The 70,447-nt window shown below is 33.1% G+C and overlaps 1 protein-coding gene and 1 long non-coding RNA gene across 4 annotated transcripts; one reads left to right on the plus strand and one right to left on the minus strand.

Annotated features, from left to right (window-relative positions):
• Positions 1–30,359: 30,359 nt before the first annotated feature.
• Positions 30,360–36,493, plus strand: FLP (Duplicated homeodomain-like superfamily protein). Of its 2 annotated transcripts, none has more exons than XM_039037017.2 (12): positions 30,360–31,223; positions 31,327–31,373; positions 31,478–31,534; positions 31,648–31,720; positions 32,029–32,084; positions 32,169–32,345; positions 32,436–32,581; positions 32,793–32,938; positions 33,289–33,425; positions 33,506–33,723; positions 33,810–33,955; positions 35,656–36,493. In XM_039037017.2, exons 1-12 carry the CDS (start codon positions 31,146–31,148, stop codon positions 35,764–35,766), a joined length of 1,392 nt encoding a protein of 463 aa, XP_038892945.1. In that variant the 5' UTR covers positions 30,360–31,145; the 3' UTR covers positions 35,767–36,493. The 2 variants fall into 2 exon arrangements, with proteins under 2 accessions (XP_038892945.1, XP_038892946.1); XM_039037018.2 differs by having other exon boundaries at positions 30,428–31,223; positions 33,813–33,955.
• LOC120081843 (uncharacterized) lies at positions 33,469–36,846 on the minus strand. 2 transcript variants are annotated; one of them, XR_005482964.2, is made up of 4 exons: positions 36,740–36,846; positions 36,430–36,530; positions 33,743–33,947; positions 33,469–33,603 (listed from the first exon to the last, which is right to left on the minus strand). It is a non-coding gene; the product is annotated as an uncharacterized LOC120081843 (long non-coding RNA). The 2 variants fall into 2 exon arrangements; XR_005482963.2 differs by having other exon boundaries at positions 33,714–33,947.
• Positions 36,847–70,447: the final 33,601 nt, after the last annotated feature.

Consider the following 70,447-nt stretch of genomic DNA (forward strand, 5'->3'; position numbering starts at 1 on the left):
AGATGTAACAACATCTGAACCAGCAGAGGGAGATAGAGACGCATCATAAACATCTAAAATTAGTGCTAAGGCACTCGAAAAAGTAGCAGCCTGACTACTCAAATTGGGGTTTACTGAATCCCCCATGCGTAGAAGAATTTCTATAACATTAGGAATAACATCAAAATCCTTTTCAATATCAGCAGAGGAATTTATAGTACCAGAACCAAGTTCAATAGCAGAGATAATGTCAACATTTTCAATATCAACATGAACAACAATAGGAGAAATAGTATCACAATTTTCAGAAATCTCATCAACATTCACAATATCCACAGGCAAATTAATATAATTAACTTCAAGAACAGTGAAGATGAGGATATTAATATCAATATCATATAGACATAATTGATCACAGTGGGGTTGATCCCAGATGCAGATAACTTCGTACCATCAAAAGAGTGAATAGCAACAAACACAATACCTTCCTTAGCAATAATACCCGAGGGAGTAGAGGCTTCATCAAGCGGCTCATCCTCAATAGCAAAGGAATGAGGGACAGGGAGATCACTTTCCTGATTAAGCACAACCTCAGAAATGGGAACATTCGAGGATATTGAAGTAACAACATCAAAATCAACATGCACAGATAAAAAGGGATCGATTCCTTGCCTCATCAGGGGATAGAATTGACCCCAAAACATCACTTACGACACTTTTCACACTAGTACCATCCCGGAGGTCCATAGATGGGGCTCTAATATCAAGGGGCTTGGATTAACTTACATCACCAACATGCACTGAAGGTTGTACCAACTCAACTCCAAGAGCATTCAAAATCTAGGAAGGGATATCTGAACGATGCGAGTCCAAGTGAGATCACTTGGCAGAGGAGGATGTGATTTCTTCAACAGAAGCATCAGGGATGTTTGCCCTAAATGGAGAAACATTCGGACTGACATGACGTTTCTAATTAGCTTTTTACTTGGTACGCACCATTTTCTTCCCGGAGGTATGAGTATTGCTACGAGTATTAACCATGAGGAACTTCTGATTTTTTAGATAATTGCACACAGAGAGACAATTGAAGAGAACATGCTCAGAAAAATAGGGTATAAATAGAGAACAAACCAATGCCACAACCTTTTGAAAACTTGAATTGCTTGCAGAGAAAGAAACAATTGAATTTAAAAGGAAAACCACATTAAATATCAGAAGGTGAAAATTAATTATGTGCTAACAAATATTAATTTAGGCCCAAATCTCCGCACTTACCATATCTTCAACTAATTGCTACAAATAAATTTTGCAAATCCCAAAAGCAACTCGCAAGGATTCAAACTAAAAAACATCCAACGGTTTTGTAAACATATCACCAATTTATTTATCTGTGCTAACATGTTCAAGAGTTATAACTTTAGACTCAATTAGTTCTCTAATGAATTGGTGTCTGGTGCTAATGTGTTTAGTTTTACTATGTTGAATTGGATTTTTGGAAATGTTGATAACACTCAAGTTGTCACAATACAAGGTCATGACATCTTGAGAGACATCATACTCTTGAAGCATTTGTTTCATCCACAGAAGTTGAGTACAACTACTATCGGCAATTATATATTCAACTTCAACAGTTGACAAAGACACACAGTTTTACTTTTTGCTGAACCACTATATTAGATTGTTCCCTAAGAAGAAACAACCTCAAGAGGTACTTTTTCTATCCTTTGAATTCACTGCCCAATCTATATCAAATATCCCACTAGAACACCGTTCATATCAAAGGAATAAAGAAGACCATAGTCTATAGTACTATAGATGTATTTGAGAATTCACTTAACATTGGAAAGGTGACTAGCCTTAGGATTAGATTGGTACCTTGAACAAATAACCATAATCATAGTCTAATCATAGTCTTTAGTGGTACGACTGTCAATGGCATGTAGTGTAACATGAGGAAACACGTCTTGATCTTCACCTTTTCTACTTTGACGATCATCAAACCACATTGATAGATTTCATCACTGTATGAGTGCTATAATTAAATACTTAATAAGCACAACTATTTGAGGAATATCCAAGAAAGATTCCTTCATATGATTTGGAGTCTCATTTCTTCCTAGTGTCCCAATCAGTGAGAATATAGCAAACACTTCCAAACACGTGAAAGTACTTAACATTAGGTTTATACCCTTTCCAAATTTCATATTTTGTACTTAGAGTACCAGAGCGAATAACAATTCGGTTATGAATGTTGTAAGTTGTATTCAATGTCTCTGCCCCAATATGCATAAAAGTGCATTTTGCATGCAACATTTTCCTTGCTATTTCCCAGAGTGTGCGATTCTTCCTTTCAACTACGCCATTTTGCTGAGAGGTTATAAGAGAGGAAAATTCATATTGAGTACCCTCAATATTACAAAAAAAATCAAATTGGGAGTTCTCGAACTCCTTACTATGATCAATCTTAATTATTACAATATGCACCTCTTATTCTTGTTGAAGTTGAAGATATAAGGTCTGATAAACGTGAAATGTGTCCGAATTTTCTCTAATGAATCATACTCACGTATATCGAAAGAAATCATCAACAAATACAAAAGCATACATTTACCACCTAAGCTCTCCACTTACATTAGACCCATCAGATCCATATGAAGTAATTCCATCACCCGGTTGGTAGTGCAAACATGCATTGTCTTGTGAGAAACTCTGATTTATCTTTCAGCTTGACAGTCACCACAGACATACTCACCATCTCTAGACAAAGATGGTATACTAAGAATGGCTTCTTTGGACACAACCCTTTTAACAGAACGAAGATTAACATCACCCAGTTGTTTGTGCCAGATTGCAGCATCATTGTTTTGAGCTATGTGACACACATCAGAACAAACATTATGAGTCCACAAATAACAATTATCAGATGAACCCATACCTATCATTACAGTTATATTGTCTTCGTTGGTCACCATGCATTTTTCTTTTGAGAAATTCACAGTAAGACCCCGATCACATAGTTGACTTATGCTGATTAAGTTTGCTATCAATCCTTCAACAAGAATGATGTTTTCTAAAGTTGGAAGTCCATGATACATCAATTTATCTTTTCCAAGAATATTTCTTGTTGCTCCATCTCCAAAAGTAACATGTCCAGATCCATAGGGTTGAATGTTTGTAATAAATAAATTTTCTCTGGGTCATGTGCTTTAAGCAATCACTGTCAAAGTACCAATCCTCTTTAGAAGAAGCTCGAAGAGATATAAATGCAACTTAGCATCTTGTGTCAGATTGAGGAAGCCTTTTCTTCACCATCCATTTCATTTTGTTTTTCAAGTTCCTGGGATGTTTCCACTACAATAAATTCACCAATTCTTCTCTTTAATTGATAACAATAAGGTCGAATATGACCTCCCTTTCCCCAATAGTGACAAACCCACTTCTTCTGCAAAAGAATGATTAGGAGGTATAATGTCCCTTCACTTGATTTATACATTGGCTCAGACATTGAAGTTCTTGTGTTAAGAACAGATCTATTAAATAGAGAAGATTCTCCTTTGTAGAATCGATTCTCAGACTTATTGAATCCAATGCCATGTTAATCATATATTTTCTTACCTAAGGATAGAATATTATTGAGATCATATGTATCAGAGTAGAACATTCGAACAGAATTTGCCATATTTTCAAGATCTGCCTTGGAATCTTGCAACTCTTTCTTTAGCTCATGGTACTCAGCAGAAAATAGTTATCTTCAATAAGTTTCTCAATTCTTTCCTTTTGGACTACCAATATTTTTGAATCCTCCAACCATAACTGATAAATTTCCGCAATAGATAATTTTTCATAAGGCAAATTGATCTTGTTTGATTGGTTTTTGGAGATAGAATCAACTTCACAGGATAACTTGCTCTCTTCAGTGCAATCAAACGAGAGACTACCCATTAGAGCTCATACTTCATCTTATGATCCACTACTAGATTCTATTTCATCGTCTAAAAAAGTAGCTGAATAATCTTTATGCTACCTTCTCAGAAAGCTTGGACATTTAGACTGAAAGTATCTAAATCCCTCACATTCGCGACATCTAAAATTTCTTTCTCTAACACCTTGACCATCACTGCCTCCTTTGTCACTATCTACCTTCTTGACAAAATGTTTTGAAGGCTTTGAGATATGGTTAGTGGTGAATTACCTTGAGTTATGTGAAGTCTTTTACATGAGGAGGAACATAATTCCCATGGGAGCTAGAGCGTTTGTCCCATCGTCTGAGAGCTTTGCCAAATTGTTTTTCCAGAAGAGATATCGATTTGGCTAGGTTTTTTATAAGAATCTTTGTTTTTTCTAGCTGAACAATCCTCATCTACTGATGATTACAAAGCAATTCCTTTGAGCTTCATTTCAACTTTATCATCAAAAGTAATTTGAGACATTCGAAGAGATCCAAATAGTTCATCAACTTTCATGGTGCTACAATTTTGGGTCTCCTTAATAACAGTAACCTTCACACTTAATCTTTTAGGTAAGTATAACATAATACTTTGAAAACAAGTTTTTCTTCTGAGATTTGTTCTCTAAGAGCAAACGATTCATTAACAATATCTAGAAGCCGCTTTAGCAATATCTAAAAGCCGCACGTTGAATTCTGCAACAATCTCATCGTCACGCATATTAAGTGATTTGAATTGAGTTGTCAAGAGCTGCAATCTTGACATTCTTACTTTTAAGGTCCCTTTGTGAACCACAACTAGAAATGTCTCAAGTCTCCTTAGCAGCAACACAGATATTGATTAGCCTTAAAATATTTTGATCCACTCCATTGAAAATTGTATTTAGAGCTCACGAGTTTCCTAGAGAGGCTTGATCTTCATTCTCTTCCAGTCTTTTTCAAGCTTTTGACTGGTAACTCCATCCTTGTCAGTAACTGTTGGATGAGTCCATCCATTAATAATCGCCTTCTAGGATTTGTTGTCAATAGATTTGAGAAATCCAGTCATCTGGGCCTTTCAATACGAGTAATTTGTCCCATCTAAGACGAAAGGGCGAGTTGTAGATCCACTTTCCTTGATTGACTCCATTGACACCTCAATGGACAAGCAATCAACGCACTCTAATACCAATTGAAAAATAGGTGAAACACTAGTAGTTCACACGATGATATTAATGTTATTAACAAAGTTAAAGACAAGAGATAAGAGCTGTGAGAAAAAGAGAAGAGAGACATATAGAGTTATTAACTTAGTTCGGTACAACAACACCTACATTTGGGAGGCTTTATGCCTAGTAAAAAGTGATCCACTAGAATGTAACTCAGTTTTACATCATACAATTCAATTAAGATTATATAAAATCAATTTTACACATAATTGAATGTTAGTGAGCAGGTTAGGCTCCCTCTAACTTAGATACTGCTACGGATGAGTCTAAAGATTCAAGTTCCCCCTAAATCTGATGCAACCAGCAACGAATTCACCCTTTTTTCACCCATTAGTTAAATACTTTCTCAACTAGTGCTTCTTGATCCCATGATAATAAACTGACTTGAACGGACCAGGCTTCAAACAAACAGTTTGCCTTCTTTTCTTTTTCGAAATCAGCTACAAGTTAAGACGATTGTCATTTTCACACAAACGATCAGTAGAATCATTTACACAGCAACATTCGGCTTGACCTAAAACGAAAAGAAGAAACATAACTATATACAACACACTTTAGGAAAGAATCATCCTAACAGATCTGTAATAAAAAAGGAAAGAAGATTGGGGCCAAATATATGTCAAGCCAAAGACATAATATCCAACAAGATAAATAAAAGAAAATATTATATACCAATCAAAACATAACAAATGACTTCATATGACTAAGTCCAATATTTATCACACATTTTTTCTGGTAGTGAAGATTTTATCTATGTGATTAATGTTAAGGAACGCAAAGTAAAGTCTCACATTGATTAAGATAGGAAGTGATCATGGATATATATAAGTGAAGACACAACTATCTTTCAATTGGAATGATAAAAAGATTGCTTAAAGAGACTTCATGGATATATATTGAAATTGTAAATCACCACTAGAACCAAAAATTAAGTCAGTGGGTTGGGAAAATCTTAGTTATTTCAAATATATGAACGTCTCCCACTCATTTTGGGCATGAGAATTTGTAGAATGTCCAACAAAGTGAAAATTAATATTGAGTAAATGAAGAAATGACATTACAATTAGGATTTCAATCCAAGATCTTTTGCTTTGATATCATGTTAAATCATCACTATTCCAAACATTTTAAGTTACTTTGAATGATCTGTGATTTAACAAAAATTGATTGAAGGATTAATTTTATGGTAAAGGTAAAACAAAGAATTTATCAACATGGGCTATTACTATTTATGATTGATCTTTCCAGAGAGGTACCTAGAAAAAAAATGTGATTCAGATAAGGGTAAGCTCTTGAAATATTCAAGAGGAAATAAATAAATAGATATTCCATAAGAGATTCAATTCTTCTTTCTTTGAGGCGTGACTTGTTGGAAAGCGGATATGATTTTAAAACCAAATAAATAAATAAATAACAAAAAAAAAAAAATTTTAAAACATTTTTAGTGGTTAGATTTAAAGTTTAGTTTCTATTTAGTCCCTAGATTTTAAAATATTAAATATTTAATCTTTAAGTTTGAGTTTGGTGTTAATTTAATCCCTAAATTTCAAAATGCTACCATTTTATTATTGACATTTGAATTTTGCTTCAATTTGGTTCTTATGTTTCAAGATTTACAGTTTTAACTTCGATTTTTCACTAAATACTCACTTTCCGTTTTTAAAGTTAATCTAGATTAATAAATTAAAAATTATTAAAAGAATTATAATTAATTAAGTGTCATTGTTTTCATCACTTTTTAAATTAAATTTAAAATTTTACTTCATAAATATTTTTAATTAATTAATAGAAATCAACGTGAATGATTGAAAATGAGTATTTAATGAAAAATTGAGGTTAAAAATGTAAAATCTTGAAATTCATGGACCAAATTCAAATAAAACATAAATCTAAAATTGTAACATTTTAAAATTTAGTGGCTAATTTAAACAAAACTCAAAACTTAAGGACAAAATATATAACATTTTAAAACCAAAATTTAGGGGCTGAAAAGGTATTATTTTCTTTAAAAAAAAAAAATAGTAGAATGGAGGAAATTTTAACTACATAAGTAAAAGTAATTTTTCCATTATCTACAAAACTTTTGAATTGATTCCTAACGATATGTTTTCAAATGAAATAAAAACCAAAAGTTTTGGGTTTATATATTAAAAAATCAACGCTTTGCAAAAGGAAAGCATAAAGTAAAAAGGGACCAATTTTGTCAAAAAGATTTCAATCCAATGCATCTCCATTTTTCTCCCAAAGTTTTAAATAGTAAATATATATCTATTTAAGAAGATAATATTATCATTAAAGACCAAGTTAAATTCAAACCTAATCTCATGCTTAGATTTTTCTTTCTTCTTTTTAAAACAAAGGTACTCATAGGGGTGGGGATAAACCTTAAGCCTAGTTTAGAACTTTAATTAAACCAAATTTTGTCATTCTAATCTTCAAAAGAATTCCCATGGTACACAGAGTCTTATGATTATAAGAATCTAAAAAGATTTAATATCCCTAACCCTCTTTGTCATATACCTTAAAGAAAAACTAGACATTTGATAATAAACCACCATGTCCTATAAGACAAAATCACCATTCCAATAGCTATAGAATATCACATCTAAGAGTATAAAACCAAAGATTAAGACAAAAAACAATATGATGGCCAATAATATATATATTAGACCCAACTTGTTCATAATATTGCCAAAATCCTTCCTCCTCAACTCTTGTTTTGTTTTGATATGTTTCAAATTAAGATTATACTTAAATCTCCCATTGAGTATTTTAGTTTCTTATCATTCCTAATATACCCCTCTTCTTTAAAAAAAAAATGGACCCAAGAAAAGAAAAAGAAAACCCTTAAGGCCCATTTTTTTCTCCTTCCTCTTCCCTTTAGGTGGAAAAAAAGGGTTTTAGAGAGGAAACATTTGTTAAAATGTTTATTGATTATGCAGCTGATGAGGTTGGCATAATGAGAGGTTCCATGAAAAAGAAGAAGCATAGCTGATCATAAGCCCCACATCTATCTTATCACTTCATCAATCTCTTTGGGAACTTGGGCCTCCTCCTCCAATCTTTACCAACCACTTAATTAATACCCTTCATTTCTAATTATATTTTTCTAATTTCTTGGTCTTTGTTTAATTAATTTTCTTAGTGGAACCATCTATAATAATTATAATACCCCCTAGGTTTTATTTTGATCACTACCTCTACTACAACCTAATTCCCCACTTTTGTATTCTATATCTATATGCTTTTTCTCTTTATATATCTTTACCAAACTTCCATTTCGTTTCAACCATATAATTAATGTACTAGGATTAGAGAGTGGCACAAAGATGGGTTTAATTTTAACTTTGTTTAATTATTTCAACTTGCTGGTTTAATTTTTTTATATTGATAAAGGGGGGGTTTTTTATTAGTTAAACAATTATATGGAACAATGTAAACTATTTTTACTAGTACTTTTCTCATTAGTGTAAAGAGAGAAAGTACTTGATAGCTTATATATGATGGTGTTGAAAGCACTTTCAATAGTGTGATCTGTATTTATAGTTCAATGAGGAGAATTTAAAAAATTGGTTCAAGTATGTGACAAGAAATATATCAATGGTTTTGAGGATCATGTTTTGACAACTATAATCAATAATAATATATACAAGGCATTTCAAATCCACTGACAAAAAGATGTTGCCAAAATCTTTATTCAAATAGATGCGTTGGGAATGGCTAGCGGGAGGAACAAATTATTCCAAAACTGAGCTGGTATAGATTGGTAAAGTTCCTTTTTTTTCCTTTTTTTTTTTGGAAATGGATCTAGTTAAATTAAAACCCCAAACATTTTAAATTTGAGGATTGGCTTCGAATCAAATATCAAGATTTATTCACGAAACAAAATCAATTTTCTATTATTTTTTTTTTCGAATAAACATGAGTTTCACAATCAATTAGTGCTCCAAACGGTAGTTCACCATTTTTCGATTATATCCATTTCTTTACAGATTAATTTTGTGGGCTTTATGAACTCTGATGTCATTGGTAGATTTGAAAAAATATGTTGGAAATGACTCACATACTAAAAGAAAAAACAAGAATTAATGGTAGTGATTAATTTCAAAAATTAATTTCAATTAATTTTAAAATCGTTTTTAAAATTAATTTCAAAATAATTTTTTGTTTTTAGAATCTGATCTTTCCTTCCCTTTTAAATAGCTCTTAGTTTTGATAAGGGAGAGAACAATTATTGTCATTCCTATTCATATGTTTTTCTTCCATTTCTATAGTTTGAGTTCAATCCATTTTTCTAGTAAGTACATGTCTGGAAGCTATATTAACTTTGAGAGCAACCGACACAACGATTAGCACCGAAGTCGCGTTGTAATTACTTTCAGGACAGGGATTCTTCCATAACGCAGCAACTTTTCGACATCTGTATCTAACAAAATATTAGAAGAGCAATTGTCTCACATCGAAAAGGTTAATACCATAAAAGAAGCCCATGACTTTGATTTCATATCGTCTCAAATTAGGAACACTTTAAGCTAATAAGTGTGCTAACTCTAGTTGAATTCCATTTTGTTTTCTCTAAACTGAGAATGAGATTAAAGGTGTGAGTAGTACAAAAGTTTTAAGAGAGTGCTTTTGTAATTAAGATTTGGGAGAGACTTCTATGCGATTGACTGATAGTAATGATTTTTTTACATAGTAGATTTCTCTCTGGTGGACTGCAGTTTTTCTTCGATTATGGAGTTTTCTACGTAAATTCTTGTGTTTTTTATTTTATCGTTTTCATTTAATTTCTTAATTAATTTCTGCTTATACCTATAGTAGTGGTAGTTGGTGGTTTTTCCCAATAGCCATATCAAATAAACATAAGAATTTTTCATAGTAAATTAAGAAAAAGAATACTTTAGGCAAATGAAGAAAACCTCACTGTCCTTCCTCAATATTTAAGGAATGAGAAAAAGTCACATGGCACCCAAAACATAAATAAAATAACAAAAGATTAAGCTAAATAAACATCTTTATGAGATTTCATCACAAAATTAATTGACAATGATATCAAGAATAATCCATGTATCTTATAATAATTGTGATGTATGTTTATCTCTTCAATGTGAAATTTTCAACCATTTATGCCTATTTGAATGTAGAATTTAACTTTAAAGTTATAGATTCCTAAAATTCTAAGTTGGAAACATCTTTTTTCAAGGAAATGAGAGGAAAGTACAAACATAGAGAGACAAAGATAAAATATATGAAAAAGGGGTTTGTGAAGAAAGTATATATACGTGGAGAAAGGTTTACAAGTTATAATTAGTATGTGTTTAAAGCGAAAGTAAGAAGAAAAAGTGATTTTGTATGCACATGTGCGGGATGAGAGATTTAATAAGTAAGAGATTATATGTATGTAGAGAATGATTGGTTTGGTGTGGGAGAAAGAAGATTAGGACAAAATTAATATATTGATATGGAGATTATTAATTATTATTAATGAGGGAATATAATGTTTGTTTAAAAAAAAAAAATTCATAATAACATAGTGGTGAATGGCGCAATGAATATGTGTAAAAAGGAGATATAAGAAAAATATAATTAAATATTTGTTCATAAAATTAAAGAAAGTACCAAGTGATGATCAATCGAATCAAGGATACTAATATTGCAAATCTTCAAACCTTTCACTACTTTACCAATTTAATTTCCAATTGAAAAATGTGAAAGGCCGGTGTACATATTGTCCAACTTATGGTTTACTTTTCAATTAAGTTTGGCCATATGCATTGAAATCTTTATCACCTCCTTTTTCTTTTTTAAAAAAAAAACGTTACTTCTTCAATTTAACCATAATTGGTTCATGTTTTTAAATTTAAAATTTAAAATCAAAATGGTCAATTTTCAAAAACAATGAAGTTAAAATAGATTTTTGAGATTAAATAAACAAAAATGAACCGTAGATTAAAGTATAGAGACGAAAATAAACCAAAATTGAAAGGATGTTAATCAAAATAATATATAAACTAATACATGGAAGGAAAAAACATATATTTTTGTCTCTAAGTTCTAGGACTAGATTTCATTTGAATCTTGAGTGTTAAGATCCTTAAGTTTTGAGTTAGGTTCAATTTAGTTTATAAATTTCAAAATGTTACGACATTTGAGATTTGAGTTTTGTTTCAATTTGATCTCTAGTTCCAAGATTTACAATTTCAACCTTAATTTTTTTACTAAATACCCATTTTTCATTTTTAAGATTAATGTCTATAAATCAATTTTAAAATATTTAAAAATTATGATTAATTAAGCTTCATTGTTTTTCATCCATATTAAAATTAAATTAAAAAATTTACTTCATAATTATTTTAAATTAATAAATAAATATTAATATTAACGATCATAATCGAGTATTTAAATTGAAATCAAACTCAAAACTTACCTATAATATTTTGAAAGTTAGGGATGAAAATGTAAATTTCCATAATATAAAATATATATAACTTTGCCCATTCAATTGCCAAAGCTCATAAATTAGGCTGCCTTTGAAATAGAATATTAAGCTGTATAACAATTAATTTGGGGGCCATATATCTCCCACTTACCGCGTGCATTTTGTCAAAGATATCGGTAACGCGGTTGGAAATTTAATTATTATCTTAAACAAATGCAAATACAAATATAGAAAATAAATAAAGAGAGGAAAAAAAAAAAAGAAAAAGAAATTAAAGTGTCCTTAGACTAGGGCCTGACTTAGACAATGAATATGAGCAAACGTTATTTTCACTTTAAGTCAAAAGAATTATATATACATATTCCGAAAGCTGACAAAATTAAGCATTAATGGGGTTTGGAGGAAAGGGGAAGGGGACGTCTAAATTTCTCCTTTTTTTTTTGTTTGTTTGATATTAAAAAGAAGTTGGATTTCCATTATGACAATTATGGAACTATTGCTTTGTATATATATATATATATATTGGTAAATAAATTCTAGTACTTTAATTTGAATTTTGCTCATTTTATTTGTGATATTAAATATCTAGTTTTAGTCTTTCAATTTTTAATAAATCTAATCTTTAACACTCCATTTATAAATTGCAAAGGGTCATGAAAATTATTATTATTATTTAATCAATTTCAATAACAGTTAATTTTATAGAATATATAGATTAATTTAAGATCTATCGAAAGTATCCAATTTAAAGTTAAATAACTAAAAACATAGAGATTAAAATATATAAAATATATAGACCAAGACAATATTTTAAGGATAATAAGAACTATTGCTACTATATAAATAAAAAAAAAAAAATTGTATTGAGTTATATTTATTAATATCTTGAGGATAATGGCTATGTTTGCGATTATTATTTAGAAGGGGTGTGTGGGTTTTGCATAGGGTTCCACTCCCACAAGGGTCGGTCATTTTCTGGGTCTTATTGGCATTTGGATGGGCATTTGTGGGACAAATATCACCGACCCCTCCACAATTACTCTCATTCATAATACCTTCCCTTTGTAATTCTCCATCAATCCTTTTCTTTTTCCTTTTTCCCTTTCTATAAAATATAGCCACTCTTTTTCTTCCCCCCCCCCTTTTTTTTTCTCCTTTTAAGCTTTCAATATTCCTTTTTATATATACCAATTTAAATCTTATTTTCAAGATTCCCCTCTTTAAAAAGCATTAATTTGTGTAACTTACTCAATGGCATATTTCTGTCATATCAATATATCAACTATCCCCCCTCCCCCAATAGTCCATTTTACCCTACTCCTTGATACGATATTATTTTATGTTTATGGTAATCATTCGTTATTGTTTTTCCCATTAAACCATACATGATTTTCATATAAATTTTTCTCTTTAATATAGGTAGAAATAAGTATTGAGATATGGGAGTATCTCCTAGCCCTCAACCTTTTTAAAATAGAGAAAAGGTCCAAAGAATACACTAAACGTGTTAGACTAGGAGTTATAGTGCCCGTATTGAAAATAATTGGGCACAAGTACAATATGTACCCTTCAACTAGCCTATACATATTAAAGGTCAATTTTAATATATATTCCATATATATGGTACACTCAATTTTTTACTCTAATGTTCGGGCCCAACATGCTAGTGATAAAAAAAATGTGGATGTACTTTTTGAACATTTATTTCAATCTAGTTTATATGGTTTAATCTTAAATTATCTTGATGTACTATATTGATCATTATAGACATATGCTATTGTTTTAATGGTGTTAAATTGATTGTATTAAGTTTAGGACAGAGAAAAAAAACTAACAAGGTTTTTTAGGGAATAACTATTTTAAAATGATGGGTGAGATTTAACCCAACATTAATAAATATCCGATTGAAAAGATATGAAATAGAAATTTATGTCAAATTAGATTAAATTAAAAAAAATTAAATCAAAATTTTAATTTAACCAAGTTGAAAGTTCCAAGCTTTTTAATGTTTAGAAATTGTTCTTTGAACCAACACCATTAAATTTATTTTACAAAATCCATATATATGTTTCAACTATGCATTTATCGTCGTAAAAGACAATATATAAATAATTTTTTTTCCCCATTGAACTGTATATGAATTTCTAAAATGGATCAATAAAGTTATTATAAAGAGTAGTTTTTGAAAGAACAAACAAAATTTAAAAAGCTTGTTAAAATTTTTCTAAAAGAAATTTAAAGCTAAAATTGAAAAGTCATTATATTTTAGAGCCACTGAAAACTATTATAATTTAAGGAAAGAAAATGGAAAATAAAAAGGAGAAAGAACAAAGGAAATGCAATCACTCATTTTAGGCGGGATATTTCGCTGTCAAAGAAGAGGGTTTTGTGTAAAGGATAGGGTTATGAGCATGAGGGGTCCACCAATTTGAAGATTTCAAGCTAAAATTACTTAAATATTATTCTTTTATTTCCACGTGGCAGTTTTCCATCTTGTCCACCTAGGATGATCAAGACAAAAGTCTATGGATATTTGGTGATCAACTCATATCACTTGTGAAAGTGGAAGTTATCTTATGAATATATTATGTTTTCATCATAATTGAAACACATCGCTATTAGGATTGAAAGTAACAGCACATTTTTTTTTGTTGGAACTTGGAAATAATAACTTTCATTCTAAGTTTATTACCAACAAATACAATAATACTTCCATCATTTTATTTTTTATTTTTAAGATTTGAATCTATGTATCGACCATTATGAGATTTATAATTTTTATAATTCTAATTTCAATTTTCAAATGAATTTTTCTTCAAAAGAAAATATGTGAATTCGTAATTCAATTAAACCTAAAATAGAGCTTGATAACACTATATTATAGAAAATTTCTTTTGTTCTGACTATTGTAATTTAAATAATAGAACTACTACTTTAAAAGTGGTTACTGACGCTTTTTTTTCTTTTTAATCATGGAATGAGGCTCAAATTAGCAAAATACATTTATTTTGTTTATAGTTTTGGATTTTTAATCTTATATTAAAAAAAAAAAAACACACAATATAGTACATGCTTATTGGAAATGTTTTTTTTTTCTTTTTCAAAAACATTCGGGTCATGTTTGGTAATTATTTGTTATTTTGTTTTTAAAAAATTAAGATTATAAACAATACATTCACTTTCTGGGTTTAACTATTTAGTTGTTCGTTTTTTAGAGTATTTGTAAAGCCAAAATTTAAAAACTAAAAAGTATAGTTGTTAAAAACTTATATTTGTTTTTGAAATTTGGGTGAATTCAAATGTTAGTGTATAGGAAAGATGAAATTAAAATCATTATTAAGAATTTGTGTGAAAATAAATAGAAATTTTCTTTTAAAAAAAAACAAAACTAAAAACTAAATGGTTATCAAACACAACCAAACACTTATTTTATATACTTAAAAAAGGTTGAAGAGATAAACTGATTTGTTAGAGAGAGACAATTATACAGAGGGATGAAAATGTAGTTTTTGAGACCTAGAGCTAAATTTATTAGGGAAAAAATATACATTAACAAGTGTAAATAGAGGAAAAGATTTTATTCACTCCATCTTATTAATGAAAGATTACATCCCATTTGTATAACGACCTCACTACTAACAAATTATTGTTGCATTCTAGAATAACAAAATATATAAATAACTTAATACTCCCCCTCAAGTTGGAGTGTGAATATCGAAAACTCCTAATTTGGATATAAAAGATATCAAAACAGAGGAAGATAAAGCCTTTGTAAACATGTCAGCAAGTTGGGAATGTGAGCAAATAGGCATAAAACAAAGACAACCATCATCAATCTTGTCATGAACGAAATGACAATCAATCTCAATGTGTTTGGTCCTCTTATGCAACGTTGAATTAGAAGCCATAGCAATTGCAACTTGATCATCACAATACACAAGAGCAGGCGAAGAGCAATCAATTCTCAAATCATGAAAAAGCTACCTAATCTAAATTAATTCACAAGTAACAGAGGCCAAAGCACGATATTCCGCTTCTGCAGACGAACGAGAGACAATAGTTTATTTCTTGGACTTCCAAGATATTAAAGAGTCACCAACGAAGACACAAAAACCAGTAATAGATTGTCTTATATTTGGACAAGCACCCTAATTAGCATCAACAAAGACTTTCAACTGAAAGAGAGTACAAGGTTTCAACAATATTCCTTGGCCAGGTGCCCGTTTCAGAGAGCTAAGCAAATGATAGACTACATTCAAATGTGAAGATGTCGGCTGCTACAAAAATTGGCTAAGGCGTTGGACCGAAAAAAAGATATTTGGCCTAGATATATGAAGATATAAAAGCTTACCAATTAATTTTCTATAGCAAGTAGCATCATTGGGCGACAAAGAGATTCAGGGCGCCGCCCTCCTTCTTAGAACCCATTGAGGGGGGCCTCGAGAAGTACCTTCAGTGATGAGATTCGAATCTTGAGCAAAAGCGTGTGAATGCCTTACATCCCACAAATCGATTTTTACATAAACAAAATCGATGTATTAAAATAGAATATGTGTAGAATAAACATGCGAAATAGCATGCTTTAGAGAAAGGAAATAACCATTCTCACCTTTGTAAATTCTCAAGCTCCTAAAACAATCCTTTCGATATTCTAATGAGAGGAAGGAAAGAACCATTCTCACCTTTGTAAATTCTCAAGCTCCTAAAACGATCCTCTCGATATTCCAACGAACGATTCCTTCAACGATCTTGAACACGAACATCTCCTTGAATAATCTTGAACACGACCATGAGAATAACCTTGTTATTCTCAAAGATTCCAATAGAAGGATAGGTGATATCCAACTATTAGAAGAGGGTAAGGAGGAAAAACTTTTGGGAGAGTAGAGAGAATTTCTTTTTGTGGCTTAGGAAAAAATTTTCACAATGAATGTTTGCCCTGAAAGGGCCATAAGGAAGACTTTAGATAGAGAAGGATCAACCCCCTTCTCCAAGTCTTTTCCCAATTTTTCCTTATGCACAAATAATAAAATAACACTTATTTAATTAATTAGCACATTAATTAAATAACTATTTATACATTAAATCCAATTTAACGTATATATATTTAATTATCATAAACATCGTATGTCTATGTGTAACACCTTTCTATTTATTAATTAACTTTTTGTGAATCTAATTCACTTGAATGAATTATTTGAATCTCGTTCAAATATTTCTTTCCAACTTAATTTGAATTATAGATCATATCCATAATCAATTACATATTAATATATAATTTCCTCAAGTTGATTTGAACAATTCAAAATTTTCCTCTTTAATATCCTTTAGTGAGCTAACAAGGGGACTGGTGGACTTGTAGATCAAAAGCTTCAACAATATGAGATTCATTGGCTAAACTCATTAACCGAGTTAATCAATAATTGTTAGTTGTGGATATCCTCCACTAAATACCTATAGTTGTACTCTTCTCACTATAGATATATTTCTGTGTCCATGGATATAGACCAATAACAGTAAGTTAGACCTTCGCGAGTGTTCGTAATTCCAACTTGGCCAAATATTGTTTTATCCTTGGGTTACCTCTGACTTCTTAAGTACTAGTGCTTCCCTAATGAACAACCTGTTTATGGTCCAATCAATAAATAGAAACCTCTCTCGGGCCAATGAGAGGGTAGGGCTTTTTGTTCAAGTTCCAGAGACACCACTTAAGGGAACACTCATCTACTTACCCTGAAAACGGGAAAGATTGAATTCCATCTCTCATTATTATGTTTCCATCTCCCCACTCGGTTTTGTCCCCAAAATTGCCGATGAACTGGTCACTCTCACCCATAAAAACAAAAGGACAATCCCTCGTGAACAGGAACTCATAATATACTCATGATTAAGACTAAGTTGCTTAGGTCATCCTAGTGAAATAGAAACCTAACTAGTTAACGGTGTTACATCTAGTGGTTACTATTTCGCGGTCCAGTCTTATGCAAATTCATTGCATAGGATACCTCCACTCGCATGTTACGTACACCAACACGTCAAATCATTGTGTTTGTATCAAATACAAAGTGGATTGTGTCCATAGTGTTACTAGGATAAGGTACTCAACCTTATCCCCATGCTATAGACCCTTTAGGTTGTATCTCGAACATAGATCCCTGTATGTCTTCACATATAGTTCAAGACTCATAAAGCAACCTTGAATGTTAATTTATTGGATTTATAGTTATTAAGACAAAATAAAAAACAACACAATAACATTTATTTGAAGGGATCGAATCCCAAGTGGAAGCGTGAGATCGCCTTTCAATTTTATTTTCGATTTTACATAAACAAAATATGGTATAAAAATAACAACATAAAGGATAAGCAATCAAGATTAGCATGCATTTAAAAGAATAAAAGAGGGAAAAGCTAAATTCTTCAAAATTTCCTTCACGTCTTCTCCGAAACGCCTCTTCAATGATTAAGGGACACCACCGTAAGTGAAACCTTGTTATTCTCTAAGATTCCAAGAATTGGATGTGTGGTCTCCAAGACTTGGAAGAGGAAGAAGACGTAATAGAGAAAAGAATAGAGATTTTGAGAGAAGTAATAGGAGATTAGGATTCAGAATTCCAATTTAATTCTGTCACAAACATGGGTCATAAAGACCTATTTATAGAGAGGAGAGGTGACCCCATTCTCCTAGTCTTTCCTATTCGTACTTTAGTTCTAATTTAATTTTATAACTTTTATTTAATTAACTAGTCCAATAATTAAATAACCATATATATTAAATCCAATTTAATATATATAATTAATTAATAAATAAATAAACATCTCTACTTCTAAAAAATTAATTAATTAATTAATTAACTATTAATTAATCAATTAAACGACTATATTAAATCATATTTAATATAGAATTAATCAACATATAGTTATCACATATTTATATGTATACATCTCTTTAATATTTGAACCTTATTCAAATATTTTTTTCTCTTAATTATAGATCACATCTATAATTAACCATATTATATTAATCTCATTAATATGCAATTGATTTGAACAATTCAAACCATTCCTCTTATATATCCTTTAGTGAACTAACAAGGGAACCTTATGAACCTACAGATTAAAAGCTCCAATGATGTAAGATTAATTAATTAAACTCTTTAATTAAATTAATCAATTTTCATTAACTACTAGTCCCTCCACTAAAGACCAATATCTGCACTATTCATATTGTAGATTTATTTATGTGTCCACGAATATAACCAATCAAAGTGAGTCGACCATTCACAAATTGTTCATAACGATAGCTGGGTCAAAATACCATTTTACCCTTGTAGTTATATCTAATTCCTTAAATAGCACTAATCCCTCTAATGAACAAACAATTTATAGTTCGACTATAAACTAACACCTCTCGGGCTAATGAGAGGTTAATGCCTCAATGTTCAAGACTCGGAATAAGCTATTAAGGGAGTAATTTATCTACTTTCACTAAAGTCGGGAAATGAGTGAATTCCATCTTGTGTAGTTGTGTTCCCAGCTCCCTACTCGGACAAGTCCCTAAAATGGTAGGCTTGTTAAGTCGGCTAACAAGGCCACTCTCATCCATACAAATCAAAGGATTGCCCTCATAGACAAGAATTCACAACTCACTCAGAATTAAAGTCAGTCAACTATGGGCATCCTAGTAAAATGTAAGTCTTTTCTAGCAATGATGTTATATAGAGAGACTATTCATCTCGCAGTTCGGTCTTATTCAAACTCTTTATATAGAATGCCTCTACTCGCATGTCTCCACATGAACGATCGGGATCATATCATTTATAGCACTTTACAACAATTGTAACATCTACAAAGTAGGTTGTATTCGTAGTGTCACCAGGATAAGGTATCCAACCTTATCCATCTACTACAGACTGTTTAAGTTATCACTTAAACATGATCCACCTGTATGTCTCCACATACATTTTTAAGTTTTATAAAATAACCTTGGATCTTAGTTTATTGAATTGATTTATTGCAGTCTAAACATTAATAAAATACCTCTTATTTTATTAGATATATAATTTGTCTTTACAAACTATAAGATACACTTAATTTAAGACATTAACTCCAACATTATTGAATTAACATCTATAACTTTTTATTGATGACGGTTAATTAATAACACCTATCTACGAATTTTAGGGCATCAAACCCAACATTCAGTTTTGGACAACTTTATATTAGGATCCATGGGAGAAATAGCTAGCTTCGAGTCAAGGAAATTAGTGCCTTCTAATATCTAGAGGCAATATTTCCTTTAAAACAAAAATAAACCTTACTGAGACCTTGATAATTCGAGGCCAAGGAAAAATTTAGCAGTTCCCAAGTCTTTCAATATGAAATGAGAATGCAACATGCACTTAATAGAATTCGTTTCATGTGTAGATGATCCAGTCAACAATACATTGTCAACATATACTAATAGTGCAATAAAAGAGTTTTCAGTACCTCGAGTAAACAAGAAGTAGCCTGATTTCGACTATATAAACCTATGTGACAGCAATGCACTTGAAAATTTAGTAAACCATTGACGTAAAGCCTATTTAAAACCACATATGGATTTATTCAGCTTACAAACCAATTTCTCCCATTTACCAACGACAACAAAAGTGTGATAACTCAATGGTAAAAATATATATACTTCTTCAAATAAGTCGACATTCAAGAATGCATTATTTATGCCCATCTGAGCTAATTGCCAATTAAAAAAAGTAGCAAGAGTCAAGAATACCTTCACAGTAACAATTTTGGCCACGGGAGAAAAGGTGTCAAAGAAGTTAACCTCTTTATGTTGGTTGTATTCTTTTGCCACAAGACGAACCTTATAGTGATCAATAGTTCCATTCAGTTTATATTTAATTCAATAAACTCACTTGGAACCAATAGCATGATATTTTTCAGGAAGCGATACAACCGTCCACGTCCTTGTACGTACCATAGCTGCAAGTTCCTCGACCATAGCATGATTCCAGTGATCAAATTTTACAGCTTGATGATAATATGAAGGTTCATAACTTGTAGACACATTAAGTATAAAATATTTGTGAGAGTCAGAATAATGATCATAGGAAATATATTTGCCAAAGAAAAAAGGAGCTGATAAAGATAGTGAAATGTTAGTAATCAAATTGTAGTGAAAATCCTTGAGATAAGAAGAGGATCGATGCTGCCTATTTGATTTTCTGGGAACAACAACTGTAAAGGTATTATCATGAACCAAGCAATTAGAAACTTGATCTGTGGGTTGAACATCAACTAGATGCTCAGGATTATCCAAAAAAAAAAAAACATTATGATCCAAAACAATAGGTAAAAAAATAGCGGATGGATGGTTATATTCTGATCGGCAGAGAAAGACACATCGTTTTGTGAATTATCTTGCATAGAGAAGTCTTCTAAAATAGGACAAGGAAGAACAAACTGATTTAAAAAATCAAGAGAAAAGGACAATATATCCTGCTGTGAAGAATGAAATGGGAATAGATCTTATAAAAAATGGACATCACGTGATATAATGAACTGTTATAGTTTTACCAGTTGGATATCCCATAAAAACCCACGGACTAGCATGAGGATCAAACTTTGTACGATGTATAGACAATGTAGAAGCATATGCAAGGCACCCAAAAGTAGGTAAAACTGAGTAATCAACTTCCTTATCAAATAAAGCATTGTAAGGACACTTATATGATAATAATGATATAGGAGTTCTGTTGATCAGGTAAATTGCAGTAAGAAACATTCACCCCAAAAAATAACAGGAACACGAGACTGAAACATAAGTGTACAAGCCACATTTAGGAGGTGTTGATGTTTACGTTCGACAACTGAATTATGTTGTGGAGTAGCTACACAAGAAAACTAGTGAATAGTTCTAGTAGAAGCAAACAAATCTTTAAATTGTAATTTAGGAGCATTGTGAGAAGGAAACACTTTGATGACATTTGGAAAATTATGTCTCAACCATCTTTAAAAATTGAGGAATAACATGCATGACATCGCCTTTATGCTTTAACAAATATACCTATGTAAATCTTGAACAATCATCACAATAGTCAATAAGTATGAAAAACCAACATGAGTCATAGTATTGAAAAATGGCCCCCAAATGTCACAATATATCAAGTCAAACACATTGTCAGAAACATGGTTATGTAAAGACAAACTTCGTTATTTTACTAGAGGACAAATACAACATTTATTTAAAAATGAATCATTTAAATTCAAGACCAAGTTCAACATATGTAGCCAAACAGAAGAATGATGTCCTAAATGTTGATGCCAAACAATAGAGGAAGTTGAACAAGCAAACACATAGTGTTGATTTCTTTCAGATGATAAACCAGCAGGTACAGAGAACAAAATAAAGTCCATCCAAACATTCAACCTTGTCAATCATTCTCGCTTATAACTTGTCCTAAATAAAACAAGTATTTTGAAAAAAAAATAGAATATCAAGAATATTTAAGCAAATCACTGATCGATAATAGATTGAATGAGAATTGAGGAATAAAGAGCACGTCTCTCAATATCACATCAATATATAACTTGATATCCTCAACATATTCAACATAAAATTGAGTCTGATTTGGCAAGACAACAAAAATACTACCAATAGGCCTTAAATTGATAAAACAAAACTGATCATGGTAAATATGACTAGAAACACCTGAGTCTATGATCCATGACTTAAGTGATGAACTGTTAGCATTAAATTTAGATGAACAAATACCTGTCATATGGTTTATAGAAGTAGAAACAATCCCTTCAGGTGTAGCATGGTTCAAATAATTCTGAAGCATACTTATATATGCAGTGTTTTGATCAGTATTAAGACTAGCACAGAAATCTGATTGATTTGTGATGGCAGAATTTACTTTGGCATGTTTTTCTTGATCAATGAATTAATAGGAGTAGAAGTCCGACCTTTCGAAGGGGCATTGTTTAATGAAGATGAAAAATTACCAGTGTGATATCCATGGAGATATCCATGTAATTTGTAGCAACGATCAATGACATGGCCACGAATGCCGCAATTACTACAAGTTGGACGTGCATCTTTCTTCTTTGATCAATCGTGATTACCTTTTCGAGTATCAGTAGGTGCTAAGAGAGCAATTGTTTCAGTTGAAAGAACTTGACTTGCTAAGCGTTGACGTTCTTCTTGAATAATAAGAGAGAAAACTTTGCCGATTGATGGAATAGGATCTATAAGGAGAATATGAGCGCGAATGGCAACACACGACTCATTAAGGCCCATTAAAAAAATCATCACGAATTCATTAGTGAGATAATCAATCAAAGTCTTTGATCCTCTACATTTACAATCATCAAGAGGACGATATTCAACGAGATCCTGCCAAAAAACTGTGAGTTTTACATAATAAGACTCAATAGAGAGAGTTCCTTGGAGTTCCTTTCGCAAGTGATATATATATGAGGACTTGACTGAGTAATAACGAACCTTAAGTTCATCCCAAATATCCTTTGCACATCTAGTATGAACTGAACTTGCAACAATCTCTTTTGAAATAGAGTTGATAATCAATGAAGTGATGATATCATTGTTGCATTGCCAAGCAGAAGAAAGATGACTTTCCGGTGGTTTAGAGATTGAGCCATTGATGAAACCAACCTTATTTTTCCCTAACAAAGTAAGAAGCATGACTTTACTCCATGAAATGTAATTGTTGGCGCCAATGAGTGGTTGATTTACAAGAGCAATAGTTGGTGTAATTGAGTGATGAAGAACATATGGATTCAATTGAACACCAAAATCAATTTGTTCTAGGGCACATGTAGTTGACGATATTGTAGCATGAGTGGTTGAAGAAACTGGAGCAGAAATCGTCAAAGAACCATCAGCCATGCTGAATCAAAGAAAAAAAAAGTGATTTAAGAAGAAAAAAACAAAAGAATCGACTAGAAGGAAGTCGAGAAAAACTGAAGGAAGTTGGAAGAAAAATTGCAGAAGAGTGAGAAAAAAAGTCTCTCTGATACCATAACAAGTGTAAATAGAGAAAAAGATTTTATTCACTCATCTTATTAATGAAAGATTACATTCCCTATATATAATGGACTCAAGCTTTTGAGTCAATTGATGATTTAAGACAAATAGTCAATTTAGAGATATAAAAAAATTGTTTAGAGAGAGGATATTAAAAGTGGAATAAAAGTTAATTCGAAAAAAATAAATATTATAGGTATAAAAAAAATGTTAGGGAAGGAAAGAGAAATTTTAAGAGGAGTAAAGTTAAGCCACAAAGATATGTTTAGAGGAAGAAAGAAAGAAAAAAAGTTGATATGAAAGAAAAATTAAGGGGAAAAATAAGACAAAGAAAAGTTAAAGAAATAATGGAAAAGAGAAGGGAGAAATTTTAGAGATAGAATCAAATACTAAATTTTTAGAGAGAAAAAAAGTTTGAAAAAGAACTAATATCTTTAGAGATAGAAAAGTGGGAAATATATTAGAGGAGGTGGAAAAATGATTGTTACGATGACCTAAAATTTTAGAGTTGGAAAAAGAAAGAAAAGTTATATAAATATATATATATTTTTTAAATAGAGAGACACATATTTAGAAAGAGAAAGAAAATTGAAGATTAGAAAAAGAAGGGTAAAAATAATTTTATCCTAAATTTGGATGCCCTATTGTATCAATTTTAATTTTAAACTTTTAATTTCTTCATTTTAAACCTTAAATTTGGTAGATTTTATCAAATTTAACCATTATAGAACTTAGATTGATTCAATTATTCCAAGTTGAGTTTAAATTGTTAAACTTTCAATTGATATTATATATCAAATTTGAGATTTAAATTACTGAAATTATAAATTTAAAGTCAAAATTGATAGAACATATCAAGTTTAAGTAAAATATAATTTTTAATTGGCAAACCTATCAAGTTTAAGGTAAAATTGGATACTTTTTCAATATAAACAAGAAGACTTTTTGGACAATGTTGAGGATAAATGGCCTATTCATTGTACCTCGTGGAATTAAATTTTTAGCTTTTGAAATTTGCTCATAAGTTTATAGATGTTTTGGAATGGTAGAATACTAAAAAAAAAAAAAAAAAAATTGTTGCGTTGGATAACCATTTTTAAGATTTTGATTTTCTATTTTATATTTTTGAAATAAAAATCATATAATATATATTTTGGTTATTTTGATGGAAAATTACTGCACGCCTAGCATATAATTGAGACAATAACATATGGGCATTTGGGGTAAATAGTTAGTTATTATAGTCTTAAATTATTATAATTGGGTTATAATAGTTTGTATTTAGAGTGTAGATTATTTTAGTTTGGATTATAATAATATGTGTTTGAAGTGTAAATTATTTTAGTTTGAGAAGAAAATAGTAAACATTATAACAACGAATAAAAAATTTGATGAACATAAAATAGTAAAAACTATGACAAATAGTAAATACAGTAGCAAATTGAGGTTTTGAAATAGTGAGAAGTACAAAATCGTTACCTCAAACACACTCTTTAGGGGCACCAAATATGATAGTGGTATGTACAACTATTTATAACTTACAATTAAATATAGTAAATACTATTTCTGCTACAATATTTACTATCTACCACTCCTCCTTTATTTTCTTCTTTGCCTACCCAAATAAAAATAGTTTATACTTCAAATATAAACTATTATAACTCAAATTAAAATAATTTGTGACTAAAATATTAACTATTATCACTCCATCACTATTATAACCTGCCAACTATAATAACCAATTAATGTCTCAAATGCCTCCTTAGTTTTAAGTAGACCATTTTTTACTAATATTTTTTTTTTTTACCCAATATTCATCTAATTCACCCATATACATGTAAACCCGTCCTTATACGGTGTAGTCCAAGTCATTGCCTTCTTACTTTTGACCCTTTACTTGTAATCAGTAATCACATTATGTCTAAATCTCTTTTTATGATGCATATCTTTATCATCTAATAATAAGTTGACATACCAAATTATTAGACCTCTTTTTCTCTTTTAACCAAGATTAAAGTAAGAAATGATTTTACTAACAAAACCAAATTTGTTTTGAGATTTTTATGGTAGATTCAACTTGACTGGATCTCATAATTGGAATTACATTTTAGTCATATATTTGGCCACATATCTATTAATGTCACACCTACCAAATTACCTCCAAGCATTCTGTGTTCAAATTTTCAAAAATTCAAATTTAGAAATATGGATTCACATTTTTCATTAATTGTTAACACACAATAAATGTACAGTGAATGTACTCAAAATAAATAAATAAATGTACAGTGAATTAAAAAAAAAAAGACTTTTTATTTTATTTTATTTAGAGAAGATAAAGAAAGAGTTGTTAAATGAGCACTCTCACTCTCACAAAAATCATGTGTCAACTACTTTATTGATTATTTGAAATATTTACTTTTATCACACCTCATATTATATTTCCTAGTTTGTAAAATATTAAATTTTGACAGCACATATTTCTCCAATGAGAAAGAGAGATTAAAAAAAGGGAGAGAGAGAGGAAAACTGTCTTTTTTTTTCTTTACTTTTTCTTTTTAAATTTTATTTTTTAATAATCATTTTAAGATCTAATTCTTAAATGGCTACTAAACATCAAAGTGAAGTTTTAGGATTTCATGAGATATATAATTCAATTTGTATTTAATAAGTCAATTATCAACTTTTTTTTTTTTTCAAAAAAAAATATATCAAATATCTATTAGATACATTTATTTTTTTTTAAAAAAAAAAGAGATACAAAATTGAAAGTCAAGAACTATTACATACAAAATTGAAAATTAAAAAAAAAATCTAATAAAAACAAAGTTGAAAATTCAATGAGATATTACATAGTTTTGAAAGTTTAGGGACCAAATATACACAAACTTGAAAGTCCCTAGTGATGAAACTTGTAATTGATTTTTTTTCTTTTTATTTAAGTTGGTACCGGAAGCTTTTGCCATTTATTTGTAATGAGTAATTTGTTAAAGTAGTCGGCGATAAGCGGATAATTGATATTTACTGTATTTCTCTTGAGATTGAAGGTTCAAATCTCCATATCCAACTTTATTGTATTAAAAAAAAAGGAGAGCATTATCTGTATAATTAATCCAAAATATTAGATCAAAAATGAGATTTGACATACTTTTTGAAACTAAGGTATATGACATTTTGTTTGCATCGGCAAATATTCTATTATTATTACTTTTTCCTTCTCCATTCGCCCGTGTTCTCTCTCTTCCCTCTAAAAGAAGAATAAAAAAAATCTTTTTTATTCTTTGAGTTTTGAATTTAATTTCAATCTGGTTTCTAATTTTCAAAATATTACATCTTTAATCCTTAAATTTTGAGTTTATTCCAATTTAGTTTATGAGTTTTAAAATATTATAATTTTACCATTGAAATTTGAGTTTTATTTTTATTTGATCACTTGGTTTCAATATTGGAAAAATTGTATAGATGACCAAAAAATTGGGCAAACAATGTCAAATAATCCAATTTTTGTAAAAATGTCGAATGACCCTTTGCTGATGTCAAATTTGGGTAAAATTACCAAAATATACTTGCACGCATGCAGAAAAGCATTCGCTTTCGCTGATGATTCATTTGCGAACATCCATGGAATAATGAGTCGTCTTCTTCTCCCTCTCGCCCGTCTCACTCTCTCCGGTCCCAGTCTCGCCGGTTTCGCTCTTGCCCATCTCTCTCTCGTCAGTCTCACTCCTGTTGGTCTCGTTGATGATCCATTTGCGAACATCCATGGAACAATAAGTCGTCTTCTTCCCCCTCTTGCATGTCTCACTCTCGTCGGTTTCGCTCTCGCTTGTCTCGCTTTTGTTGATCTCCCTCTCACTGGTATCGCTCCTCCTTTTCTCACACAAAATCACTATGCTCTCTCGCTCTTGTTGTTGTTCACCTCAGTTGGTCATGTTGGAGCTGCCCGTGTGAACTCGTCATGCCAGAGAAGAAGAAGAAAATGCGTAGAGGAAAGAGATCAGAGAAGAAGAGACGACGTCTAGAGAGGGAGAAAGGAAGCGGAGAAATAAAAAAGAAAAAAAAGAAATGAGCCAGAGTAAAAAGAAGAAAATGCGCAGAGGAAAGAGATTGGAGAAGAAGAGACGACGTCTAGAGAGGGAGAAAAGAAGAGGAAAAGGAAAAAAAAAGAAAAAAAAGAAATGAGCCAGAGCAAAAAGAAGAAAATGCGCAGAGGAAAGAGATTGGAGAAGAAGAGACGACGTCTAGAGAGGGAGAAAAGAAGAGGAAAAGGAAAAAAAAAAAGAAAAAAGAAATGAGCCAGAGAAGAAAGAAGAAAAAAATCAATAAAAGAAGGACAATATTGTAAATTCACAAGATCATGACATCAGTAAAGTGACATTTGATATCTTTTTCAAAATTTGGATCATTTGCCATTTTGGGCCTTTAAAATGGATTTTTTTATGTAAATTTTTCTTCAATATCTACACTTGACCCAAATTTTCATTAGATACTCACTTTCAGACTCTAATGTTAATATTTATTAATTAATTTAAAAAAAATTTAAAAATTATAATTAATTATGTTTCACTTCTTTTTCATCACTATCAAAATTAATTTTATATTTTCACTTCATAATTATTTAAAATTAATCAATAGACATCAAAGCAAAACACCAAAGCGAGTATTTAGTTAAAAGTTAAAAATGTAAATCTTAAAATCTAGGGATCAATTTTTTTTTTAAAAAAAACTCAGATATTAAAATAGTAATATTTTGAATCTTAAGGATTAAATTGGAACCAAACTCAAAGCTTAAAGACTAAAAAGCATTTTAAAACTTAGGAACCAAATGAAACTAAAATCAATACTCGGGAATCAAAAATGTATTTTTATCATACCAATGCTTCTCTTCTTCCTTTCTGCCTGTTCTCCCTTTAATTTAAATCTTTAAAAATGAGTCAGAGTAGTAAGGAGCGAGAGCGAGAAAAAAGAACGAAAAATTAGAGGGAGAGTATAGAGTGAGCGTGAGAAAAATGAGAGAGAGCAAGGAGTTTGGATAAAATATATATATTTATGGAAGGTTAGAAAACTTATTTTGATAAATATGTTAGGCTAAATTATAAAAAGTATCATGAACTTTGTACTCTATGTCAAAAATAACTTTGAACTCTAAAAAATTTAAAAAATACTCTTAATCTTTCAAATAGTTAAAAAATATCCCTACCGTTAGTTTTGGATGAAAATCGTTAAATTTCATTTAAAAAATATATTTGAATTTTCTCATTTAGAAGTTTAAAGGTATTTTTGGAACTTTTAAAAGTTAGATGATATTTTTGACATGAAATACAAAATTGAGTGATGTTTGATATAATTTAGCCGATATATTATATATCCACACTCTTCTTATTTTTAACGGACTCGATCCAATGGTAATAATTTTGTATGGAGGAAAAAAATGCAAAGTAAATCCAATTTCCATTTAGATTCTCCCAACAAATCTAAAAAGTGTCAGGGGATCGAATTATATATTTTTAAAAATGAAATATAATTTCTTAATTCTTTTATATCAAAGGCATTTTTATATTTAATTTTTTTAAAAAAATAATAAAGACAATTGTTTTTTAACCATTACAAGGTAGACAACTGCCAAACTGGATAGAGAAAAAAATTCTTAAATTTCAAATTTTATCTAATCAACTTAAACAACTAAATTAAAGAAGAATAAAATATTAAAAAGTAAAATCCGAAAAAGAGAAGAAAAGAAAAATGAAAAAAGAGCCTTTGAAGGAAGGTGAATCATGCTACTTCCAAAATTATCAACTTTTTTTTTTTTTTTAATTATTAATAATGTAAAGAAACATTATTCAGATTTTAATTGAAAAGGAAAGAAACTGACCAATAAGCATGAAGATATTCAGTCTTGAAACACATGTGTCATCCATGCATGCATGTGTATATATACATACATACATGATACATACATACATACATACATATATATATAAAATATAAATTAAAATATCATTTCGATTCACATACTTTGAAGTTCATTCAATTTTAGTTTATATATTTTAAACGTGTAATTTTAATTCTTATATTTTTAATAAATCTTAAATTCAATCCATACTGCTAGTTTAATGTGGATTTTTTAAATTATTATCTTTAAAACTTTAGTCCTTATATTTTTACCATAAATTTTGAAAACATATTCACATGTTATATTTCTTTTTATGAAAATTATTATTATTATTTAATCACTTTCGATAAAAATTAATATTTACTTAAATTACATAGATTAAATTTGGACATTTAAAAATGTATGAACTAAAATTGAATAAATCTCAAAGTACAGAGACTAAAATGATATTTTAATCTAAAATATATGTTATATCATCTTGGTTTCTATATTTTGAAGTTTGTTTGTTTTATTTTTTTTTAAAGGTTGATCAATTTTAATAAGTGTACTTTCAATAAAATTTAAATCGAGTTCTTCAAAGTTAATTTTTATCAAAATTGGTCAAATAATAATAATAGTTTTTATGTAAGCAAATGTGAAAAATGTATTTACATTTTAAAAAGTAAAAAAGGACCTTTTTAAATATAAAAAATGTTAATACATAACCATTTTTTAATTAAAAATACATAAATTAATATATAGAGATTAAAATGGTATATTTCAATATAAAAATTTAAAAAGAAATTGGAAAAAAAAGGGGTTTGTCAGTGAAATGTGGGTATAGTCGACTCCACCATCCTATCCCCCACATGGAATTCAGCGTTCTTTTTCAAACTTCCCTTCATACCCGCGCACTCATCCATGAGTCCGTTGTTTCAATTTCAATTTTTTTTTTATTATTTTTTTTCTTTTTTCCCCCTTATCTCTATTTTCTTCAATTTTAAATCCCAAGTTCCTTGTTCCTTCCAGAGAGAGATTCAAACAGAGACATTTCTTTGTCTCGTCTCATATCCTTCATCTTTTAAATCTCTCTCACCCTCCTCACTCCACCCTTCCATTTCTCTTCCATTACTAGATCTACCTATTTCACCAACAAGATTACTACTAATCACACTGATTCTTTTGTTTCAGACTCCTCAATCTCTGGTTGTTATTCGAATTGGATTGGATTCATGAATGATTCTTTGTTCTCTCTGTTCCTTTGCCCTCGGAATCCATGGAGGCTCTGTTTGTTTAAACGCAGATACTAGCTATATTGTGAAGAAATTGAAGTGGTAAGAGAGAGAAAGGGGAAAAAAAAGGTTAGAATCCGAGGCGATTTCGATATTGCATAGGGTTTATTTGATAGAGAGCTTTCAGGTTCAGCATCGCTTTCGACTTGAAATTGCTGTTCCGTTTTGAACCCAACAGTGTCCTCTATCCGTAAGGATTAAAGAAAAGGGAAGAGGGAAGTGTTCCTTTTTTGGGGACTTTGCAGTTTCCTATCCCCCTTTTTTAATATGCTATAGAAAGGCTTGCCTTTAGCATGCAAGTGGGTTTCAATAAAAGGGGAGGAGCGCCTAAGAGATACAGTTTATTGTAATTAATAAAAGCAAATGCAGGACACCAAGAAGAAGCTCGCTACTGAAGATTCCAAGAAGAAGGAAAGACACATCGTTTCGTGGACTCAACAGGTTTTCCTCTCTGTTTCTCTTTTTCTTCATAGTTTCGTAGATTGGTCTCCTTGTTTATAGATCCTTCTGGTGTGATTTCTGATGTGGGTTATTGGAGTTTCAGGAGGATGATATTCTTAGAGAGCAGATTAACCAACATGGAACAGAAAAGTATGAACCTCGCAGTCGTTGACTCTGTTGTTTATCTTCTTTTTTGTTAATCTAATTTAGTTTACTGAAACTTTGATTGATTGTTGATGGAATCAATTGCGCAGTTGGGCAATCATTGCATCCAAATTCAAGGATAAGACAACAAGACAGTGCAGAAGAAGGTAATTGAAAATGATGAGAAACATGGTAACAAAACTGATTCAAACAGTTCTTGTTTTCTTCTGGGTTGATCGAGTTTCACTCATGTGAATGGCCTATGGGAATTACATTTCAGATGGTACACGTACTTGAATTCTGATTTTAAGAAAGGGGGATGGTCTCCAGAAGAGGATTTGCTTCTATGCGAGGTGATTATTCCCCCCACTTGCAAACTTGCAATAGTGGAGAATCCAGAATAGAGATTTAAATATTGTTTGTAATCACTTTCTTATAAGCTTCAACTCTACTGTAAATGTCATTTTATTACTCTCTTAGTTATACGAGTGAATTTGAATGTTTGATCGATAATGTTAAAATGCCTCGGATTAGCAAATATTAGCACATGCTGTGGTCTCTTAAAAGTTAAAGTAGCCAAACGGTCAATATGTGTTCAAACTTTTGAGCATTCCCACGTCATTGGATGCCCCTATATCTAATAAATTAGCCTGGTCTACAGGCACAGAAAATATTTGGAAATAGATGGACAGAAATAGCAAAGGTGGTGTCAGGCAGGTATAGAACTTTCGAGTTCACTTATTGCAGTTCAATTTTGCTGCAAATTTTACTAAACATTTATATGTGATTTGGCTTATGTAGGACGGACAATGCGGTGAAAAACCGGTTTACCACCCTGTGTAAAAAGAGAGCGAAATATGAAGCATTATCAAAAGAGAACTCAAGTTCATTCATCAATCACAACAATAAAAGGGTTCTATTTCATAAGGGGAGTAATGATGTTTCTTCCGAAACTTCTCAGCCAGTAAAGAGGATAAGGTAAAGTTCGTATACAATATGTCTAAATAGAAATGTGAAGGAGAAAGTGCACACAGAAAATAATTGATTATCCTGAAAATAACCATATAGGAGAGCACACATATCTCATCCAACGGAAGGTTGCTTGCTTGAGGATGGATCAAAAAGGCCATGCTTCGCAATGGATCAGCAGCTGAGAGCTCCATTTACAGTACTGATTGAGAATAATGTTGACAATGCCGAGGGTCTAAATACTAGTAAGTCACTTAAAAGCAGCAACTTCCTAATCATTTTGTTAAAACCGGAGACACATCACAGAGACAAGGAATATAACTTCCTTAAAATTTAGCCAATGGAAACAAGTCTACTAGTTACTCCTTTGTAGGTTCTGTTTGTTGTGGCTTCATTTGGTTTTACTTTTGGGCTCATGATAATGGATTAACCTCTTCATTTCTCCACCACAAGCAGCTCAAGGTAACAAGAGTCAAGGAACCTTTATCAAGAAGGATGATCCGAAGGTAACTGCTTTAACACAACAAGCAGAATTACTCAGTTCACTCGCATTGAAGGTTAACTCAGAGAATACAGATCAAAGTCTAGAAAATGCTTGGAAGGTACTTTGTCTATCAACAATGCTGTTATACGTGCTTTGTAATAGTTAGCTGCCATGTTCATAATGGCAGATAGCCAAGTAAGAGTACAGTGGGACACATTTTTATTCCGTGTCTCCCTCAACTCAACTAAACAAATAAATTCTATTTTTTTATTAGACATGGCAAGTAGATCATCATAAAAAAATGGATATCCTGAATTATGTATTGCTGGTAACTCCATGCTCCAAAATTGGAAACTTCACATCCTATTAATTCTTGACTATTCTGCATATTATTTTCGTATATGATGTTTGATAGATTCATTTATTTAGTAGTTTCTTGTTCTGTGATGTCCATTAAATATGAATCAGATTCTCCAAGATTTCCTCAGTCGAAGCAAAGAAAATGACATGCCCAAAAATGTAACTCCGGATATGGACCTTCAAATGGAAGACACTAAGGGTTCAGTGGAGGATTTAAGGAGTAGCAATGATGGTAGCCAATGGAGGTAACAAAATTATGCTTGCTATAATTTCTCAAATTTAAATTACTTATTATTTGTGGCCTGATCAACGAAACGTCCTGCAGAGAACCCAATCTCCACGAATCTCCTGGCAGTTCAGAATACAGTACTGGATCAACACTAGTATCCCAAACAGTGGAGGAAAAACTAGATCAAAGCCAACCTGAGATAGGGACTCGTCATCAGGAACCTAAATTTGAATCCGGATCAACTTGCACCGGAGAGCAAAATAACATCGGTGAATCTGCGAAAGAAATACTTTCAAAGACAAACCTGGAGCGAGGTAATGAATAAGTTCTCACATTGGTTATAGAGGCCATTGATCTTTCTCATGATGATATGCTGCTAAGATGCAATGTTTTACTACAGCAGAGGCTTTCAAGTGTTGCAATGAGCGAAAAATTGAATCCATTGGCTCTTCCTTTTCAAGCTCGGAATTCAGCTCCCCCATGCATGTAATTCCACTTTTTAGATCCTTGGCAGCAGGAATTCCCAGCCCACAATTCTCTGAAAGTGTAAGTGACCTTTACATTTTGTTTTACCGCACTTGTAGAATAAAATCAGTCAAGTGATTGTTTCCATATTGAAAAAAAAGCAGCTTCAGTAATAAACAATGTTTGTATAACTTCAGAAAAAACTTGAGATCTTATTGAGGGCTTAAGAAATCTGCTAGTTAGAAATTGCAGTGTCTTAGGCCTAAACCTTCCTCTATGAGATGTGGATTTCGATTAAAATTTAAAACCTTAATATTATTTGCAATCGTAGAAGCATACCACAGTTCTTTACAAGTCAAATTCATAAATAGTCAGGTTGTGATTAGTATTTAGCAATTAGCATTCAAGTGAAGTCTATCTCTATGTATATATTATGGAACTTGGTTGTTAATCTTCGTGCTCACAATTGATAAACTGTCAGAAGGGATCTGAATTTTATGGATTATAAAATCCATGAGTAGGGGAAACAATGTGCAAGGTAGGGACTTTTAGTGGTAGAAATTAAACCCTCAACTTCTCATAAGTGAGAAAATTGAACTGATGAACTATATCTTTAAATTTAAACCCTCAACTTTTCATAAATGAAATAATTGGATCCTTTTACCTTCTTTGATTCTCATCTTTCCTCACTTTCTCCATTCTCCATCTCGCTACTTTTTCTCTCTCCCTTCCCTTCATTGTTCCATTTCTTCCCATCCAATAAATCGATTGGTTTTCTGCTGGTACGTAGTATCCAATTCGTGGAGAGAAAGTATTACATGCGAGAAACTTTGATAGTGGACAACGTCGAGACGTTTTGCAGTTTACAGTTTACTGCAGCATCCTAGTCTTAGAAAGGCTTCAGAAGGAAGGGAGAGAGAGAGAGGTAGGAATTGGGATAGAAAGTGAGCATAAGGGACAAAATTTCAAAATTTGAAAGTTTGAGGATTCATTTACACTCATGATAGTTCGTGATAATTTGCTGTAGTTCAAAAATTTTCTGCCAAAACTTTAGTTTTTACCTAAAAGAAATGTAGTTCTTTTCTTGAAGTGGTTCAGATTGATAACGGTTGCAAACTAGGAAAAAGTAGCAAATGAAGATAGTCTAGGTTACATGGATTACATGGATCAAATCAAACTATAATGTAGACATGTAGGACTAAGCTAGATAAATCTCGGGCTTTCTCTTTTCATCTGGAATTAAAAGTACTAAGACTTCTTCAGGTATAGTGATGAGGAAGTTAAACTGAGTTTTATGGAGAACAAACACTGAATATCAGAGTATGGTCTCTTGGATAAAAAGAATATCATGTTAGCAGCAAATAAATTTTGATAGCCAAACTACTATCAAACTAGGGACATGCCTTGATAAAGGGTTAAAAGGTTATGGATTCAATCTATGGTGGCTACCTACCTAAGATTTTATCCTACAGGTTTCCTTGACACGTAAATGTTGTAGGGCTAGGTAGGTTGTCCTATAAGTCGTCGTGCATAGAAGCTAGTCTAGAAACTCGCGGAAAATTATTTAAAAAAGAAATAGCCAAACTTCTTTCCCCATTTCATTAAAAACGCTTTGTTATCCAAGCTGGGCTTTCTTTGCTAGATTTTTTCTTCTTGAACAAATATAAAATGGAATTGTAACTAATAAAAATGATTTTATTTTGGGAATTAGTATTTGTAATGTGTGTGCCGCTCGGCGTTTTATGTACCTCTAATTTGGTTTGTTTTGTTTTCTTTTTCAGGAAAGGAGTTTTCTTCTTAAAACACTGGGAGTGGAGTCACCTTCCCTTAACCCTAGTGTTAATCCTTCACAACCACCACCCTGCAAAAGAGCCCTTCTCCAAAGTCTATAAAACCTCTCTAATCATCCCACATACAGAGTCTGTATTGTCTAGGTTCAAAATTCAGTCTCTCTCTCTCTTTTTCTTCTTTCTTTATATTATATTCCATTGGTTTGCAGCCATTCCGGCCTAAATTTTTCATAGTGGCATGTTGATATCTGCATTCCATGACTAGTGTCTAGAATGTTATGGAGCATTCGGACACATCGGGACACATATAACCGCGTGTTCCACATTCTTTTTTTCTTTTGTTTCCCTAGGTGGGGTTTTCTCTAGTAACATCCGAACCAGTGTGCTTGGTGTGTCATTTTTTTCTTTTCACCTTTCCAGTTTCTTGGTATGTGATTTTTTTTTGTCCCAGTTTTTGTCCAGTTTCTTGCAATATGTGATTTTTTGGTGTCCCAGTTTTTGTAGCTTGATTTCCCACATGTATATAACTTCTAGATACATTTGTAGACATTCTATTCAGAAAGTAAGCATTGCTTTGGCCGCATTGCTTATTGCCCTCCAACAAAAAGTGCGATCGAGGGAAGCAGATTTAAAAAAAAAAAAAAAACTGATGAAAACAGGTAGAGGATAACCAGTTGGGATGGTTTCCTATATACTTTTTTTTTTTTTTTTTTACTTTCGGTGTGCAGAGGTATAGAATCAGCATTTTTTATTTCTGTTCCTTACCTGATTTTTGATGTAACAAACATAAATATGATTTGAATGGAATGTGTTTTGTTGTTGGTGTGCATTCATCCCTCTACCTTGGCTTCTCTTCTCTAATGCCCCTGGATTTTGAACAGAACAGCAACCAGTTAAGTAAAAGAACATAGAAAATCTGACTCTCTGATTATCCTTCTCAGTTAAACAGAAGAAAGTGCTGAAAAACCCTGTGAAATTGTAACAGCTTCAACTTGAAAAACTTTGATTTGGGGGGGGTGGTGGTGTGGTTGGGATAAGACAAAGAGAAGATATGGAGAGAATTTTGTAAGCTTACCTCATGTATCGGGCCCTGGCATGATACTGCAAAATTGAAGAGAAGTTGGGAAGGCAGGGAAGAAGGATGTGTGTTAAATTAAGTCAGTGGTGGACAAAGTATAAATAACAAAAGTCAAAAAGTGGAAGGCTAGAGGAGGGAACTCACTACAAAATAAAGGGCCACTTATTGCTATCAACTTTCTCGAGGAACAAGGCTAATTTTGAATTATGTTTCCAGCAAAGTGGAAAGATCATCAACCTTCCAATTTAACACCGCCATTAATTTATGAGTTTTTCCCCCCCTCCTCCTCCTTCTTCTTCCTTCTCTCTCTCTCTCTCTTTCTTTTCCGGATGCCCTTATCTTTTCTTTTTGACTCGCCCCTATAAACATATGAAATTAACCGTATCCTTATATTAGAGTACACTATCAACATTTTAAGTGACATCGGATTAGGGATGAACTTCTCAGTCCATCTCTTACTTGATGTCATGGGCTAGCACGACGTCATCTTTTTCACATTTTTCGATCCGACATCGCCTTGAGTGAGGGATAAGTCATATCACTTAAAACATGATTTCGAGTTAGGGACAAACCATTGTCGGACTGAAAAATTCATCTGACGTAAGCATAAAGTTAGATTTCGTATGTTTGTGAGATAGGGTTAAAAACATAAAAACACTTGAAAAAAGGTCGTTTGCACAAAAGAACTCTTTAATTTATTGTTTTTTTAACGGGCGAAGGAGTTGGACAAAATGCACCAAATTGGCCCAATGGACACGTCAAGCAGTCTCTAATTGGGTTATTTAACAAATTTGATGATTAGAATATTCTTTCTGTTTTACAAATATTCAATTAGTCTCTGCCATGTGTATTTTATAATATGGTCTTTCCACCCTTCCTTATTCTAGGGCTTTCTTCTTGCTTTGAAAAAATTGTTTACGATGTACAGTTGAAATAATAGAGGAAAGAGCAATCTAAATATTGCAGTCTTTATCATCACAGTAAAATTTCACAAAATGATCCAAAACCTAAAATCTTTTCTACCAATGACTTATTCTTAAAAACTTTTCTACCACGGACCTTTATAGCTTTTAAAAAGTCTTCAGACCGTTTGGTGAACGCGCGTCTCTACGAATATTTTACAACGATAGGGTCTCCCTCCATTTCGTTCATTTCCTGAACGTTGAGAGAATACTAAACGAGCGTTTAGAGAATATTAAGCGAGCGTTTAGATATTACTAAGCGATCGAATAGAGATTACTAAGCGATCGTATAGAGAATACTAAGCGATCATTTAGCTAACTATTACGCGGTCGTTTAGACATCTGTTATGCGATTGTTTAGCTAACTATTATGTGATCGTTTAGTTTTTGTTATACGGTCGTTTAGATATCTATTATGCGATTGTTTAGTTTTTGTTATACGATCATTTGGCTAACTATTACGCGATCGTTTAGATATATGTTTATGCCATCGTTTAGATATCTGTTATGCGATCGTTTAGATATTTGTTATGCGATCGTTTAGATATCTGTTATGCGATCGTTTAGATTTTGTTATACGATTGTTTAGATAAATTTGTGCTAAATTTGTAGAATACAATTGGTGTTGTACATTTAACTAAACAAATAAATAGCTACGCAAATAAATAACTAAGCGATTGTTTAGATAAATTTGTGCTAAAATTACATATTGTATAGTATAATTGGTGCTAAAATTACATATTGTATAGTATAATTGATGATGTATAGAAAAAAACAAAGCGAAAATTATATATTGTTTAGTCTAGATGGGCCAGTGTCAGGTGTTATCAATGTTTGTCTGCACGTTTTCTTGTTATGTCCTCTCTGACCACATTGTGTACACCTATGTATTTGTCACAGCTCTTCTCCAATTGAAGGTATCCGGACGGTTTGACGTCGACCTACACTTGCTACCTTTGGTGGTAGAATTGGTTCAAAATCTCCAACATCTCTAACATATGGTCTTTGAGCCCATTCTTGGCTGTGTCAGACTGAGAAGATTGGTTCTGCGTAAGCAACAAGCACATACTCAAAAAAATCCATTAAGATTAAAACAAATCCAACCAAAGAATTCACAAGATTGCAGTTAAATTAATCAAGAAACCTTCAAGAAATTAAACACAGGGCTCTTGTGCAAAGAAACTAGATAGAAATTACCTCTCAATTCATAGACAAATCTAAACACATCCGTTCCATTGATTACAACCCAAAATAAAAAGCGAAACTAACATAAAGATACCAAAAATTGAAGGGAATGGACGAAGGACCGAGTTTTACTTTGGCCTCCATCAATTTGGCCTCCCAAATTCAGCATATTTTGACATAGGGCTGAAGAGATATATTTATAGGAAAAATCGCAGCGTCGCAACGTTGAAAACAGCGTTACAACGCTAGCGTTGTGCATCTTTGGAGTGTTGCAACGTCGCAGATAGCGTTACAACACTGCACATTTTTCCTTAGAGCATCAGGATAGAGCGTCAGGCTAGCGTTGCAACCCTGTGATAGTGGCGGTTTCGTAATTTTCACTGTTTTGAAGCCTGACAGCTCAAATCACCTCCAAATTGCTTCAAATCAATCCTGTTTGACACTGATTTCTTGGTTCTACCTTCTCAGTGCATGATACCTACAAAATAAGACAATAAATACATAAAATCCATTAACGAGCCTAAATTAAGCTAAGAATAATAGCTCTATTTGAGAGCTAACACTTGTAAGTTGGGTAAATCTCATGCTCTTCCTTTTTCAGTATCTAAATCTCATACTACTGCTCCTTTTGAATTAATTCACTCAAATCTATAGGATTCTGCTCTCATTACGACCACTAAGGGGTATAGGTATTATGTGCACTTTCTAGATTACTTTAATCAATTTTCTTGGATTTATCCTCTTAAGTTGAAAAGCATTACTATAACAACTTTCAATCATTTTATTACTGTGGTTAAAAATCAAGTTGGGACTCTAATAAAAGTATTATAATCTAATAAGGGAGGACAATACGTTAAAGTTCACAAACTGTGGTGTTGATCTTGGCATTCAATCACGTTATTCATGCTTGTTACAGAAAGAACCGAAGACAAGAAATAAAGATTACAGGCAGTTGAATGTTGTCGTGTTCTTTTTGTTATGTTGTTGTAACTATCAGAGCTTTTTCGTTGACCATGAGTGCCTGTGTATAAAAAGAAAACGAATGTGAGAATAACGAAAGAGAGAGAGCAATGCATTCATTCTGTAATAAGTTTGAAGAAGAAGTAATAAAAGAGACCCTCCCGATTTGCATAGTGGATGTAGGACTTTGGCCGAACCACTTAAACTCTTGTGTTCTTTCTTTTTTACTCTACGACCGTTTAACATTTACTTAAGTATCGTTTACATGATCGTTTAATTCCTATCACATCGTGTACACGATCGTTTACCTCTGCATCTCATCGTCTATACGATCGTTTAGCTCTTCAGCTGTCACCTATACAATCATTTAGTTCTACACAACTATTGTTTAGTGCTTCTCAATATCGTTTACATAATTGAACTATCGTCTAGTTTTTTGGAGCTTCGTCTATACGATTGAGTTTCCATTAGGTAAATGACATAAGAGTTTTGAAGCTTTAAGCATACAGCCTCCCCCAAGTTGTGAAGTGTATTTGACCATTAATTCTGAGTAGTTTGTGACTGCAAACAAGAAGATCTTAGTTATCTGGGACAACAAGTGGTATCAGAGCTTAGAGAACAGTTCAAGACAGATCCAAGATTTGAATTCTTGCATACTTCGAAATCATATAAGTCAATCTTGAAGTTCAAGAATGACTATAACCAGGTATGAAATCGAGAAATTTGATGGAAAGACAGAATTTGAACTATAGAGAGCGAAGATCAAGGCAGTTCTGGGATAGTAAAAGGTACTATTGGCCATCACAGATCTTGCAAAATACCCTGAAACACTCACCGATGCAGAGAAAGAGACAATCGAGGAAAATGGTTATGGAACCATTGTCTTGAATGTTACAGATAGTGTTTTAAGGCAGATTGTTGACCAACCTACTGCTTATGCCCTCAGGAACAAATTGAATGAGATTTATCTCAACAAAGACCTGCCTAACAAAGCTTTCTTGAGGGAAAGATTTTTCACATACAAGATGGATGCTGTAAAGTCCCTCACTAATAATTTGAACGAGTTCAAGAGACTGTCTTCAGAATTCAGATCAATAGAAGACAATATTGGGGAAGAAAATTAGGCTTTCATATTACTTAACTCTTTACCAGAATCATTTAAAGATGTCAAGACAGCCATGAAGTACGGTAGAACAAGAATCACTACAGAAGCAATCATTTCAGGAATAAGAGTCAAAGAACTAGAGTTACAAATGAGCAAGAAAGATCAACAAGGAAGAGAAGGCTTGTTTCAAAGGGGAAAACAAAGAACAATGGGAAGGGGAAACAGAATGATGATGACAAGTCCAAGATCAAGTGTCATTTTTGCCACAAAATGGGACACATGAAGAAGGATTGCTATGCCTTGAAGAGGAAGTTGAACTTGCAGGGCTTGGCTGAACAAGGGAGGAAAACAGACTGAGGCTGTTGTGGGGGAGAATTCCCTTGTGTATTCAGATGCCTTGGTTGCAACTGAAGAGTGTGAAGGGCAGAATTCTATGGAGATTCAAGACTAGGTGATAGATTCTGGTTGTTCAGTTCATATGACACTATCTAAGGGTGGTTTTATACCTACAAGAAGTGGAATGGAGGGTTGATCTATATGGGAAATAACAATACCTGTAGGGCTGTTGGAATAGGGTATATATCCTTGAAGATATAAGATGGTTCAGTGAAGTTGATTAAGAATGTGAGGCATGTTCCTACATTGAAGAGAAATCTCCTATCATTGGGGATGTTTGATTCTATTGGCTTTGAGTATAGAGGTGTAAGAGGCGCCTTTGAAATAATTAAAGACTCAAAAGTAGTATTGGTGGCGACCAAATTTAATGGCTTATATGTCATTAAGGATGTGCAAATGGCACATTCGGCCTTGATGGCAATTGATGAAGAACTCACAGAAGATGAGCTATGGCACAAGAGGCTATCTCATATTAGTGTGAGGAGGCTGTAAGTTCTCTCAAAATAGGGATTCTTCCTAAAGGTGTTGAAGACAACTTGAAATTTTGTGGACATTGCGTACTTGGAAAAGCAACAAAGCAAGGCTTCCCTAAAGGACAACACACCTCTAAGGAGATACTAGAATAGCGCAGAAAGAAATAATAGAAAAAGAGCATGGATTCACGAGTTTCACACTTCTTCGAGTACCAAGGACTCATAAGAAATCATTAAAAAGATTTAATTCATTGGAAATTTCCTACCTCAATATCATATTCATTCAGACTTATGGGGGCCAGCTCACTCTTCATCTCTAAGTGGAACGAGGTACTTTCTTTCCTTTGTAGATGATTACTTAAGGAAGAGTTGGGTTTACTTTCTAAAAACCAGAGAAGAAGTGTTTAGTAGATTCAAAGAATGGAAGACCTTGATTGAAAAGCAAACCTCTAAACATATTAAACACTTAAGAACTGACAATGGCTTAGAGTTTTGTGGAGAGGAATTAAACTTGTTTTGTAGGGAGAATGACATTGTGAGGCACAGAACAATGAGGTATACACCTCAACAAAATGGAGTAGCTGAAAGATTGAACAGAACAGTGCTTGAAAGGGTTAGATGTCAGCTGTCCAATGCACTTTTGCCTGAGAAGTATTGGGTTGAAGCTGTTTCCTACACAATCTACACTCTAAATAGGTGCCCACATCAGTCCATAGAGTTGAAAACTTTAGAAGAAAGGTGTACAGAACAACCTCCCAAGCTGGAATACTTGAAGGTGTTTGGATGTGTAGGCTATGTGCATCAAAGCCAAGGTAAGTTAAAACCTACTGAGAAGAGATGTGTTAATAGTAGAGATGTTGTGTTCAAAGAAAATGAAATGTTTATGATGTCCGAGCAACCATCAATATCTATGTCAAAGACTAGTAGCACAAGGTTTGAGGTGGAGCCTCAAAATGATCAAGGAGCTTCTTCTTCTTCTCAAAATCTAGAAGTTGAAGGTGATGAAACTGCTGAGACTAGAGAACTTATGCCAAGTGAACAAGTAGAGACACATGGAGACTTACAGGATTACTCATTAGCAAGAGACAAAACTAGAAGAACTATTGTGCCATTGGTAAGATATCAAGAATATGATTTTGCTAGTGTTGCTTTAAGTACTGTCATTTCATTAAGCAACAATGAACCCACCAGTTTTAAGGAATCAACAAACAGCCCTGATGCTAGACAGTGGATTGAGGCAATGAATGATGAAATGAAGTCCCTCAACCAAAATGATACTTAGAGACTAGTACCTTTGCCTAAAGGGAACAAACCTATTTCATGTAAGTGGATTTATAAATTTAAAGAAGAAATTACAGGGGTACAAAACTCTAGGTTCAAGGCAAGGCTAGTTGCTAAGGGGTTCACACAAAAGGAAGGTATTGATTACATTGAAGTCTTCTCTCCAGTGGTGAAACACACATCCAGTAGGCTACTTCTCTTCTTAGTTGTTCAAAAGAACTTGAAGTTAGACTAATTGGATGTGAAGACAACCTTTTTACATGGACTGTTGAATGAAACTATTTACATGAAGCAACCTCAAGGGTATGTGAAGAAAGGAGAAGAAGACTTGGTGTGTCTACTAAACAAGTCTATCTATGGGCTTAAGCAGTCACCAAGGTGTTGGTATGAAAGATTTGATGAAGTAATCTCCAAAATGGGATTCAAGAGAAGTTCCTATGATTGGTGTGTGTATACAAACTCTAAAAGTTTCAAGGAACCTGTTTATCTACTCCTTTATGTAGATGATATGCTACCGGCCAGGAGTTCCAAAGAAGAGTTGGGGTAAGTTAAGATGCTCCTAAAGAAAGAGTTTGATATGAAAGACCTAGGGGAATCTAGAATAATTCTAGGCATTGAGATTGAAAGAGATAGAAGACATGACAAATTACATGTTAGTCAATCAAAATATTGTGGAAAAATATTGCAGAGGTTCAAAACGAAAGGTGTTAAACCAGTTGACACTCCACTTGCACCTCATTTCAAGCTCTCACTGCAAACAGTCCAAAAAGTTCAGATGAAGATCACATAAACCATATGAAGGTTGTTCCTTGTTCCCAAGCAGTGGGATCTCTGATGTACCTAATGACTTCAACCAGACCAGATCTGTCCTATGCTACAAGTATGATCAGTAGGTACATGGCAAAACTTGGTAAATGACATTGGGAAGCAGTCAAATGGATACTGAGGTATCTCTGTTCATCAAAGGATGTAAGGATCTTATATAGACAGAATGATCCTTCCAATGATGAAATGTATGGCTATGTTGATGCTGATTATGCAGGGGATTTGGATAGGAGGCACTCACTATCAGGCTATATTTTCCTATGGGGAAACAATTTGATAAGTTAGAAGGCTAGTTTGCAGTTTGTTATGGCCCTTTCCACAATAGAGGTTGAGTTTATAACACTGTCTAAGGCTGTGAAAGAAGGTTTGTGGCTGAAAGGTTTATTAAACGCTTTTAGCATTACATAAAAAAAGGTCAGAATATATTTTGACAACCAGAGCATAATCTACTTATCTAAAAACCAACAGTTTCACAATAGAAACAAACACATTGATATCAAATACCATTTTATCAGATAGGAGATTGAGAAAGGGGAAATTGAGGTAGTAAAGATACATATCTCAGACAATGCAGCTGATATGTATACCAAAATAGTTCCACCAAGCAAGCTTGGTCAATGCTTGGACCTTCTCGGGTTCGAGTTACTTGAATAAAGTTAGCTCAAGTCAGCTCAACAAGCAAAGAGGGAAAGATACTCTGGATGCTTACAAAGGTGGAGATTGTTACAGAAAGAACCAAAGACAAGAAATAAAGGTTGCAGACAGTTAAATGTTGTCGTTTTCTTTTTGTTATGTCATTGTAACCACCAGAGCTTCTTCGTTGACCATGAGCGCCTGGTATAAAAAGAAAACGAATGTGAGAATAAAGAAAGAGAGAGAGCAAGACATTCATTCTATAATAAGTTTGAAGAAGAAGTAATAAAAGAGACCCTCCTGATTTGCACAGTGGATGTAGGCCTTTGGCCGAACCACTTAAACTCTTGTGTTCTTTCTTTCGTACTCTATGGTCGTTTAGCATTTACTTAAGTATCGTTTACACGATCACTTAGTTCCTATCGCATCGTGATGGCTCAGTTATTCTTTTTCTTGTGTATATTTATCTAGCGTTGTGATGACTCAGTTATTCTTCTTCTTGTGTATGTTGATGATGTGATTCTAACAGGAAATAATAATCGATAACTTACTGATTTTATCACTACTCTTGATCAATGCTTTGCCTTAAAGGATCTTGGCATATTGAACTATTTTCTTAGAATCCAGGTCTCACGCCTATCTAAAGGATTACTATTTGTTGGGGATGATGCCCTAAAGTCTTGTGTTCTGTAGTTTGTAAACAGTTTATACGAATGTTTGTAATGTATAATATATGATATTTACTTCACTTCTTAATTTTGCTCACATTGGATGTTTTATTTGCTTTACCACAAACCAATAAACTAAAATGCATGGTTGTCTTTATGTAACTTAATCATGTATGTGGTGACATATAAGTGGATCATGTGTTAAGTGATAACCAAAATGGTCTGTAGTATATGGATATAAGAAGAAAACCTTATCTTGGCAACGCTACGGATGTGGCCCGCTTTGTAGAATAGTTACAAGTGTTGTCACTTGTCACAGATGGTCTGATCCTGATCATTTGTGTAGGGGATATACGAGTGGGGGCGTCCTATACAAAGAGTTTGTATAAGACCTGACCACGAAGTTTTAACGTCTCGTTATATAACGCCATTCATGACAGAAACTTCAATTCACTAGGATGATCGTAGGTAACATGACCTCAATCCTAAGTGAGTTGGGAACTCATGCCATTGAGGGCGGTTCTTTGATTTTCATGGGTGTGAGTGGCCAGGTCGCCGACTCAAACCTACCACTTTGGGGATTCGTCTGATTTGGGAGCAAGAAACTCAGCTACACAAGATGGAATTCACTCCTTCTCCGAAGCAGGGGTAAGTAGATAGATAGCTCCCTTAAGGGCTGATCCCGAGGCTTGAATGATGTGACGCCACACACTTTCTCATGGCCCGAGAGGTGTTCACACATAGTTGGACTATGTTGTATTGTTCATTAGAGGAATCAGTGGTACTTAAGGAGTGAGATGTAACTACAGGAGCAAAACGGTAAATTGGCCAAGTTGTATTTACGAGCATCTGTGAAGGGTTATCGTACTCATGATTGGTTATATCCGATGGACATAGAAATATATCTGTGGTAAGAAGAGTTCAGCTGTCGGTTTTTAGAGGAATGCCTGGCAGTTAACGGATGGTGGATCTTGTGGTTAAAGAGTTTAATAAGTTATTCACGTACCGTTGGAGCTTCTAGCCATAGGTTCATAAGGTCCCCTTGGTAGCTTGGATACAAGTTGAGAATCAGTTTTTGGGTCAGTTTGAAATGTTCAAAATGACCAGAGGGAGTTCGATTATATATGATATAATTGAACTGGTTAATTATATATGATATGATTGACTAAATGTATGAGATACATTAATTTGGAGGAAATTGGATATAAATATGATTTATATCAAGTAAAGGAGAAAACACTATGATTGATTTATGATATCAAACTATAAGTTATGAATATAATATGATTATATTTATTATTTTATTAATTAGACGGTTATGAGATAATTGCCCACCATTTTCTCTGAAATCATGCGTTAGTGGGAAGTTCAATTCGGTTTTCGTAACTGAAGAATAAAATGAAAATGGTTTTTATTTTGCAATAAATATGCACAATTGCTCACAGTGTGATTAGCATTCCATCGCATAGTACTTGAGAGCCTATACGATAGCATAGCACGTTTACTAAACGATCGCACACCCGCATGCATATTCTCTAAACAATCACTTACCATTTCCTAGACGATCGTTTAGCGCCCGAGCCTAACTAAACGATCATATAGACGATCACTTAGCTTTTCTTACATGATCATGTAACTCGACTAAACGATCAAGCACCCCGACTATATGATAGTCTTTCACTTCTCCCACTTGCTTGATCTTTTGTACACGATAATTTTTCCTCCTTACCTCTACCAAATCCGAACAAAGCCCACCCTTTGGATTCTCACTCCGAGAACACTAAGGGCTCCGAGTGGTGGTGTCATCCTTGTTTCCTGGTGTTCGTGTGAAACTGTTCGTGGTAGACGATGGGAGAGTTGTTGAACGATTTCCTGATTTTCTAACGAGAGGAGTTCGTTTGCGGAGAGAGCAAGATTTCAAGTGAAGAAAGTCTTCAACTGGTATGGTCTCTTGGTCACTTGTTTATTCATCCTTCAAGCATGCCAGTAATTTAGTGTTGTTAATGCATATCTGTGTGTGAATGTACATGTGGAAATTCTATAACAATGAATTGGTAAGATCCGCTTCCACTCATAGGTACTCTTGTATAAGAGTTCCTTCACTATTGACTCAGTCAAAATATATTGATGATCTTCTTTAAAAGCTCAATCCGACTTCTCTCAAACCAACCTCTACATCGTCGGTATTAGGCATGAGGTTCTCCAATACAAGATCCTTTCCTATACAGAAGTACTGTTGGTGGACTGCTATACTTAACAAATACTCATTCAAACATTGCGTACATCGTTAATAACTTAAGCCAATTCTTGAAACAACCTATTGATATTCATTGGCAAGGTGTCAAACGGGTGCTAAGATATCTCAGTGGTGCCAAACACATGGGCCTTCTCATATCTCCATCTGATGATCTTCAAATCACAGCCTTTTCGGATGCTGATTGGGCATCCAATTGGGATGATTGCCGATCTATTGTCGTTTATTGTGTGTTTCTTGGCAACAACTTGGTTTCATGGTCTTCGAAAAAGCAAACGGTTATTGCACGATCAAGTACCGAATCTGAATATCGTGCCCTCGGACACGTTTTTGTTGAGATCAAATGGTTTATGTCAACTATTGGATGAACTGGGAATAAAAGATAAGTCTAAACCAGTCATTTGGTGTGATAACCTTAGTGCTAGCTCTCTCACAACCAATTTGGTATTCCATATCCGTACAAAGCATATTGAGATCGATGTACACTTCATTCGAGATCAAGTTCTTTAAGGAAATCTGGAAGTTCACTATGTACCTACGTTGGATCAAGTTGTTGACTGTCTTACAAAGTCCCTAACTCATTCTCAATATGCATTTTTGCAGTCCAAACTCGAGCTAGTAGAGCTACTAATACAAAAACTCTAGCGAATTGGAAATTAGAAACCCTTTTGGATGAAAACCCCTAATTCTCAATCACTATAACCCCCAAATCGATTCACTTTCAACCATAGGGATTGGGTTATATTGGGAATGCCCTAAAACTCGCAATTCGTAAATGTTGAAAACATATTCTATTTATCAATAAAAGTATTATTGAGTATTTCATTCAATAAATTGTTATTGATATTGCATTCTATTATAAAAATCTAATAAACAAATCCATGGCTATAATATGAATAGTTTAATTTTATATGGAGACATAAAAGTGGATCAAGTTTTAGTATATAGCCAAAATGTTTATAAGTATATGGATGAGATTGGGTACCTCATCCTGATGACACTATTGGATGTAGTCCAATTTGTATACTGATACAAATGATGTGATCCCAAAATCATTCATATGGAGACATGTGAATGGAGTCATCCTATGCAATGAATTTGGATAAGACTGGACCTCGAAGTAGTCACTTTTCTTTATAACGACCGTTTACTGTTAAAATTGATTATTTCAAATTCGATGACCTAGGGTAACTCAATCTTAATCCTAAGCTAACTATGAACTCCTATTTATTTGGGATTATCCTTTGATCTACATAGGTGAGAGTAGTCCAATAACACTGCTCATAAGCCTTCCATTGTGGGGATAAGACCGGATAAATAGCTGAGGACATAATCCTACAAGGTGGAATTCACTTCTACCCAATTTAGGGTTAGCAAATAGGTTGCTCTCTTAAGTACTGATTCTTGGTCTTGAACAACGGGGCCTCGCCCTCTCATGATCAAGAGGGTCATGGTTTATTAGTTGGACTATAAACTAATTGTTCAATAGAGGATCAGTGGGAGCTTAAGAAGCAAGATGTATTTAAAGAGGCAAAACGATAATTTTGACCTAGCTGTAAATACAAACAATATGTGAAGGATTGACTTACTGATTATGGTTAAAGTGGACAAAAATATATCTACTGTGAGGAGAGTGCAACTATCGAGTTATAGTGGTGTGTCTCGGTAGTTAACGAATATTGATTAATTCGATCTAAAGAGTTTAACTAATTAATCTCAAATCGTTGGAGCTCATGATTTATAGGTCCATAAGGTCCCTCTACTAGCTCGTAAAATTATATCTTGGATTAGTGAATTGAGCGGATCTGAAATGTTTAAATTTGAAATTAAGGTTTTGAATTTGAAGTATTCAAATTCAATTTAGGGTTTGATTAAATGTATCGAAATTAAACGTAATTGGAGAGTTTAAAATAGTTAAATATTGATTTAAATACTAAGTTAATATGAATAAGATTCATGTTTAAGTTAGGTGTTTAATTAATTTAATTATTTTATTTTAAATTATTAATTAATTAATTAATCAAATTTATTTAATTAATTATTTAAATAAAACATTTTTCAAACTTTTGAATTTCAAAATTCAGTTTTGAAATTAATTAATTTTAATTTTGTGAAAATTGAATTTAATTTTGAATTTTTAAAAGAAAAATAAAAAGGGAAGTTAATGGATTAATCCAACATCCTCTAATTTACACCTATCCCATTATTATCAAATGGAGTTTGAAGTGGTAATATATTGAAAGCTTAGTGCTTGCATGTATTGATTGTATAAACCTTCAAACTTCAACAGATTGAGAGAGAAGATTATGAGATTTTGAATTTCTGAAAAATACTATCCAAACCCTTATCTTTCCCATTCAAATTAACCTTCAATTAAATGTTTCCACCACACAGTTCAAGTAAGAGGATAGTAGATAAGATCATTGTGGTGGTCTACTATCAACTTGGAGGCTGAATTCGAGTTGAGGAGCAAGTTTTAGAGGAGCTTCATCAAAGTATTCCCACCACACAATCCAAGCAAGATGATAGTAAAGAAAATCATTGTAGTGGTCTACCATTAACTTGAAGGCTGAATTTGAGGTGAGGAGCAAGGTTTAGAAGAGTTTCATCAAAGGTAGTATGCTCTTGAAACCCTACTTTGTTTAACAGTTTGTTTGCATGCTTTGAAACTCAAATTAAATGTAATTAGCGTGCTTATTGATTCTGATTTCTTCCGTTGCATGAATGTTTACTCTATTAGATTAGATCTGAATTACCTTAAGATCAAATATCTTGAGATAAAGAACAAGTTCTTTGGCCCAAGATTCAAACACTTCACAAGATAGAATGATCAATCTACCTTGAATGTTCTTGGCATGCAATTAAACACATGAATTGTAAATTCAAGAAGCTCTCCTGGCTAATCTTGAAAGAAAAAGTTCAAAGGCTAAACCTTAATTCATTACAGAACTTAACTTCTGAACAACCAAATGGCAAGGCTTTAAATATCATCGAAATAAAAATTCTATGCAACATAGTAAAATGACAAAATTACCCTACTTAAATGTTATAAAAAAAGATAAAATTAAAAAAAAAAATACTAAAATTACATCAACATTATTAAATAAAATTTAATTAATAATTTGATACATGGAAGGTTCATATCATTCTCTCCTCCTTTTGAAGAATTCGTCATCGAGTCCGAATAAAAGTTCTGTAAAGCAGTTTTGAAGTCATGAGAAGAAAACGATTATACTTTTCTTGGATTTCTCTTGAATGGACTCCCTTGCAAATTAACCTTATAGTCATGTTATGTCAAATGTTGACACTGTCTTGGATTCCTTTTACTTTGAGAAAAATAATCATCCTTCCAAACTCCTTATAATTTATGACCATGAAAAGAACTTGGATGATTCTTTGAACTTTGCTTTAAAGTTAATACTTTAACTGTTGGTGTTGCCAATCAACAAGTGGAAGCAATTTAGATCTTAAGCACTCTAATTCCATCAATTTTAGCAATCAAGCAAGCATGTTCATATTAAAGAAATAGGGTTTCTGAAGTTATACTTTTGAAAAACTCTTCAATCCTTCAATTCCAGCTAAAATCTCTCCTTCAACACTTTGTAGACCACCACTTGATCTTCTCTCCTATCCTTTTGACCCTTAGATTAGGTGGTGGAACCCAAAATGAGACTGAATTAAGGGAGATTGGAGAAGAATTTTTTGTTTTTATGTTTGCACGAAGAAGAGCTTTACTTCTTCAGTTTTTCTGATTCTTCAAACCATCAATTAAGTCAATTAAGTTTGTTTTTAAACAACCTAAGCTTGCAAATAGAAAATGTATCTTAGTATGACACCAAGACATGCTAAAAATGAATGGATTTTTTGGTGTATTGTGTGGGAAAAACCCACTAAAACTAAATTCCATTTTTAAATTGAATTCAAAATCCAATTTTCCAAAAAAAAATTGAAATAAAAATTTCAAAATTAAAAATGAAATTAAAAAAATTATGAAATATCAATTCAATAATTAATATTATATAAAATTCATTAATAATTAATTTATAAACAAAATTAATTCTCTAACTAATTTTGTATAAAATAGATTCTTAATAATTAATTAAATAATTTAATTAATTATATTAATTTAATATATTAAATTAATTAAACACCAATTCCTCAAACATGAATCCTTAGTCATGTAATTAATATTATAATCATATTTAAATATTTTTCAACTCCAATTTCTTCAAAATCGTTTAATGCGATAACTAAACGTTTAATTATATCACATATAATTAATAATTCTCTTAAATCGATTTTGAACGTTTCAATTGTCTCATCATGCTATTCTAAGGTTTAATCAATTTGTGAGCTAGTAAGGGGACCTAATGGACCTACAAATCATGAGCTTCAACGATCCGAGATTAATTGGCTAAACTCTTTAAACCAAATTAATCAACATTTGTTAACTCTACTATGTCACTCCACTAAAGTCTAGTAGTTACACTCTCCTCACTGTAGAAATATTTCTATCCACTTGATATAACTATAATTAATAAGTCAACTCTTCACAGGTTGTTCGTAATAACGGCTGGGTCAAAAGTTGTTTTACCCCCTAGATTACATCTTCTTTCTTAAGTCCCACTGATCTTCTAATGTACAATTGGTTTGTGATCTAATCATCAAATTGAGTCCCTCTCGGGTCAATGAGAGAGTGAAGCCTCTTGTTCAAGACCCAGAGTCAGTACTTGAGGGAACAATCTCTCTACTATTCCTAAATGCGGGTAGGAGAGAATTTCATCTTGCACCCTATATTCCTAGCTATCTACCCAGTCTTACCCCTGCTAACCCTCACCCATGCAAATCTAAGGATAATTCAGAATAAATAGGAGTTCATAGTTAGCTTAGAATTAAGGTCAAGTTATCTAGGTCATCGTTTCAAAATAGCCAGTCTCAAACAGTAAACAACATTTATAAAGTAAGTGTTACCATTCGGTCCGGTCTTATACAAACTCTTTACATAGGATGCCCTTACTTGCATGTCTCCACATGAACGATTCAGGAACACATAGTTTGTACTAAATACAAAGCGGGCCGTATCTGATAGTGTTTTCAGATTAAGGTACTCAACCTTATTAATATACTATAGACAGTTTTGGCTATCTACTCGAACTTGATCCATTCTTATGTCTCCATATAAAGTCCAAGTACTCATGTAATAACCATGGATTTTAGTTTATTTTGTTTTTACAAGTACAATTTACAAACAGTTCTATTGAATAAACCTCAATAACTTCTTTATTGCAAATAGAGTATGTTTAATTTTACAAACTGCGTTTAATTTTATAAACTGCGAGTTTTAGGACATACAACCCAAAAAACTCCCATTTAGACCAAAACTACAGTGAGTTTACATATATACAAATATATATAATGTTGGGTATGAAAGAATAAATACAATAAACCAGGGCACTAGATACCCATTAATTCTCTCATTTGCCTTAGATTTATCTATCTCGTAGTACTAGTCACACTAGGTGATCCTCAAACACTTTAGCCGAGAGGGCCTTTGTAAAAAGATTAGCTAAATTGTCCTCTGAGGTTATCTGCGTGACGATCACGTCTCCTCAGTATACTATCTCCCTGATGGGATGGTACTTGCGCTCGATGTGCTTACCGCGCTTATGAATTATTGGTTCTTTGGAATTTACAACAGGTCCACCGTTATCACAATAGAGGGTGATCGGCAGATTCATATTTGGAACCACTTCCAAGTCGTTCAAGAACTTTCTAAGCCACACTACCTCCTTGGCTGCTTCACATGCAGCTACATACTCCGCTTCCATGGTAGAGTCAGCAATACAACTTTGCTTTATACTCCTCCATACTATAGCTCCTCTATTCAAAATGAATACTGATCCTAAAGTTGATTTCCTAGAATCTACATCGGTCTAAAAATCAGAATCAGTATATCTAGTAAGGATAAATCCTTTGTTCTCTGAAGATAATTGAGGATGTTCTTAACAACAATCCAACGATTATATCCTGGATTAGACTGATATCTACTGACTATTCCAATTGCATAGCATATGTCGGGGCATGTAACAACATGACATACATCAAACTTCCAACTGCTAATGCAAAGGGAATTCGTTTCATTACCTCAACTTCTTGAGGTGACTTAGAGCATTGTTCCTTAGACAAATGAATTTCAAACTTGAAAGGTAACATACCTCTCTTGGAATTTTGCATTTTATATCTAGATAACATCTTGTCTATATAGGATGCCTGAGATAATGTGAGTGTTCTATTTTTGCGATTCTGAACTATTTGGATTCCAAGAACATATTGTACATCTCCCAAATTCTTCATTTGGAATTGCGATGCCAACCATCTCTTAATTTCAGCCAGAAAATCTATCTCATTTCCAATGAGTAGAATATCATCAACATATAATACCAGAAAAACTATAAACTTGTTGAAAATCTTCTTGTATACATAAAGTTCGTCAACGTTCTGTTCAAAGTCATAAGATTTGATCGCAGTGTCAAATCTCATATTCCAGGATCGAGATGCTTATTTTAATCCATAAATGGATCTTTTAAGCTTGCAAACCTTTTGCTTTTGACCCTGTTCTGTAAACCACTTTGGTTGAGACATATAATACTTTCTTCAAGATAGCCATTCAGAAAGTTAGTCTTGACGTTTATTTTCCTTATTTCATAATCATAAAAAGCAGCAATGGATAAGAGTATTCTAGTAAACTTAATCATGGTAATCGAATAGAAGGTTTCTTCATAGTCTACCCCTTTTCTTTAGGTAAACCCTTTCGGCACGAGTCTAGCTTTGTAGGTCTGTACCTTACCAGCTTGGTCTCATTTTTTCTTGTAGATCTATTTGCAACCAATAGGTTTTACCCCTTCTGGTTGATCTATAAGTTCCCATACTGAATTGAAGTACATAAACTCCATTTCGAGGTCCATGACTTTTACCCATTGGTCTTTATCCACATCTTTCATTGTCTTTTTAAAGGTTAATGGATCCTCTAAGCCATCATCAGGTATGATGACTTGATTTTCTGTTAAACCCATGTAATGGTTAGGTTTGAAAACCCTCCCACTACGTCAAGGTATTTTCAACTCTTGAAAAGGATATGAAATACCAGTTTCATCAACAACTGTTGTTGAAGGACCAACTTGGTCAACAACCTTTTTGGACTTGTCTGTAGCTGATGACATAAAATTTAATCTTATGTCACACAATGCATGGATGATTATAACGCAAGTTTATGATCCCCGGCAATGGCGCCATAAACTTGTTGACTTAAAATTTAATCTTATGTCACACAACGCATGGATGATTATAACGCAAGTTTATGATCCCTGGCAATGACGCCATAAACTTGATGACATAAGTTTGATGCTTCTTTTTTTTAAGCACATGCATTACGATATATGATGCATGATACAAGTCCATAAACTTGTAAGCGCATAATGTGTGTAATATATGCGATGATATGCGATACTACTTCTAGATGTATGCGTTATTAATGAAATGCTGGTAGTATGCTATGCGTTGTCACAAGTTTCCTTGCGTTGAAACCAAGTATAATTTCACCGCAAGTTTCTCGGAGTGATCCGAGATTGAACACAGGGATTATATAGTTAATGCGTTACGCTCGTGATATATGTGACCGGGGGTTTTTCAATTAATAAAAGATTGGTTTATATAGGTATTTAAAATTGCGGTAAAGTAAAATATGCGGTAAAGTAAAGTTGCAATAATAAGATAAAATGCAATAAAAGTAAACCTAAGCTATTATGATACAAGATATAGGATACTGATACTTGATACTGAGTTTGAGACTGACTGTGAAGATTATACAAAGGGTCGTGTTATGTGGTGGCAAGTCTTTATGTATGAAACGAAAATAGAAAGGATAATTAATATAAACATCGCAAGTTCATTAATTGCGTTAAAGATTTAACTACGGTTCCGCTTTCCCTTAGTGTACACCTCTCGGTGATCGGCCGCGTTCCCACATCTCTGTGGTGAAACAAGGATGAACGTAATGAACGCAAGGTTGCTTCCATCTCTGGAAGTACTTCTCGCTTTAGTGAACACATTCTTCTAACATTCTCTCGACAGGAAAAATGGCGTCTTCACTTCTGCTCTCACAGGTGAAGATGTCGTCTAGCATGCTTTAGCAAACATATTTAATTCTTTAGCACAGATTAACTTACTTGTTTAATTCATTCTAATTACCAAGGGATTAAGAAAACATCATGGAGAAAGGGATTAATGGAGGAACGGAAATAGACAGAAAGATGGAGATGAAAGTGATCATGACATTCAATACTAATATTTAGCGTCTGATACATGGTGTGAATGATAGACTAAGAAGATGAATACAATTGATGATAAGAGATAGAAACAAATACAGAAAAGTGCCAACGTCTTGACACAGATCTGGACGGTGGATTTGCTTGCTGGCGAATGGAGTGAATGGAAAGAAGAGCTTCCCTCTCAGGCTTGCTCGTCCGGTAAGAGTGACCTTGGTATAGAGCTTCACGGTGGGGATTGAAAGGATTTGCCCTGAGACTCACTTCTCGGCCTTGTCTCTTAAATCTTCTCGGATCTTCTCCGATCAGCACTCAAACCAGTCTCTCCTTCAATATACAAATATCAAAATATGCCAGTATCAAGTATATCTTCTCATAGAATTTCAGAGGCTATTTATAGGCTCAGCTTTGACTCTCTGCATTGTGGACCCCACTTTATTGTTATAGCAATTCCGAAAATGGTGGAGTGAATATTCCTTCTGTTATGCGATCAATCCCGTTAGAAATGCACAACGGTTAGCTGTACACGTGTCAGGATCCTCCACAATTGCGTTGCTCTTTTGCATCTTCGATCGTTTGCCCGCATGCGGTGTTGTTTTTTTATTACCGCATGCGGTTGAAGTTGCGTTAATCGCTTAGCTCTTGATCGATTGTCACATGCGCCGTCATTGCATTGATCATCGATTCATTTCTGAATGATTGGCGCAATGCGACGTAGATGCGTTGTTCAGATTACCTTGAGCCATAAACGCATGCGGTGACTTGATTTCCTGCAAAACAAACTTGAAATATTCTTTTCTACCATTGTGATGGTGTTAGTAGGTGTATTGACAACAATTTATAATTCTTGCATTTCTTAGCTAATTTCTCTACAATTGACGCAACTTTCCTTTCTTTTGGCCGCAATATCTAAATAAAGCAGTATAAATAATTGTATTTCTACAAGTTATTAGTAGCTTTTGTGGACATTTCATTTAATACTGGCTTACTGTGAGTTTGATGATTCTTTGTGTGATCTTTCTCCAAGAAGATTGTATTTTTCGATACAAATACTTTATCTTCCCGAGGATCACAGAATATACTACCTTTTGTCTCTTTGGGGTTCATATAAATAGGCATACTTTTGAAAGGCATTCCAGTTTCTTTGGATTTTGCATCAACATATGTGCTGGACATCCCTAAATCCTAAAATGACGTAAATTTCCCTTACGCCCTCTTCATAACTCGTAAGGTGTTTTTGAAACACTTTTCGAGGGAACCATGTTCAAAATATACACAACAACCTCTATTGCATGTCCCCAAAAAGAATTAGGCAACTGAGCATCACTTATCATCGAGCGAACCATGTCTAACAGGGTTCTATTTCTTCTTTCCGCTACCCTATTCTGTTGAGGTGTACCAGGTGCTGTGAGTTGTAATTGAATTCCGCGTTTTATCAAATAGTCCTGGAATTTTAAGTTCATATACTCACCACCTCGATCTGATCGAAGTGTTTTAATCTTTTTACCTAATTGGTTCTCAACCTGTGCGTTATATTCCTTGAACTTTTCAAGGGTTTCAGACTTATGATGCATTGGGTAAATGTAGCCATATGTAGAATAATCATTGATAAACTTGATGAAATATTCATACCCTCCTCTAGCTTTAACATTCACTAGATCATAGAGGTCTGAATGTATAAGTTCTAAGGTTTTGTAGCTCTAAGACCTTTTCCCGTAAAAGATCTTTTGGTCATTTTACCCTCAAGACAAAATTCACATAGTGGCAGAGAGTAGTCTTCTAACTTATTTAGGAGTCCACAACTAATCTCTCAATCCTTTTGAGATTAATGTGGCCAAGTCTTAAGTACCAAAGATAAGCATTAGAAGAATTTTTTCGTTTCTTATTTTTCGTTTCAATTGTTTTAAATATCTCTATATTCAAAACACCTTTTACCTCAGTTGGTTTTAACACATATAAGTTATTTTTCAGTTTTGCAGAACATATTTTAATACATTTGGAAATAATAAACACTTCATTATTTTCAAAAGAGACTTTATATTTTTGTTCTAGCAAACATGAGATAGATATTAAATTCCTCCTCATGGCAAGAATGTAATAAAAAATTTCAAGTAAAATGAATCTTTCTTCAATAAATAACTTTATATCTCCCATTGCTTTAGTTGAGACAATCTCTTTGGTCCCTATCTTAAAGGTTGTGTCACCTTCTGCCAGCTGCTTCTAGGAACTAGTTTCCTGAGCGAAAGTGCAAATATGATTAGGGGCACCTGAATCTAATATCAAAGTTAAGTTATCATTTTCCACTAAACACGTCTCAATGACAGGTAAATCACATTTACTTTGTTGTGCTTTCTCAATTTCCTCATCTATGACATTCATTTTTATTACATTTAACATATCCAAAAACATGTTCATGAACAAAGGTTCTATCCTTTATGTCACAGTTATAAACTTCTTTGAGAATATCGTTCATGACAACTTATCCAAATAATGTCTGTAATGAATCCATGATTTCTTTAGCTGAAACCACGTTCTTGAATTTCTTAGCTAGTATATCAGATATATTTGCAAGAATGTGGATTTAAACTTTTTGATTTTCCCTATTCCATCTCTCATATACATTTCAAACTCTTTGGTTTGTAGATAAGCTAGGAGAAGGAGGACATTCCTCTGTTAAAATAAACCTTAAACCATTGCTAGTATTGTGTTTACATATGATTTCCATATTGAAAAATTAAGACCGTTAAACTTATTGGAAATGAGTAATTTGGAAGAATTTGATATGATGAAAATATAAACAAATTCTTATCAGTAAATTACTTTTAAATCCATTCAATTTTTAACAAAAGTAATAATGTACTTAATTTCATTTTTCATTTGTAACAATACTTTAGTGAATCAAAACAGATGTTACCGATGGGTAGTCAAATACTCCTTCACTGAAACAAGACATTCTTCACTAAATACTAACTCCAAAATAACTCTTATTCGTATAGTTATTTAGTTACCGTTTTTGGTCAAGAACTTACTAACTCTTAGTAACTCTTGTAAGTGTAATCCTCCATTTTCATACCTTAAAGGTCGACCTCAACGATGCTACCAAATTTGAGAGTCAAGATTGGGAATGGACCTAAGAAATCTTATCCATTTATGGAGTTTGAGTTGTTTCGAATCTCATGTTATAACCCTCCGAGAGGATAGTCGTCGAAAAATGACTAGCTTATTTCGCCTAAAAATGACAATTAGGCCCAACATAGGAATCTCACGGTCCAAATTAATGAAAGAGACTGCAGGATATGTTGACACATTTCCTTCACCCACTTACTATGAACTACTTCCCCTATTCACCTTGCTATTGACCCATGCAAATACTTTCCGAATGGAGGTCACTCCCAGGGTGACACGAAGCCGAGCATGAATCTCACAGTGTGAACTCTTAGGGACATGAGAGCTAAGAACAACATATCGTATATGTTTCTAATCTCCCATTTAAGTGTTCTATTTGTTTTGGGTAAATATATACTAAGGTATATTCTGGCTAATAAACAACCTAAGTCTAGGTGATTATCCAAGTATAACGTTTATGTTTGGATTTAACCTACGATGTCTAGGTGATAAATGATTTTATTACCTCACATCACTCACACACGCTCAAGAACCGGCTAAAATTCCCAGGTAGTAAGTGTTCCGTAAACCGTCAACTTAATTACCTCCAGCTTTAGACACGATTTTAGCCCAAGTGAGTTTGTAACCAAGGTTTTACAAGATAACGACCTAATTTAACTATTTAAAACAAGTTGTTATTTGTTAACCCTAGGTGAACATGCATCTTATCTTTGGATTTTAAATGTCTAATTCATCTTATAACATTTTATAAAAAAAAAAAAACATGCTTTCAATCCATAACATTCATCAAGGATTTCATAATTTAATATAACATTTTATATTAAAGCATGAAACCTTAACACATGCATACTATATATTATAACCATTTATAACATACTTTCAATGCATGTTATATGCTTTCTATGGTGAGATTTTAAATCTACATGGCATATTATATGCACATATAAGATTTATTTAATTATAACATACATTCATGATGCATAAATAATTAAACACACACTGATATAGACCAGTTTTGGCATCCTAAGCAAGCAAAGAACCCAAATTATTACAATAATAATTAAAACAACTTCAAACAATCTCTGGACTGCATGAACCAAACTGTGTCGGACCTCCAAGGCTTGAAATCGGGTTGAATTGATCAAAACCCTGCTGAACTGGACCAACAAGACTCAAACCGATTGAACTGGTTCTGTTGAATTGTCAGTTCGTTAATGTTCGTGCCTTCTGGGTTGGGATGAATAGTGTTGCAATGCTTCATCCCAATATTGCAATGCCACGGAAATTTGCTTCATTTTTAGGTTGGCTAAAAAACAGTGTTGTTATGCTCCAAGCGCAGTGTTGCAACGCTGTAAGGCAGAAGCTTCACTTTTGAGTTCCTACCACTGAGCTTGCATTGAACTTTCTTCAATTACAACCTAATTGCATCTCTATTGACTCCAACAAATTTATAGACACTTAATCACACATTAAGGCCCATAAATAAAGAGTCAATTACAAAATTTAAGATTGAATTGAATAGAAATCTAATGCCAAAATTGAAATTATCCATATTAGCACCCATTTTAATACAACCTATGAAAATCACCCACCAAACTAAAACTAACGCGAATTACGTGCTTAAAATGCTCTGATACCAGTTGTTGGTGTTGACAATTAGCAAGTGGAAGCAATTTGAATCTTAAGCACTCTAATCTAATCAATTTTAGCAATCAAGCAAGCATGCATATTAAAGAAATAGGGTTTCTGAAGTTATACTTTTGAAGAACTCTTCAATCCTTCAATTCCAGCTGAAATCTCCTCTTCAACACTTTGTAGACCACTGCTTGATCTTTCCTACTATCCTCTTAGCCTTTAGATTGGTTGGTGAAACCTAAAATGAGATTGAATTAAGAGAGATTGGAGAAGAATTTTATGTTTTTATGTTTGCATGAAGAAGAACTTTTCTTATTCAGTTTTTCTGATTCTTAAAACGATCAATTAAGTCAATTAAGTTTATTTTTAACGAATTTAAGCATGCAAACAGAAAATGTATCTTAGCATGCACTATGACATGCTAAAAATGAGTGGAATTTTTGGTGTCTTATGTGGGAAAAACCCACACAAACTAAATTCCATTTTTAAATTGAATTCAAAATCCAATTTTTCAAAAAGTTTTGGAATCAAAATTTTAAAAATAAAATGAAATTAAAAAATATATATGAAATATCAATTCAATAATTAATATTATATAAAATTTATTGATAATTAATTTATAATAATTAATTTTGTATAAATTTTTTTTAATAAATAATTAATTATATTAATTAAATCAAATATTAAATTAACTAAACATAAATTCCTCAAACATGAATCCTTGTTCATGTAATTAATATTTAAATATTATTCAACTCTCTAATTCCTTCAAAATCGTTTAATTCGATAACTAAACATTTAATTATATCACATATAATTAATAATTCCTTTAAATTGATTTTGAACGCTTCAATTTTTTCATCATGCTATTCTAAGGTTTAATCCGTTTGTGAGCTAGTAGGGGACCTAATGGACCTACAGATCATGAGCTCCAATTATCCGAGATTAATTGGCTAAATTCTTTAAACCAAATTAATCAACATTTGTTAATTACTGGGTCACTCCAGTAAAGCCCAATAGCTGCACTCTCCTCACTGTAGATATATTTCTGTCCACTTGATATAACCATAATTATTAAGTCAACTTTTCATAGGTTGTTCACAATAATGGTCGGGTCAAAAATTGTTTTACCCCCGAGATTATATCTTCTTCCTTAAGTCTCACAGATTCTCGAATGAATAATTAGTTTGTGATCCAATCACCAAACCAAGTCTCTCTTGGGCCAATGAGAGGGTGTGGTCCCTTGTTCAAGATCTAGGGTTAGTACTTAAGAGAACAACCTTTCTACTATCCCTAAAAGCGAGTAGGAGTGAATTCCATCTTGCACCCTATGTCCCTAGCTATCTACCCGGTCTTACCCCTAAAATAGGAGGCTTATTGAGCCAATGCTATTAAGCCAACTCTCACCCATGCAAATCTAAGAATAGTCTCGAATAAACAGGAGGTCGTAGTTAGCTCAGAATTAAAGTCAAGTTACCTAGGTCATCGTTTTGAAATAGTCAGTCTTAAATAGTAAACAACGTTATAAAGTAAGAGTGACTTATTTCTCGGTTTGGTCTTATATAATCTTTGCATAGGACATCACCACTTACATGTCTCCACATAAACGATTCAGGATCACATCGTTTGTACTAAATACAAAGAAGGTCGTATCTGATAGTGTTTTGAGAATAAAGTACCCAATCTTATCTATATACTATAGACTGTTTTGGCTATCTACTCGAACTTGGTCCATTCTTATCTTTTCACATAAAGTCCAAGTACTCATGTAATAACCATAGATCTTAATTTATTTAGTTTTTACATGTGCAATTTACATATTCAATAACCTTCATAGCTTCTTTACTACAAATAGAGTATGTTTAATTTTACAAATTTTGAGTTTTAGGACATACAATCCAACATTAACATCCTACAAAAACTCAAAGAATAAACTAGGCAAACTTGATGGTGTTAGGCTTGATGCCCTAAATCTCATAGGGTCTTGTAGTTTGTAATTTTATTGTACAAACATTTTATTTATTTCATAAAACATGAGATGTTTTATTTGACATTTAGTAGCATTACACCCACAAACTAATAAACTAACATCCAAGGTTATTATATGTAGCTTAAACATGTCTGTAGAGACATACAAGTGGATAATGTTTAAGTGATAACCTAAATGGTCTATAGTAGATGGATAAGGCTGGATTAAAGGAACTCGTTTACAAAAGATCCATGAGCGGAAACGGATCGTCCAAATTCCATTTTGATTGAAAACACAAATTTACAGTAAACACAAACAGATTATGTATTTTAAGTAAAATTACAGCATGCTTTTTTAACAAAAAAAAAGGTTCAAGTGAGTGAAGAACACTTATTCTCGTACAACCCTAAAACAATCACGAATTCTTCAAACAATAACAAGAAGTTGAAGACTCTCTTCAAGTAAATCACGAACCAAAAGGTTGAAGACACTACCACTTGGTATCCTAGGTATTCTTAGAGTGAGAACCCAGGAGTGGTAGGTTTTGACTATTTTGGTTAGAAGGGAGTTTAAGAGTTTGGAGGAGGAAGACACTTAAAGAAGGTTTCTATCGTATTGTCAAGAGTGTCTATCATATAGTCTCTCTATTTTCATGTAGTAGTGGTTGTGGGAAAAATAAGATCATATTTTATTTATTCCATTTTTCATAAAAAAAATCTGTTTAACCACCCAGTAAGGTAGTTAGAGAGAAAAAGAGATTAATTATCCAAAATAATAAATAATATAAATAAATATGATAACCAACTTATCATATTATATTTATAACCTATAGTTTTAATATTGCATCATATACAATATAAACTATAGTAATTTTTCTCTATTTTATGACATTTAATATAAATCATATTTATACTAAATTTAACAACTATGAATCTCATTCATAGAAAATATATTTGAATCATATTCAAATATTTATTCCTCCAATTAAACTATAATGTATCAAATACATTATGTCAATTACATCATATATAATTGAATTGATTTAATTATATCATATATAATTAAATTCTATCCTATTAATTTGAACAATTCAAATTAACCCAAAAACTGATTCTCAACAGACCAACAGATGCACTCTTCGCACTACAAATATATTTTTGTGTCCATTGGATATAACCAATTAATAGTACGATTGTTGGGGTTGATGCCCTAAACCTCGTAGGTTCCTGTAGTTTGTAAACACCTGTATGAACAAACGCTTGTGATGTAATAATATGAGATATTTTCTTTATTGTTGTTTATGAAATATGAGATATTTTATTTACATTTACCACAACCCAATAAACTAATATCCTTGGTTATCGTTGTAACTAGAGCAGTATGTGAAGACGTACAAGTGGATCATGTCTTAAGTGACAACCTAAATGGTCTGTAGTATATGGATAAAGGAGGGAAACCTTATCCTAGTGACACTACGGATACGACCAGCCTTGTAGATGTTAGAAGTGTTGTAAAGTGCTACAGATAGTCTGATCCTGATCATTCATGTAGAGACATGCGAGCGAGGGTATCCTATACAAAAGAGTTTGGATAAGACTGGACCACAAAATGTTTAGTCTCGTTATATAATGTCGTTCATGATAGACTTCACTTCACTAGGATGACCATAGGTAACATGACCCTAATCTTGAGTGAGTTGGGAACTCCTGCCTATGAGGGCGGTCCTTTGATTTGCATGGGTGTGAGTGTCCAGATTGCCGACTCAAACTTACCACTTTGGAAATTCGTCTGATTGGGGAGTTGAGAACTCAGCTACACAAGATGGAATTTACTTCTTCCCCAAATCAGGGGTAAGTAGATAGATTGCTCTCTTAAGGGTCGATTCCAGAACTTGAACGATGTGGCGCCACACACTTTCTCATGGCCCGGGAGGTGTTCACTCATATAGGACTGTGATATATTGTCCATTAGAGAAATCAGTGGTACTTAAGAAGTTAGATATAACGATAGGAGAAAAACGGTAAATCGGTCCAGCTGTACTTACGAGTGATCTGTGAAGGGTTATCGTACTGTTGACTGGTTATATCCAATGGACACAGAAATATATCTGTAGTGAGAAGAGTGCAACTGTCGGCCTTTAGTAGAGTGCCCAACAGTTAACGGATGGTGGATTTCGTGATTAAAGAGTTTAGTAAGCTATTCACGTACGGTTGGAACTTCAAGCTATAGGTCCATAAGGTCCCGTTGGTAACTCAGTGGATTCAAGTTGAGAATCAGTTTTTGGGTTAGTTTGAAGTGTTAAAATTAAAAAGAGAGAATTTGATTATATATGATATAATTAAATTGGTTCAATTATAAGTGATATAATTAATATGATGTATGAGATACATTAATTAAAGGAATTGATATAAATATGATTTATTTTAAATAAAGGAGAAAAGAACTATGATTTAAATATTACATATGATGTGATATTAAAACTATAGATTATAAATAAAATATGATATGTTAGTTATTATATTTATTTTAACTAAACAATTATATGATAATTGTGGTTGGTTATTTTCTCCATTAACCGTGAAAGTGGGAGGTTATTTTTAGTTTTAATAACTGAAGGATACAATGAAAAGTGTTTTCATTTTATTAAGAGATCGCTTCATTATTTGCATTACTGATCATTTACTCATGAGAGCCTACACGATAGCCTACTAGCGAGAGACTAAACGATCACGTAAATGAGAGACTAAACAATCATGTAAATGAGAGACTAAACGATCATGTAAAGTGACTTTTAGTAAACGATCGTGTAAACGATCTAGGGATAAAGCGACACTTACTAAACAATCCATCGATAGAACGACACTTACAAAACGATCTTGTACACAATCCAGCGTGTTTTACTAAACGATCGTGTACCTTCGAGATTTACTAAACGATCAAGCATTCACAGTCTATGTGATAGACAGTTTCTTTTCCCACTTGCTTGATCATGTAGTTCGATCGTTTCCTTCCTTCATCCCTCTACCAAATTTACACAGAGCCCATACCTCCTGGATTCTCACTTCGAGAATACCAAGGTTGCCGAGTGGTTGTGTCAAAGGGTTCTTGTTCGAGGAGCAGTTTGTTTGTGATCTGAGCGACAACAAGAGAGTTGCTAGACGATTGTAGCGACAACCAGAGGTTGCGTTCTAGTGATCACAAGAGCAAGAGAAATCCAGAATAAGAGTTCTTCAAAGGTATGTCTCTCATTCCCTTTTGTATTTGATTTCTAAAGCATGTTGTAATTTGTTCTAAGATGCATAACTGTTCTGTATGTGTGTGAATACGTTTAATTCTTTCTCAATGGGCTTGGAAAGATCTTGCTTCCACTCACTCGTTCTCTTGAATAAGAGATCCTTCAATTGGTATTAGAGCCAGGTTCTGATATTCCAAATCCATTGCTGTATAAAATTGCATTTACATTCTTGGTGGGTGTTAAGCATGTCTACATTCTGTTTAAGTATTAAATATGTTTATGAATATGGATTAATGGAGTTTCTGGGATGATTGCCTCTGGCTATTACTTTCTTTTACATTTTCAAAGTTAATTGTAAGGGCCTCTGTGTTATTGGGCATATTACCTTGCTATCGAGTCTGTAATTCAAAGTGTTTGAGTCTGTTCGAGTCGCTCGTGATGAAGCTTCAAGGTATGGAGATGCAAATTACTTCGAGGTAGAAGAAGACCAAGAGTTGTTCAGATCATGTAAATGATGGGGGTAAACGATCGTTGAGTATGGGATACTCATTGCAAGATAGATGCACGTGCACTAAACGATCGTGTAGGCCAACATGCTTCAACGCATAGTCACTAGCTACACGATCACACGGTATATGTTACTTAGTGCTTGTTTTTCGATCGTCTAAACGATCATGATTCATAGCATAGTAGACGTCTACATGATCGTTTAGACTTGCGTTTATAATTGATGTGCTGCACGATCGAGTGGCCTTCATGCTTCATCGCATAGTCAAAGGTACTCGATTGTTTCTACACGATCGTGGTTACTTGACCATTTTACTAAACGATCAGGTAGAAGGCTTCACCCGGGCGGTTCAAGACCTGGTTTGCTTGTTGAACTGGTTTGCTCGATGGTTTAATGTAATAAATAGATTTAATTTTTGGTTTTTGAGGCTAATCATCCCAGTCCATTTTAGTGAATGTACATGAGATGTATGTTTTAATTATATGTCATATGATATGCCATATAGTTTTAAATCCCACCATAGGTTATGCATTGGTCATGCATCATCTCTATATTGTAAGAGTTATGATATAGTAGTTTTCATGATTAAATTACTTGAGAGTATGCTCATGCATCATATAATATATGAGTTATATTTATACATCATTAAACATATTCATGCATCATCTTTATATTATAAGTGTTATAGTATAAGGGTGTATGGAAGCATGTATGCTTAGTTCATTACTTCTTTATATAATATTTATATATAGTAGTGAATGGACATTGCATGAAGCATGATAGGTTAAATTTATAAGAGTTATAAATACCTAGTCTAGCTTAGCAATATGGATGATTTTGGTTGTTTCTTTTATAAGAGTTGTTTTATAAGAGTTGTAATGGAAATTAGAACTAAAATCAATAAGAAAGACATGCATGGAAACTTCGGCTTGAATCATGTTTTAAAAGAGTTTTAATCTTTTAATCAGTTTAATAGGATTAAATTGACAAATAAAAGATTAAATATGTACCAAATCTATCTATAAAGGACCTTTTGTCTAAGGCGGGTTCTGTCTAGGCTGGGGTATTTAAGCTGATGGAAACGGAACACTCTTACCTGGGAACCTACCTAGAAAGGTGAATTAAATAGATTTGATGCATGCATGCAAATTTGATGATAGTCCATTAAAGAGTTTAATGGGGCTTGATTTCAACTTATTTAATTATCAAAGACAAGAGTTTTTTTTAGCAAATTAAACTCACACTTAGATAAAATCAGTTGCCGGATTGTCTAAGTTAATGAACCCTTAGGTAGAACATTCAGTGGGAGGTACTTGGGGTATATGATACTTCACTTAAACCTCTTCACGTTTCTCCCTAATGTTCACACCATGAGATCTATCCTTGGCCTCGAGGCACCCTGGGAGTGTCCCCCTAAAGGATGGGGTTTGGGTAGATCAATACCAAGGTGGATGAAGAGAATGTTCATAGCAAGTGGGAGCAGGACGTGTGACAACATATCCCACGGTCTCTCTCATTAGGTTGGATAACGTTTTGTGCATCACCTCGAGGCACTTGGGAGTGTCCCCCTAAAGAGTGGTAGTTTTGCACGACTCTTTATCTGATCTCCTGTATGGGATAAGGTCACTTTAGTCTCTTGTCCTAATATGCTTTTTCCCTATGGTGGGTGCATTAGGGTGGGACTCTAGGGCCTAAAATGAGGGGTTACACTTACGCGGAATTGTTAAAGGTTAACAGTTCTGGACCAAAAAATGGTGACTGTTAGAGTTAGTTACAAGAGTTGTTTCTGTCTAATGGTTGAGAATGTCTCATCCCAGTGAAGGGGCACTTAATCACTCCACCAGTGCTTTTGTCCTGCCTCGTTGGGGTATCATTGCAAAATAGATGTCATTTCACTTAAGGTACATTGAAACTATTTTTTCTAAAACTAAAATTAGTGTTAAAAGTTGTAATGCATAGACTTATTAAGTTTGTTCATGTTTTTCAACAACATTAAAATGGCTACAGCTACATTAGCTTTATTAAATGTTGATAAACTAATCATCGATAACCTAAGGTTCGTCCTTATAGAGAAGTGTCCTCCTATTCCGACTAAGACCGCCACTCGAACTATTCGGGAGGCTTATGAGAAATGGACATGGGAGAACGGGAAGGCCCAAGCTTATATTTTGACCAGTTTGAATGATGTTTTGGCCAAGAAGCATGAGCCCATGGTCTCAGCATGTGAGATCATGGAGTCCCTGTGGGGATGTTCGGACAACTGTCTGGATAGCTCAAGCATGAAGCTTTGAAATGCATCTTCAACTCCAAAATGGAGGAGGGTACATCTGTTCGAGAACATATTCTGAACATGATAGTCAACTTCAATGTGGCAGAGATGAATAGGTCATGCATTGATGAGGGCAGCCAGGTTAGCATAATTCTGCACTCGTTTCCAGATAGCTTCCTGCACTTTGTCAGTAATGCTGTGCTGAACAAAGTTGATTATTGTTGGGTTTGATGTCCTAAAGTCTCGTGTCCTGTAGTTTGTAAACAATTTGTACGAATGTTTGTGTTGTATAATATATGATATTTTACTTCACATCTTGATTTTTCTTAGTTGTTTGTTTTATTTGCTTTACCATAAACCAATAAACATAAAATCCTTGTTATCTGTATGTAACTTAAGCATGTATGTGGTGACATACAAGTGAATCATGTCTTAAGTGATTACCAAAATGGTCTGTAGTATATGAATATAGGAGGGAAACCTTATCCTGGCTACGGATGTGGCCCACTTTGTGGAATGGTCACAAGTGTTGTAACTTGTAATAGATGGTCTGATCTTGATCATTCGTGTAGGGGACTTCCGAGCGGGGGCGTTCTATACAAAGAGTTTGTATAAGACCTGACCACGAAGTGTCAACGTCTCGTTATATAACACCATTCATGACAGAGACTTCACTTCACTAGGATGACCATAGGTAATATGACCTCAATCCTGAGTGAGTTAGGAACTCCTGCTATTGAGGGCAGTCCTTTGATTTGTATAGGTGCGAGTGGCCAGGTCGCCAATTCAAACCTACCATTTTGGGGATTTGTCTGATTTGGGAGCTGGGAACTCAGCTACACAAGATAGAATTCACTCCTTCCCCGAGACAGAGGCAAGTAGATATATAGCTCCCTTAAGGGCTAATTCCAGGGCTTGAACGATGTGGTGCCACACACCTTCTCTTGGCCCAAGAGGTGTTCACACATAGTTGAACTATGTTGTATTGTTCATTAAAGGAATCAGTAGTACTTAAGGAGTGAGATGTAACTACAGGGACAAAACGGATTGGCCCAGCTGTACTTACGAGCATCTGTAAAGGGTCATCGTACTCATGATTGATTATATCTGATGGACATAAAAATATATCTGTGGTAAGAAGAGTTCAGCTATTGGTCTTTAGTGGAATGGCTGACAGTTAACGGATGATGGATCTCATGGCTAAAGAGTTTAGTCAGCTATTCACGTATCGTTGGAGCTTCGAGCCACAGGTCTATAAGGTTCTCTAGGTTACTTGGATAAAGTCGAGAACCAGTTTTTGGGTCAGTTTGAAATGTTCAAATTGACAAGAGGGAGTTCGATTATATATGATATAATTGAACTGGTTAATTATATATATGATATAATTGACTAAATGTATGAGATATATTAATTTAGAGGAAATTAGATATAAATATGATTTATATTAAGTAGAGGAGAAATTACTATAGTAGATATATGATATCAAACTATAGGTTAAGAATATAATATGATTGTATTCATTTATTATAATTGGTAAATTATGTGATAATTGGCCGGAAACTTCTCCTCAATCGTGCGTTAGTGGGAAAATCAGTATTCGTTTATTGTAACTGAAGAATAAAATGAAAATAGTTTTCATTTTGCAAAGAGTTCGAAAAAATTGGTCAAGGTGTGGAAACGTATCGATCACTTAGCTGAGAGCCGATACGATAACGCCCTATCGCTTAAACGATTGTACACCCCGCGTCTAAACGATCGAACGCATTCTCTAAATGATCGCTTAGCGTACCGAGATTTTTAAATGATCGCTTACTAATTACTAAATGACCGCTTAGTGAAACCTACACAATCGTGTAGCTTTCTCTAAACGGTAAGCATTCGTTATACGATAGCCTTC

Source organism: Benincasa hispida, chromosome 7, assembly GCF_027475165.1.
Source record: "Benincasa hispida cultivar pf3 chromosome 7, pf3_genome.v1.1, whole genome shotgun sequence".
In the NCBI taxonomy this organism is placed as follows: domain Eukaryota; kingdom Viridiplantae; phylum Streptophyta; class Magnoliopsida; order Cucurbitales; family Cucurbitaceae; genus Benincasa; species Benincasa hispida.

Bases quoted from the DNA above. Each gene is read 5' to 3' on its own strand.
- FLP (XM_039037017.2), top strand. From the start codon at position 31,146: ATGCAGGACACCAAGAAGAAGCTCGCTACTGAAGATTCCAAGAAGAAG. The intron at 31,721-32,028 runs GTGATTATTCCC...CCTGGTCTACAG, and splicing joins AGGATTTGCTTCTATGCGAG to GCACAGAAAATATTTGGAAA. The intron at 33,426-33,505 runs GTAACAAAATTA...AACGTCCTGCAG, and splicing joins AATGATGGTAGCCAATGGAG to AGAACCCAATCTCCACGAAT.